This window comes from Clarias gariepinus, chromosome 21, assembly GCF_024256425.1.
Source record: "Clarias gariepinus isolate MV-2021 ecotype Netherlands chromosome 21, CGAR_prim_01v2, whole genome shotgun sequence".
Taxonomy (NCBI): domain Eukaryota; kingdom Metazoa; phylum Chordata; class Actinopteri; order Siluriformes; family Clariidae; genus Clarias; species Clarias gariepinus.
Window position 1 is genome coordinate 3,661,044 of NC_071120.1, and position 72,089 is coordinate 3,733,132.

The 72,089-nt window shown below is 38.1% G+C and overlaps 1 protein-coding gene and 1 pseudogene across 1 annotated transcript in view; both read left to right on the forward strand.

The window, feature by feature from the left end:
• Positions 1 to 36,788: 36,788 nt before the first annotated feature.
• LOC128509722 (major histocompatibility complex class I-related gene protein-like) lies at positions 36,789 to 49,901 on the forward strand (annotated as a pseudogene).
• A 15,131-nt stretch (positions 49,902 to 65,032) lies between these two features.
• Positions 65,033 to 72,089, forward strand: part of LOC128509208 (BOLA class I histocompatibility antigen, alpha chain BL3-7-like) — an 8,366-nt gene continuing 1,309 nt past the window's right edge. The window contains exons 1-3 of the mRNA XM_053480832.1: positions 65,033 to 65,324; positions 65,852 to 66,118; positions 69,524 to 69,802. Of these exons, the coding sequence (XP_053336807.1) occupies positions 65,255 to 65,324; positions 65,852 to 66,118; positions 69,524 to 69,802 (616 nt within the window). The 5' untranslated portion in view covers positions 65,033 to 65,254. The remainder of the gene's footprint in view (positions 65,325 to 65,851; positions 66,119 to 69,523; positions 69,803 to 72,089) is intronic.

Consider the following 72,089-nt stretch of genomic DNA (forward strand, 5'->3'; position numbering starts at 1 on the left):
CCCGGTGGAGGGCTCCGTCACCCCATAGAGCTTGTTGGGGGTCCGTCGCTCTGTAGCGGGCCCAGACCTTCTAGAGAGCCCCCCTGTGGGCCCAGACCTTCCATGTCACCTGCCGTGTTTCGTCTACTTCGACAATCCAGCTCTTCCTCCTTTGCTGTGCTTTGTCGCTGATGACGTTGAGCTTCCACCTCCGCCCTGCGATCCAACTCTTCCTCCGCCCTGCTATGACGACGTCGAGCTTTCTCCTCCGTCTCCACCCTGTGAGCCAGCGTAATGAGACCTTGGGGGGGATGTCCTGGACCTCGGTTGGGCGCAACGGAGCGCCGTTGGGTAGGGGTGATGTCACGGAACGCCAGCAGAGGGCGCCATGCGCAGAAATGCCATTTTGAGTTCCTTTGTTATTTGTTAAGTTGAACTCCATTTCCCAATTTGCACTTGTCCAATTTGTGATTAGAGTGCTTACCTGATTCGAGGTAGCTAATTATGTTTCTTATAAATAGTCTTGTGTTTGATTTCCCTTTCGTTGTGCATTTGTTGAAGTTACTCTTGTTGAGTTATCCTTGGTATGTTTCTGTGCATGCAATGCTCCACGTCTCCTGGTCTGTGGTATTCCTGTTACTGTATGTTAGCTCCTAGACTGTTATGTTAGCTCCTAGACTGATATGTTAGCTCCTAGCCTGTTATGTTAACTTATTCTGTTGTGTTTAATTTTTGATAAAGTTATGTTTAGGTTAACTTCTAAATCTGCTAGGTCAGGATAGTTTATGTTTAAGTTCGGTTTGGTGTCTGTTTATGTTCTGGTTTCCTTATTAAAGACTCATTCCAGCAAATCACCTCTGCCACAATGTCTCATGTCATGTCCACACCCGGTTCTGTAACAGTCATGAATGCATGAACTAGCTTTTCTGCATCAGATACGGATAATATGCTCCTAAGCTTGGCAATATTTCTAAGATGGAAAAAAGCTGTTTTTGTGATATTGGAAATATTATTTTTACAGGACAAGTTACTGTCTAATATTATGCCCAGGTCTTTTACTGTCGAGCTAGTAGTAACAGTACATCCTTCTAAACGCAGGCTGAATTTTTTTGAAAGCTGTTGTGTGCTGTTTTTTGGGCCGATAAGTAATATCTCTGTCTTATCTGAATTTAGTAAAAGAAAGTTATTGGTCATCCAATCTTTTACGTCCACTCAGTCTAGACAACTTGGGTATTTCGTCTGGTTTAGTTGAGATATATAATTGGGTATCATTAGCATAACAGTGGAAACTAATCCCATGTCTTCTAATGATGTTACCCAAGGGAAGCATGTATATTGAGAGCAGCAGAGGTCCTAAAACTGACCCTTGTGGGTCCCCATATTTCACTGGCATTACACCAGACGGTTCTCCATTTAGATCTACGAAATAATATTGATCAGACAGGTATGATCTAAACCATTTTAATGCCTGTCCCTGAATACCTATGTGATTTTATAAGCGATCTATAAGAATATTATGATCTATAGTGTCGAATGCAGCACTAAGATCAAGTAAGACTAGTATTGAGATGCAGCCTTGGTCCAAAGCTAAAGACAAGTCGTTTGCAGTCTTAACTAGTGCAGTTTCTGTACTATGATGGGCCTGAAACCTAACTGAAATTCTTCAAAGATGTTGTTTTCCTGCAAGAATGTGCATTTTTGAGGTGATACTACTTTTTCTAATATTTTTGATATAAACGGAAGGTTTGAAATCGGTCTTTAATTTGTTATTTAATTCGCGTCCAAATTAGTTTTTTTAAGAATTGGCTTAATAACTGCCAACTTGAAAGGTTTAGGGACGTGACCTAGATATAATGAAGAATTAATAATGTTTAGAAGTGGCTCTACAACCGTATGCATTACTTCTTACAAAAATCTGGTTGGGATTGGGTCTAACAGACACGTTGTTGATTTAGCTGAGGTGATAGCTTTATAAAGCTCTTCTTGTCCTATACCTGTAAAGCACTGAAAATCTAAATGTGAAGCTTTAGGCTGAACTGGATCGTGAGATACTAATAAAGGTCTAACCTCTAACCACTAACTTTAACTAGGTGAGAGAGTAAGAAAACTGAGTCCATATAAATGTCATTTAATACACCATGAATTTTATAATTTTTATTCAGGAAACTTGTTTCTGATTTAGAGGAAGTTCATTTAGGTCTGCTGGATCCTTTGTGTGTGAACAGGTAATCACTCTGTGTGTTATTTGACGGGAAACTTGCAACAACAAAACCCAAGTGCAAACGATTAAACGTACTGTATGTTAAATTGCCTATGAGGACAAGACTGGGGGCAAGTAAAGCATCACTCATAAATAAGTAGTCTTCTCTCATAAGAGAAACCCTTATTTAACCTAAAGTTCACCTAAAATAACTAAAATATTTTAAACAAAAAGTAGGACACTCTGACATTTGAGTAAATGTGATTTATTACCTTACTATAGGCAACATTTGTAGATTATGCAATATTTGGATTTCTTTTAACCTTCAGCTATAAAATTCAAGTGACTTAAGAAATGTTAATCACTATATTGTTTTCTGTGAGCAAGTAAAAAAGATCATTTTCACTTCATTTTGAAGCAAAAACACAAGTCCACCAGCCCAGTTCTCAAAAAGTCTTGTGAACAAATGTTCTGCATGAGTTTTATGGCCTTATTTAAGCTACTTTTATTTTCACAAAACCTACTAACCACGCATAATATATTTTTCCTAAAAAATGTAAACACATACATTCATTTTGGTCATGTATTATCGTATAACATTTTGTGCTGATTTAAAGAAAATTACAGGTCAATACTATATTATAAGTAGCTGAAAAAAGCACAAATATTAGAGCATGTCTAAACATCTCAAGGGCCCCAAAATCACCCCGGACCTCAGAGGGTTAAGGGACGGCGCACCTGCACCCCTTAAGTCTCATCTGTCAGGATGTGTTCCAGCAGCCTGCTCTCTTGGCTAAATTAGGCAAATCTGTTTGTATAAAAAAACAACACCATATTGTAAAGCAAAAATAGACACTGTATTACCAATGTGGGAAAAGTGATTTTTGAAAAGAATCAAATATTTGTTATAAACCCACATCAGTTTGAATAATCACAAACCTTGTGTATAAAATAAATCCAGTGCTGATAGCAATCCACTGTTTATAACATTATAAATAAAAAAATCTCATTACAAACATCCAAGAAAATCTTTTACGTTATTTGTTATTGTAATCTATTACAACAACAAATAACGAACTGCTGGTTGTGTTAACAGTAATAAAACGCTGCAGGTTTCTGAAGGTTTTTGTGAAAAGGCCTAAAAATGTCCTTTCACTTCCATTCCAGAGCTTAAACAAAACTGGTGTGGGGTGAGGGTAAGCCAAACACATCTGGAAGTGGGAACATTCTTGGACACAAGATCGACAATGTGCTGCTGAGGGGGTTTCCTCACTACGACAGCTTGTGGTTGCTGTAAGACTAATGTAATTACCGTACACCAGCCGGCCGGCCGAGATCTGCATCAGGTCTCATGGAACTGGGAGACTCTCTGTTTCTAAACATGGTAACAGGGGGGAGATATATTAGTGTTAGTTTAGAGTTGTACTGTAGGAGTGTTTATACTGAGAGATGTGTCGCTGCAGTGCAGGTAAAAAAGCTCTGGTTTTCCTCACATTTTCTCTTCATCTTTCATCAGCAGGTGAGTTCTGTAATGTTTACTCTCTTTATCATAGAGGGTTCTGGGCAGATGAAACAACAACTTTAAACTTTTGTGTTCACAGTATGTGCAGGAAGAGGACAATATACAATACATTTTATTTAAAAATAAAATTATATATTTTTAGTAAAAAATTAACTTCTTTATTCACGTTTATTTTGCTGATATTTAAAAGAATTATGTAATTTTTTGGTGTATTAGAGTTAATGTGTATTTTTACATGTTTAGTCACACACTCTTTGCAGTACATCTACACTGCAGTTACACCAGGTTTAAATGTCTCAGAATTCACCATTGTGGATCTGATGGACGGACAGGAGTTTGAGTTCTACGACAGTAACATCAAGAAGGCGATCCCAAAGACCTGCATACTAAAGGTCACTGTTAAAGAGCCACATTACTGGAACAGACACACAGGTTTATCAGGAGTTTCAGGCGAGACTCACAGCTAGTCTTAATATACATAATGATGAAGAACTTTAATCACACTACAGGTAAAAAAACACACACACACACACACAGAATGCCACTGGAAAGTTTTCAGACTCTTTGAAGTTTTTCATATTTTATCTTCCACACTCCTTTTAATATATATTCAAATTCTTTATTTCCTCATCATTCTATACACAATACTCAAAATAAAACAGGAGTTTGAAGATTTTGTTAATTCATGAAACAATAACGACTGAAAATTATGTCATGACTTTAGGAACTTCTCATCCTTTGAGTCAACTGTTGGTGTACATGTGTGTGTATAAGGTCTACCTTCAGACACAGTCCCTCTTTGTTTGATATCATGGAAAAATCAAAAGATACACACATGCACATGGGGACAATTACGTTTTGAAGAAATGTCCTCTTGTCTAATAAAACAAAAAGGAAATTGTTTGGCCATAATGATTGTTCTCATGAGGAAAAAGGTCGAGGCTTGTAAGCCAAAGACCACCATCCCAACCCTGAAACACTGGGGTACCAGCATCATGTTGTGAAGATTCTTTGCTCCAGGAAGGACTGGTGCACTTCCAAAACAGAAGGCATCATGAGGAAGAAAGATTATGTGGATATATTGAAGTAGCATCTCCAGACATCAGCCAGGAAGGTAAAGCTTTGTCACAAATTGTTCTTCAAAATGGACATTGAACCCAAGCATACACACTAAAAAACGCTGGGTTGTTTTTTCTACCTAAGCGCTTGGTTGCCTCTGTTGGGTCATTTTTCTGGGTTATTTACAGAGAGTTGGGTAGTTTTTGTGTAACCCAGCTGTTGGCTTGAAGTTTGATTGGCTCCTCCCCCAAAGTTCACCGGTGGATTCAGCGGCTGTCAGCTTTGTGTTTACTCTTTTGAGCACTGATGACGGTTCATTCTCCACACACATTTAAGGGGAAATGGCGTTAAATACAAGGTCTGTATACACATGTTCACTCACCTAAGTCACATATGACCAAAAAATTATTACTATATGTGAGATTTATTACTGTTACCGTGTTAAGGTTACACTTAAACTTTCAGGCTGGTCTGAGGTAAGATAATTTAGCTGACAATAGCTGCTATAGTTAGCCAAAGAACAACACCTGTGTGTGAAAGAAACGGATAAGATGTCTGAGCTTTTTATCTTTCTCTGTAGAATGTTTGCGGAGTGACGAAGATGGTGAAGTGATGAATGAATGCTAAACTGTTAACTGTAGTGCTAGCATGACGCAGGCATTTAGATAGGTTGCTAGCGTTAGCAACCACGTTAACTAGTGTGATTTAAAAAATATATATATTATGGAGCTGTATCCTAAAAGCCATGCTTATTTTGCTGTTTTATTGTTGGTAGTAGCTGTCTCCATGTTTGTTTCAGGTTACCTATACCCTATCTTAATGGACAGCTTTGTCATTTTTTTATTTAGTATCAATCCTATTACACGCTAAATTAATAGTCTCATTCAGTTTAATCTTTGCTCTTTAACAAAATTTTTACTTTCATTTTTTTCTGTTTAAGGTTGGCATCAACATGGTGGAATACCTCCAGCAGGCTGAAGTGTCAAGGCCGTACCCCTACTGTACATCCTGACAGTGGGAGATAATGATTACTAGGATTGAATGTCAGGAATTGTAAAAAGCTCAGTTTAAAAGAATGTTTATATGTTTACTTTCAGTAATGGGGGAAATCAGTGCTATTCAGAGATGAATTAATATCGGTGTGTGTGTGTCTCTTCAGATGGTCCCAAGGTGTTAGTGTTCCAAAGATACACTTCAGGTTTCTTCCCCAAACCACTAAACATCACCTGGCAGAAGGACGGAGAGGACGTTCAGGAGGACGTGGAGCTCAGAGAGACGTTACCCAACCAGGATGCAAGCTTCCAGAGGAGAAGCATTCTGAAAGTCCCAGCTGAGGAGCTGCAGAAACACACCTACACCTGCGTGGTTCAGCACAGCAGCTTGGAGAAGGAGTTAGTGCGAGAAGTACCAAAAGGTCGTAATAAACTAGAGCTGTAGAGAGTGAAAGCTGATTTCTTGCTGCAGCAGATAATAAAGACTCTGTGCTGATTTAACAGGTGGAGGATCGTACAGTACATTTCTATTTTCAGTTTCTATTTTTAGTTCTATTTTTCCTAGTTAAATTTTATTTTATTTATTTTATTTTTTTATTTAAATTTTCTATCGTATTTCTTTTATTCATATTTATTACTATTATAAGCTTTAATTCTCTTTTTAAGGTCACTGGTGGTCGTGTAAGCATTTCACTACATTTCGTACTGTGTATGTGACAAATAAAAATTTGAATTTGAATTTGAATTTGCTATCATTGCTGCTGTAGTCGCGGCTCTCATCGCTGTTGTTGCTGAAATTGTGGTCTGGAAGATTAAGAACTCTGGTGAGAGGATATTGTTTAAACAGGTTATTTTTGCTGAACTGAGCACACTTTGCTTGGACTAAAGCAATGACCTCCATGAGTTCAACACTTTTAAAGGGTATTTATTATGTTCTATTTTTATATACAACTACCTGTCAGTAATTTGTTAATAATGTAAATGCTTGTAAAAGCTTTATAATACACAGGACTTTAATTAGGAAGGAAGCTATAAATGGCTGTAAGTTGCTCTGAATAACCGTGTCTGCCAAAAGCCTAAACGTAAATGTTAGAAAAGCTATTACTGATTTGACCTTGCTATGGCCTTAGTGTAGACGCAAAGTCGGGAATTAACTAAGAGCGGTAAAAAAAATGGGTTCTTACTCGTCACAGAAGCCAGTCGAACATTTGTTAAACAAATGCAAGTTAATTTAAACAAAATGTCAAACTCAGTTAGTTCCTGTATCCAATGATATCACACTTGTAAAAACCATAAACTCATGTTTCCTCAAACGTTTAAACACAAGTTCCCTTTCAAAAGCTACACTCAATGCTGCGCTATGGAAAACGATTCCTCATGACCGGTTGTGAAGCACGTGTGTGTCAAACACGCCAAATATTTTGGCATGTATAACCTCAGGCAGGTGACGTCAACCGATCAGGTGCACCTGGAGGTTATAAATAGGCATGAACCGGAAACACCCTCAGATAATTTTCTCTTCAGGATCCATGTTGTGTGTGTGCGTGTGTGCAGGCATTTTTTAACAGAAAGCTACTCACCAGAAAGATGGCAGAGTTAGACACGAGTCCGTCCCTCCGTGTAGAAGAATATCTCGCTGAGGGTGATCTCCACGTTTTCTGTTTGAGTGTTGGGGGAAGAGCATGCTATCCTCGGGCTTCAGGGAGCAGGTAAGTATTGCGATTTTCTCTCTGATAAAGTCCCTCGCACTCGGGTTCGCCGCCTTAAAGCGAAACCACGACCCGCTGCGTGCAAATCTGGCGGAGGCGCACGAGACAGGATCATGAGTCTTATACCTTCCACTTGTCCAGCGCGCTTCGGCGCTTCTTGTGAAGGGGGGAAGAACTTTCTCTCTCGCTTCCACGGAAATGGAAACTATCACTCCAGAGTGCTCCTCTAGTGATGAGCCAGTGTGTTAGTTGGTGTTAGAAGTGGTAACGCGCGGTCTAACGCGTACACCTCGATTCACCGTAAAAATAAATAAATTTAATAAATCCCCCAAAAGCGCAAGGTCAGCCGACAGGTGCCTGTTGGGTGGCCGGAGAAGGGGCCTCAATGATGGCCCCTCCCCCTCCTGGCGACCTCCATGAGTTGACTCTTTCATGAAATAAGCCGTATTCATCCTGTGTTTTTGTGCTATTGACATTTGATTTGTTCCAATGTCATGTATGAAGGCACGGTCCTTTATGATGATGTCCCAGATCAGAGAGACGCTCACGGGCTATCTGAGAGGTCATCTTCTCGTGTGGCACATCAATTGCCCCGAAACTATGACTCTATTTCTGGCCCCAAAATACTCCCTCCAGCAACTGAGAGGCAGCATGGGTTACGCGCCGAGAGCTTCGTACCCTCTCCATGGAGCTAGTGCCACGGCATCGACATGTCGTCCTAGCTCACCTCGTTTTCTTTAGGATCGAGTCTCAACGCCAAAGAAAGCGTTCTCTTTCCTACACAAAGCATACATTGAGTGTCATGTAAGATCCGACCGCAATGCAGGCACAGCTGTCTCCTGCGCGCGTTAAGTCCATTTTGAACATTCTAAAGGAGTCCAAGCTAAGCCAGGAAGTAACTTTCACCGCTTCTTTGGTGGCTAAGTGCCTGGGGATTTCATCCAAGGGCCAATCCCCAGAGGTAATAAGGGTTACGCGCCGGGAGCTTCACACCCTTTTTATGTGGTTCAGACCCTCGTCCTTGACCCTGGGTCCCACTCTAGGTCTGTCCTGTCATTGCAAGTTGCTAACGGCAGACGTTTTTCCCTTAGGGGCTGGAGTGCGGCCTTAGATGGCCATCCAGCCCAAGGGATCTGGAGAGGTCATCTTCTCGTGTGGCACATTAATTGCCCCAAAACGATGACTCTATTTCTGGCCCTAAAATACTCCCTCCAGCAGTCAAGGGGTTATCATGTTCTAGCGTGGACACTACAGCAGTCTTGTAAATATTGCCTGGGCAGACTAAGCTCGCGCCGCTAAGAAGACTAGCACACTAGGTTCTGGTTTGAGGACAGGACAAATTCTGTCCCTCAGGATAATTTACATTCTAGGACATGGCTAAACATGCAGACCCAGTCCACTGCCGAACCGCTTCAGTGCTGGAGCTTCTGCAAGAAAGTTGACCTCTGGCTTTTGCCCTAGTACACTCAGGATATACGTATCCGCTTCTCGCCTACGTCCTGACTGATGGGGCTGGTGGAAAGCACCCTTAGTGTGCTTAGGCTTTGCCAACTGGCTAGGAAAAGCTGTTCTGCATTCTTACCAAACTATCTTCCACAGTTGAAGCCTTCTGTCCTCCGCCGTTAGCTCCGGAGCAGGAAGACTTCATTCGCTGTGCCCAACTCATGCTCTTCAATTTACAGTGCACCTCCGCATTAGCCAGGGCCGTAAATTAGAGCAGGGTTTCATATGTCGTAGGCCGGCCCAAGGTGCTCTGGCCTATGAGGCGTGTGGCATGCTTCGCCTCTAGTGATTAGGGCCGTTCGACCAGGAAGCTTGCCTCATCTATTGCTCTGGCAAGAGGGGCTTCCAAGCATGGCATGCGGCAGGCTGCCTTTCCGCAAGACATCGGTCAGGCTTCATAGGGGGATGCCAGGCTTGCGGGTCCTTGAGTCAGCATCCCAGGATTATGTCTAGGACTCCTTGGGGGTACTGTGCGCACACTACAGAACCCTGGGGGTCCAGACACTTGCAGTGCGGTGGAGTGGGTATTCTCGTTCCCATAGCGCTGTCGTGCAGCATTGAGTGTAGCTTTTGAAAGGAAACATCTCGGGTTACTTTGCTGTAACCCTGTTCCCTGAAAATGCGGGAACGAGATGCTGCGCTCCAATGCCGCACTGCATGCGTGACTGGACATCCTTCAGACAAAAATCTTAGGGTGTTTCCGGTTCATGCCTATTTATAACCTGCAGGTGCACCTCATCGGTTGACGTCACCTGCCTGAGGTTATACATGCCGAAATATTTGGCATGTTTGACACACACGTGCTTCACAACCGGTCGCGAGGAATCGTTTCCCATAGCGCTGTTATTTATTACTATTTATTTTTTCCATTTTTTTGCACGACCTCACTCTCACATGACAAGTGTGTAGCAGATAAACACGGAACAGATACTGTATACCAAAAACATTAGAAATAATACTGAATATATACTGTGTGTGTGTGTGTGTGTATATATATATATATATATATATATATATATATATATATATATATATATATATATGGAAAAATCTAAAGACAATTATACTTAAAGTTATTACATGCAAATTAATACACTAAGCAAACTGTTATGATACAATTTATTGACAGACTAAATTGGCTCCTACACTTGCCATTATTTTGTTCAAGGCCAAAGGATAATCAGTTTATCGTTTTTTAACAGTGGAAATTCCATATACAGTCGGGTCATAAATATTTGAACAGTGTCACAATTTTTCTTTTCATGTCCCTATACACCAGGTTAATGGAACTGGATTGAAGCAGTCAAGAGTTCAATTAGAAATTACAGCCATTAATTTACAAACTCCTTCCATTTTCACAGGCTTAAAACTAATTGGATAAACTAACATACGGGTGCATCTCAGTAAATTAGAACATCATTAAGAGTCAATTTATTTAAGCAGTTTTAGTTAAATTGAATGTGATTCAATACTGGTTGAATTTCATGATTTTATTAAAGAAAGATTATTTCTGATTTTCTGGAAGTTCTTTAAGGTAATCATTCAACCTTATTCGATTTAACTAGACTGCTTTAAAAAAGTGAATCTCATTTATAGATTCATTGCACACAGAATAATATATTTTAAGTGTTTATTTCTTTTAATTTAGTTAAATATGGCTTACAGCTAACGAAAACCCCAAATTTAGTATCTCAGGAAATTTTAATATTGTGAAAAAGTTCAATAATGGAGACTCATGGTGTCACACTCTAATCAGCTAATTAACTCAAAACACCTGGAAAGGTTTCTTGAGCCATTAAATGGTCTCTCAGTCTGGTTCAGTGGGCCACACAATCGTGGGGAAGACTGCTGACTTGCACATGGAGGGAAAGACGCAAAAGGTCATTGCTAAAAAAGCTAGCTGTTTATGAAGTGCTGTATCCAAGCACCTTAAGGGAACATTAAATGGAAGGAAAAAATGTGTTTAAAAAGTGAACAAGCCACAGGGATAACCACAGGCATGAGAGGATTGTGAAATGAAGCCCATTTAATAATTTGGGGGAGATTTATAGAGAGTGGACAGCAGCTGGACAACATCAGAGGTGTGAAATCTGGGCTAAGGACAAAAAAGGACTGGACTCTTCTCAGATGAAAGAACGTTTTGCATTTCATTTGAAAATCAAGGTCTCAGAGTCTGGAGGAAAAGAGAAGAGGCACACAATCCAAGATGTAATAAGTGTCTACTGTACTGTACTGTTACTGTGTAATATGTGTGTGTCGTAAACTGTTTTATAACCTCCAGCTTCCAACAATTGAGAGAGAACCGTGTCAAGATGAATGTGATTAAATACTGGTTAAATTTCGTGATTTTATTGAAGAAAGTTTATTTTTAATTTTCAGGAAGTTCTTTAAGGTAATCATTCAATCTTATTCAGTGTTTTATTTGATTAGAAACAAACCTGGAGAAAACACATGTATAATAAAGCTGATATTAAAATCAGGGTTAATAACTTGGAGAGAGATGTTTTTCTCAGTATCCTATGGTGACACTTTATTGGCCATGATAAAACCCATTACATAAACATAGTTTCCCAGCAGCAGTTTGAGTAATCTGGGCTATTTTGGCCAAATTATGCAGCTGCATCTGTTTCAAAAACAACAGCATATTTTAAAGCAAAAGGAACTACAGTATTACCAGTGCGATTAATGTGATTTTTAAAAAGGATTGAATGTTTAGGTTATAAAATCACATTTGGTTACAATGTACAAATGTAAATTGTAAACAAACTTTCCCCCGATAGTGATACACTGTTTACAATATTTAAAAAAAAAACATCTTTTCACAAGTTTTCCAAGTAAATCTTAGACAACTAGTTACTTGTAAAAATAACAAACAACAAACTGTTAGTTGTGTTAACAGTAATAAAAACACTGCACCACTGGTTTTGGAAAGTTTTGGTTTCAATAAAATCTCCTTTTACTTCCATTTTAGAGCTTATACACAAACAGTACTGAAGTCCAGCTTGTGTTCGAGGCTCTCTCCACTGTTTTCACTGGGGTGGGGGTGTGGGTGGTCCAATCACATCTGGAAGGGGGAACATACTTGAACACAACACCTCATGTAAGCCACTAAGAGGGTTTCCGCACCGCAACATATATATATATATATATAACAGATCAGAGAAGCTATTACAAATAAATATATTTATTAGATCTTCTCCTGTTAAAACCTGCTGGAGCTAAATCTGTCAAAAACGCTGCTTACCAGCGCTTTATAGTGATAGAGTCACTAAGGGACCCAAACATCTTACACTGTTAGGCTACAGTATGGATTATTTATTTATTTATTATATTATTTATTAGTTTAATTAATTAATTATTATTTTAATGGACATTTTAAAATAAATGATTACACAGACAATTCTTGTGGCAATAAAACAGATAGCACCAACAAACCCTGACAAACCCCTGCAAAATAAATGTTCCACAAAAAAAAAAAAAACATTACACAAGAATTTGTATTACGTGTCTTAATTTTCCTGTATTCATTTGTCACGTGCCTAGGGTTAATAATAATAATAATAATAATAATAATAATATGAATATGAATTTTTAATTATGATGTCCTAATATATTTGATAGAGATTTTGTGGGGGGTGCAATCTGTGACAGGGGGCATTTTAGCGCATAACACAACGTTACTGCTCTTTACCTCCATTGCTCAAATTTCCCCCTCTTGGTCGGCGACTGTGTGTGACGTCACTTCCCACACAATCCCCACAGTATAGACCGGCAATTGCAATTTCTTTTTAATATTGTCCGGTCTATTGCTCCATAGAAAAGGATTTAAAATGATCAAAATCAACCAGAATCTCTCTCTCTTTCTCTCTCTCTATTATATATATATATATATATATATATATAAGTCCTGTAAGAAAGCATGATAATAAATAATGAATAATTATCATGTTCCTGTGTTTATGCAGTAATTAAAACAACCCCATGGGTGAATGCGATGATTTGAGAATTAAATTACACACGAATATATATATATATATATATATATATATACATATGTGTGTGTGTGTGTGTGTGTGTGTGTGTAATATAAAATTTTATTTGATATAGGTATATATTAACTCATGCTAGGGTACTTTTACTACACTAAATTTATGAATTACACTCAAAGTATCAAATCCACTGATTTATTATCCACTTATGTTTATTTTTCTAGTCATTTTTATGTTTTGCTGGCGAAATACATTTTAGGCAGAGACGTCTGCTCGGTCTGGTTAATTTATTTTAAAACCCCCAATTCTATTTTTCTATTTAGTGATTCCAAGATGGCGCCGAGGTGATTGCAAGATGGCCCTGGTGAGGTCGGCTTCCATCACGACTGCTCTGACCACCTTTCTATGTTTTAAAACTGGCAAAATCACCACCCTTAAGTACATTAGGTATGATAGAGACACTCTTGTTTCTATTGGTATACAATGTACTCACAATTCGACGTTTTTAACTCCCGATCCGAGCTGGCCAAGTGAGATCCTGAGGGACAACAAAGGACGCGATGGAAAGCGGCGGCCCCGAGGGAAACGAGCCGGCGTCAGGAACAGGCTGAGAGCCCGTGCACACCGCACACCTCTGCCTAGCATCCTGCTCACCAACGTCCAGTCACTGGAAAACAAGCTCGATGACCTCAGGGCCAGGATAAAGTTCCAGAGAGACATTCGGGACTGCAGTCTCCTCTGCTTCACCGAGACATGGCTGAACCCAGCGGTGCCGGACTACGCGAGTTCTTCTTGGTTCACCGCATGGACAGGACATGGGACTTTGGAAAGTTTAAGTCATTATTACGGCTAACCCTTTTAAGATATCAAAAATTCCTCCGCAATTTTGCATCCTCAATGTCTTTAGATCACATCGGCCCAGTTCGGCCAGCCGTCACCCCTCTGACCCCAGTCCTCCACAGCAGAGCTCTGGTTAAAGAAATAAGAACAGTCTTGTAAAGACAAAGATGATAAATCTCACTAAATATCTAGCTATGATAAAAAGTAAAAGATGTTAATAAGGCTGTATACCACCAGAGAGTATAAAACCCTGTTCTGTAAATCAGAATGTCAATAAAGAGCCTCCTTTGTGGTGGGTCTGAATTCACCCCAGTTTGAATGGACATGGCAACTCTGTCCCCTAAGACCTTACAATTAAAAAACAATACTCTTAAAAATAATTTTAGTGTCGTATTCAGTAAAAACAAATAATATGCAGTCAATGGAGAAATTCTATATATTACTTACATATCTATATATTACTATACAACAGTTATTTCTGTTTCCCAAATCAAAATGGCTAAATGAGCCTTCTCAGCCGAGCATGGTATTATCATGGGAACCGCTTTACTTTTTGTATCATTCTGCCACATTATCACATCATTTTGGAATTAATACCAGAGGCTTGTTTAACCGTATATTCACATACTGGAATAAGCTGGGAAAAGCTGCAACCAGAGCAGACGATCACATACTTATCTGCATAAACACTCAATCAGCATGTAAATGTTCAGACACTATCCAGTGTTTCATTTAATTCATTACTTGTTTGGTGATGTGCAAAGTTTCGTTTTAGTTTTTTTTTTTTTTTTTTTTTTGCCTACATAAACATTTTATTTAATTTATCAAGAAAATATTTAAAATGTTAACGTACAAAAGGCTCATAGTTATTACAAAACATAGGTGATTGTTTGAATAAATAAATGGCTTTTTGTACTGATAAAAAGAATTACACTTATCATGTGTCACTCATTTAGACATATTGTCTTTGTTTATTGTTATGTTTTACATCTATACTGAAAGTAAGAAACTTCATATTTGTAATGGAAAGTAAGAATGCATGGTACACTGAATCAAGTAATATGTACGAAGCTGAATGCATATACAGTACAGGCCAAAAGTTTGGACACACCTTCTCATCTATCTGTCAATGTGTTTTCTTTATTTTCATGACCATTTACATTGGTAGATTCTTATGGAGTTAATTATGTGCCAAAATTTAACAAACAAACACAATCTGCTTTGCAAAGAAAAAAACGACTTTCTCACAAATGCAGCATTTTGCAAACAAACACAATCCGATTTGCAAAGAAAAAAATTCAACTTTCTCACAAATGCACGCTCCATATTTTCTCACACATGCGCCCAACCTATTTTCTCACAAATGCAATGGAGCAACTCCCTCTTCCAAAACAGCAGATGGCGCTATCGGTCAATTTACTCTATTCTCCCGAGACCTCAAACAACGTGTTTATATGGTTTACCCTTATGTCCCATAGGAATATGAGTGGGGAACAGTTTTGAGGTGTCCATTATATATCCAGACATATTAACAATCCACTATCTTTAGGATAGAGCCCTGTAGGGGAATACAGTTATATCAAACCACAGTTGCATTTTTTGTAAATGTAAATGGTAAATGTAAATGGTCATAAAAAATAAAGAGAACACATTGAATGAGTGAGGTGTGTCCAAACTTTTGGCCTGTACTGTACATCATCATAATCAAAGGCAGAAAAAAGGCTCTCAAATTTCCTCTTACTTTTTAAAGTAAAACAATATTATTTCTAAAATAAAAGGCAACTTTTATTTTAATATCTAAAATCATTTGAATGTCTTTATAATTAATATCTGCAATGCAATGAATTATGGAAGTGTGTAATTAAATGTGTAATTAACACACATTTACAGCTGTGTGAAGGCATTAATCACATAAATCCATCAATCAATCAACATTTATTTATATAGCACTTTACAGCAACCTAAGTTGAACCAAAGTGATTCACAGCACAAAATGGCCACAAAATGGCAATAAAATGGCAATAAAAATAGAAATAAAACATATATTTATAAATAAATAAATGAAAAATCAAATAATAGTAATAAAAATAATAATTAAAACAAAATGATAAAATTATGAAAAAACAGAATTATAAAATATTAAAAGCCATCCTAAAAAAGTGTTTAATTTTTCTTTAAACTAAGGGAGGTACGTAATGTTACGGTTGTTTGCACCTTGACTGAGGGACCACTAGCAGGTTTTGGTTTGCAAGGCTCTGCTTTGTTGCTTAATGCTTACTGTCTCACACAAGTAGGAAGGTGCCAGACCATTAATCGCATTAAAAACAAACATCAAAAGTTTAAACTGAATCTGGAACTGTACCGGAAGCCAGTGAAGGGAATACAGGATTGGTGTGATGTGTTCATATTTATGATTATTGGTCAGCATACGAGTTGCAGCATTCTGTACAAGTTGCAGATAATGTAGACAAGCTTGAGTGATTCCCACATAAAGTGTGTTGCAGTAGTCTAGCCGCGAACTAATAAAAGCATGAATGGCTTTCTCCAGGTCGTTCCAATTCAAAACCGGTTTGACCTTTGCGAGGAGGCGAAGATGAAAAAATCCTGCCTTGACAACAGAGTCAATGTGTGTTTGAAAGTTTAAACTGTTGTCTAAAGTTACCCCAAATTTTTGACTGCATGGCTTAAATTTGACTTGCCAGGCCACAGTTGTAAATAAGAAACCTGGTCTTAATTTGTCTTGCCTGGTTAAATAAAGATAAAAAAAATGAGGAACCAGAGAAACAAGCAGTGATAAAACTAGAAGAATTTTGGGTCCCAAACATAATACATTCTGTTTTACTCTTATTCACACAGAGACAATTTTGTGACAGCCAAAGTTTGATATCATGCAGATCGATTTAAGTGCATCAGATGAATGTGGCACTACTGGCAAATAAATTTGTAAATCATCTGTATACAGATGGGAGGAAACATTGTGCTTTGAAATAATCAACCCTAATGGCAGCATTTACAAAAAATAAAAAATAAACAGGGCCCAAAATGGAACCCTGTGGAACACCTAAGGGCACGTGTAGTAGCATTAAGCCAAGGGTCAGGTTTGGTTTTCATGGGTTTGTCCTTGTAATCACATGCAAAAGCTGCAGTTACACCTGCTGTAACATTAAACAGTGTGAGTAGTGATATAATATTATCCAAAGAGAGAAACACATGTCAGTATTTACAGTGACATATTTGCACTTGAGTTTAATCACTTTTAATATTCATAAGACACTCAAAAACTAATAAACATGATTAACAAAAAATCACACGCCAGCACAAGATTAAACACACTGTAGATATTGTAATTTTCTCAATTTCCCTAGAATATGCAGAACCTGAGCCATGCAGGGTGAGGTGTATGATGAAAGTGTGCTGGGAGCATCACATGTGCACAAAACCAATGTCCTTATTTTTCGAAATCTTACTCCTAGATTTTCTGAAAAGTTCTCAGCTATCCCACACATATTTTAAAAATAAAAATTATATGTTAAATTTGTCATCAGACTTTATTATAAAATTAACAGAAATTATCAACCCTCGGACATTTTAAATTAAAACATTTATCGTGCATCAGATTTTACCATGTAATATATCATTTAATTGTGATTAATCATGACTGTTTTCCCAAAAAAATTACAGTTTGTTAATTTTGTCCTTACTTCCATGTCCATTTAATATGAGAATTTTCTGCTGAAGTGCTAAGTGCTGCCAAACAGGTAAGGACTTGAGAAAAATCATAAGGACTCCATAAATGGGAATGAAATGACTCGATAACAGCGCTTATTGTTACGGTTGAACACCAGATGGCGCCATGCTTTCGGACTCCATTTTGTTTTCCTTCGTGTTTTAGTTTGATTTCAGACTTCATTTCCCAGAGTGCACATCGATCAGGTGATGGGAGCACACCTAATGGGTGTGAAGATTTCCATGTTCTTGGTGTCATGCCATTTCCATGAAAGTGCCTAGTTCTTGGTGTCATGCCACTTCCCTAGCTCCCGGTTGGTTCTGTTCCTAGTTTAATTCTGTGTATGTGTTATGTTTAGTTTAGCCTGTTGTAGTTAGTCCATGTCTAGCCTGTCGTGTATTAGTCCACGTCTTGCCTCAGTGTCACTCTGTGTCTTAGGATAGCTCTTGTTTGGTTTAGTTGTGGTATAGTTTAGATCCTGTTTTGTCTCCTTCTGTTGAGTTGGTTTCCTTATTAAAAGACTTTAAGTTCATCCCTCTGCATACATGCCTCACTACCCAAAGCCCACACTAGCACCCCGTTACACTTATGAGTCAATACCAAGGCATTAACGAGGCATTGATGTTGGAAGGGGGCAGCCAATTTTTTTTTACATGCTCCAATTTTCCTCCCGACAATAACGCAGCTGACAACCACATCAGAATTCATACAGACCACAAAAGAGGCTGTAAGCAGCCGTTACCATCCTGTACCGAGTTCTACAGTGGTCATAACGAGTTTGCATCGGTCCATATTTGTGAGCAAATTCGGCTAAGTGGAATGGGGGCCTTAAAATTAAAGATTTGTACCAAGTAAAAATGTTTAACTGCAGATTTAATTGGGATCCAAAGTTCTTAGCCAACACTAAAAGTTCAAGTAGGCTTTTATTGTCATTGCAACCATGTACAGTTAGTACACAGTGAAACGAAACAATGTTCCTCCAGGACCAACGTGCTACATGCAACATAAATTTACAACAACTAGTTACCTTAGAGACCTAATTAGCTGACTAGCGACAAGACTTGACATTTTAAGTTAACAGAGAACTATCTAAGTTTTATTCAAAAGAGACAACATAAAGTGCACATGCAAATGTAATGAGGTAATGAGTTGAGGTAGTGGGAGTAAACAGTAAATGTTTCTTATAATGAGCAGCAAATATAAAAATAGTTTGTGCATATTAACAAAAATATTGTGCAAAAGAGCAGGTTGATGAGTACAATTGTTTAATGGATGTTGATCAGTGTGTTTGCGTGTGTGTTGATTTATCATTCCAGTCTGAATGTTTTTAAGGTAGTTGATTTAATGTGAGTGATTGTGTGTGTGCGTGTGTGTGTGTTTATCAGTCCAGTCCATTTTGTTGGAGAGCCAGATGGTTTGTTGAAAGAAAATTTGGAAATATAAAACTCAGACCCTCAACTAAGGCAGCTTAAAGGACTAAATTTCATAACAATTTACAGTTGTAATGTATGACCTTATGACCACAAACTTCATCATCAGAACAAGTAGTGTTTCACTTATTATATCCTGGCGGTTTTAAAATATACAATTATTTTAAAATATTCCTTATCCTACGTTGTATATTCCCCCATTCATCCTGCTCACGCACACGCGCAGCCTCTTTCATCTCTGCTCCTGCCGCGCCTGCATGGTGAAGATCTTTTGTGCTTTCCCTTTAAATAATTTGCAAAAACAATACATTTCATTTAATATATTTTAACAAATTATTTTTTTCTTATTTTCCTTCTATCTGTAAGGGATCACCTGTGTATGTGTGTTTTGTGTAGTTTTTTTTTGTTTTTGGACTTTTCCCAGAATGCACCTCGGTCAGGTGATGAGAGCCCTCACCTGAACCAAGGTAGCTCATTAGTTTCTTTATAAATATTGTTTGTTCTGACTGAGTTCTAACTCAGTTAGCTGGATTTGATTTTTGTGGATTTGTCCTGATCTTGGATTGTTTTGTTCTTCGATGCGCATTTCGCATTTGTTGTCATAGCAACATGTCTGTAAGCTTGAAACTGCTCGGAAGCAGCTTTATTTCATGTAAACAGGATTTTGGCTCCTGGCGGGTTATGATTAGTTGAAATGGCGAGGTCACATCTGATTGGTTAAAGAGCACGACTGATGCATATATAAGGAGGTTGCCGTTGTTATGCGCTAAAATGTCTCCCTGTCATGGATTGCCCCCCCTACATAATCGCTATCAAAACTCTGTTCTGTCGGATTCTTTTCAAAGGTAACGTGCGGTTCATTTGTTTGTTTGTTTGACTATACAGCAGTGATCCCGTTATTAAGCACTCGCACGAGTGTCATTAGTGATGTTCCTTGTTAAATTTTCAGACAAAACAGTCTTTCCGTTAATGTGTGTTTATGTGAAATTCAAATAAGAAAGGTTTACTGTGCCTCCGAGTGGTGCAGTGGTAAAGTGCTCGCCCAATCAACCGGAGATCGCTGGTTCGAACCCTGAGTGATGCTGTTTTCCTCTCACAGCCTGAGGCCTAGAGAGAGCTGATTGGCCGTGCTCTCTCAGGGGGGAGGGATGAGAGGTACTCGCGCTCCCACATTAATCACGGCTCTACAGCCAGTCAGGGGCGTCTGTGAGCTTGCGCACGCTGAGGGAGCGGCTAGCGCTTTCCTCCAAGTGTGTTACTCCACCCCTAACGGTGCGTGAGCGAGCAGTTCGAAAAGATGCTGTCGGCTGATGTCACGCGGTTCGGAGGAAACACGTGATTGTCTTCGGCTCTCCTGACTGAGTGGTTGTAGTAGCCTTGATGTGGGAGCCCCCTAGTGACGGGAAGGAATTGGACACCACTAATATTGGGGAGAAAATCGGAACCCCCCCCAAAAAAAAAAAAGGTTTACTGTGTAATAAAGGTTTATTAGAAGGTTAAAATCCATTTTCTCCTTCAGCCTCTCTTATGTGTGCGCGCGCGTGTAATTTGACAATGTGCCGATTCACACACTTTTTTTCGGGAAGGGAGGGGCTACACACACACACACACACACACACACAGCGTGAAACACTTAAACAGAAACACTTATCTTTTTATTTCTTTTTACTTTTTTAAAAAGGTAAAGTTCAGGTTAATTTGTTTTATTTTTACTTTATATTTTGTGTAAATTATTTTTATGTATTTATTTTTTGGGGCTGCGGAATGAATAATTTGAGTTTCCATTATTTATTATCGGGAAATTAAATTTGGTTTATGAGTGTTTTGTAATACGAGCCCACTTCCAGAACGAATTATGCTCGTAATCCAAGGTTTCACTGTATTATATTAGAACATAAATTCAAAGTTTAATATCAAATATGATATTGCTATTATAATAAACTCTAGGCACGAGACAGCCATCAAGACCATTAATACAAATTCTTGCATAATGTTTATTTTGTGGCACATTTATTTTTCAGGGGGTTTGTCATGAATATGCAAATAAACATTTATATATAATAAAAATAAATATTGTTTATGATGAAAAAAGGTGAAACTTATTTTATTATAAAATAAACAATATAAAAGTATACATGTTGTATATGAATTTTTTTAACATTTATATTTTTCATATACAACATATTTATTTTCATATTGCTTATTTTATTTGATTGTCTAATGTAATTTGTAAACCATTAACCTATGAATTTATGTTCTAATACAATATTTGATAATGATTATGTTGGGGGGGCAATCCATGGCAGGGGGCATTTTAGCGCATAGGATTTGCCAGTGTCTTAAAAGAAAATTAAAATTAAACTAAAAATGTTTCCCAATGTGTCCCTGAATGAAGGGAGGCTCAAAATCAAAAGTACCAGTCAGTATCTGGTGTGGCCACCAGCTGCTTGAAGTACTGCAGTGCATCTCCTCCTCATGGACTGCCTATTGCGGACAGTCTGAGCACTGATGGAGGGATTGTGTGTTCCTGGTGTGACTCGGGCAGGTGTTGTTACACGTGGTCTTCCACTGCGAGGATGATCAGCTGTCCTTCCTGTCTCCCCGTAGCGCCGTCTTAGGCGTCTGTTAGAATTATTTTATATATAAAGGAGTTATTTCTACTCTCGTGCTCTCTTCCTCATAGATCTGATATTAACGTGTTAAATCTCTCCTGCTTCTACAGTATCTTCCTGTCTCCTCTTGCATCTGCTCCTTAAGGTGTGAATGCTCCCACGCTCACCTTCCCATTCTCTCTTCATGTCTCTCTCCCCCTCTCTCTCTCTCCCCCTCTGTCTCCTTTCCCCTCTCCCCCTAACTCGAGCCAACATCTTGTGATCTGTCTCTGGACGGACACCTCTCTATCTTTTCAAAACCGCGTCCCGTTAGAGGAGATGCGCTACTTCGGGTGTGGTATAAGTTTTACGTTCACTAACTTCTGTTGATGACATAATTTATGCATTACAATATTAGTAATTTAGTGAGGCATTTGTAGCGTGCACTTTGTGTATGAGCTGGCCCTGGCATAGAGGCGCGTGGCTAGAAAATAAATTAATTAATTGGTTATAGCAATATTCCTTAGAGTGTTCTTTGGAACAGGGAGCGGCCTGCAGTTGCAGTTATACACGTGGGAGTTTTATTGTCTCCCTGACGTAGAGGCGTGTGGACTCAGCCCAGCGCACCTAAGGTTCATTTTTCTGAGAGTGTTCTCAGAAACAGGGTAGATTGGCCGAATGCCTTATTAATTCACTATATTGGTATTTGATAAATGTGTGGATAATCTCCAAAGGTGTAGAGGCACGTGAGATTTGAAATAGAATCCATATTCCTGATAGGTGTTATCAGGAACGCGGAGATATTGCACATTTTGATAATACACTTATAAATTACAGTATTCTTCAGTTTTAAATAGATTCTGATACACTCTGTTCGAACGTCACACCACCAGTAATTAAAAAAAAAAAAAAAAAGCTTAAAGTGTCCACTTAACTTCGATAAGCTTGGTTTGTTTACTAACTGTAACTTACTAACAAAATGGGTAATGGTCGTTCCAAACAGTCTCTTACTCCTAATGATTGGATGTATAATCAAGCATTTGGAATTTTTGTTCAACCTTTTTATTAACAATTTGGCTGGATGGACGGAGGGTTCTTTTCAGTGGAGACATTATCCAAGAGAAGGTTCATTTGACAATGCTGACATTATCACTGCTGATCTTTTAATTAATCAAGGTTATGGTGATCCACAGTGGGACAGTCAATATATGAAAAAAGCACTTACTACATGGCGTGATTTAAAACCGAAGTGGGATGGTGAGTGCTCTAAAAATGTGATTTCTAAAAATGGTAAAGATAATATTCGTAAGTGTAAACTGACCACCAACTCCAACCCACTCATACATGCTTTTCCTGTTCTCACTACTAAGGTGGAATCACCTATTGTCTCTGCTCCCCCTAGCTATTCTTCAACCACAGAGACACATAGCTCTCAAGGTGGGGGCCATGGTATGGTAAAATCAAAAGGTGTTGCCTCTAATGTGGCAGATAAGTCATTACAAAGGCCAAAGAACACTGATAGTACACCTAATTATGCATATTCCTTTGTTACATGTGGTGAAAACAGATGGAATATTTCACCTCCAACTCTATCTGATATCCACAGCATTGTTTCTAGCCTTCCCAAACCATCTGATGTTCACTTATTTTGTGACCAACTTAAAAGCACAACACGTTATTCACAGCTGACTGGTCCTGATTTTAGGTGCATCTTAACACGTGTTCTAGGAGCAGAGGTGACGGATTCCTCACTACAGGAAGACGTGCCCTCTCTTCATCACAAACATGATATACCTATAGATGATGAGGTTGATGCTAATGGAGACACATGGAGTGCCTATTATGCATGGGCAGATTACAAACATGTTGATAACATGTTCAGTGAACTTAAAGCTTTTCTTGTAAAGAAATATCACTCTTCATGTGATCTCTCACAGGTGGCATCTATCAGACAGGAACCAGGTGAATCAGCAACTGCCTTTTTTAACAGGTTTAAAACTGCATGGTCTGAACACGGAGGACTTCCCTTTGGTCATAATATTCCTCCACATTTCACACAGCTATTTCAAACTACGTTTGTTAATAATATGAACACTGATTCTGCCAAAACTCTCAAAATTTCTCTAGCAGGAACCGGAAATGAACCTGACATTCAAATCCTGGGACGGATGGTGCGCGATCTGGATGCTGCAGGTGCCTTTATCGGAAACTCTAATCAAACTCTTGCCGCTGTCTATGATCATGGTTCATGACAACATGCCAGGTGCAAACGCTGTAATAAACTAGGGCACTGGGAACGGCAATGCAAACAAACAATATGCAATTATTGCAAGGCAGAAGGACATTGGGCACGTGACTGTAGACAAAAAAAGAACGATATGGAAAATGGGTATGTCTCTTCTACTTCACAGGCTCACCAAATGCATCAGACCACCCCATCAGGTACTATGGGCTGAACCAGGCCTACACATGTTAAAACACAATGGGAATTTCGCCCATAGGGCTGCCCACAGAGCAAGAACCCCACAGTGAGTATGTTGACCTTGGTACTGAATAAGGATCCACAAAACCTACCCATTTTAATGTTAAATGTTAATGGTACTCCTTATCCTTTTATGGTAGATACTGGAGCTACATGCTCTTCTTTTAGTGGTTCTCAGTACCGTGGACCTGTTTCAGCATCGACTATTAGCTCTGTAGGGATTGATGGGGTCCCAATTTCATGCCCTAAAACTTTTCAACTTCCTGTAACTAGCCCAGATGATCCAAATTTGCATTTCCGTCATCGATTTGTTGTGATACCCTCATCTCCATTCAATTTACTAGGTCGAGATGTACTGTCTAAATTAGGCTGTTCTATATCTTTTGCAGAGGGCAAAACTGTTTTAAAGACCCCTAATAATCTGACTATGTTCTCTGATGTGATCCCACAGGTTGATTGTACTGGTGAATCTATTGTCATCCCATCCTACTTGTCTTCTGTACCTCCGAGGTTGTGGTCGACTCATGCTAATGAAGTGGGCACAGTTTGCACTACACCATACACAGCAAGACTTAAAACACTGACACCTGTGTATTGTAAACAATACCCTCTTTCACTAGATAAAGAGGCTGGCATTGAGAAAGTGATTTTGTCATTAATACAACAAGGTGTCCTAGTTCCTACCCAATCTCCATACAATACACCTGTTAATCCTATACAAAAGGCAGGTGGAAAAGGATGGAGATTTACCCAAGATTTGCGCAAAATTAATGATATTGTAATTCCTGCCAGTCCTATTGTTCCAGACGTCCCATCCATCTTGACGTCAATACCTCCAAATCATTCATATTTTACAGTAGTTGATTTGTGTTCTGCCTTTTTCAGTGTCCCTGTCAGTGAGCAGACGCAGCCTATATTCGCTTTCACCTTCAAAAACCAACAACTGACCTGGACTTGTCTTCCTCAAGGGTTCATAGACTCTCCAGCTGTGTTCTCCTCTGTTGTAAGAGATGCCATGGCTTCCCTGACCCTGCCCGAGAACGTCCGCCTTCTGTTATACGCGGACGACATCCTCCTCTCAGCTGAAACTGAGGACTTATGTCGCAAACATTCACTGCGCATGCTGACACATCTGGCTGATGTTGGATTCAAGGCTTCACTCACTAAGCTTCAATTTTGCTTACTGCAGGTCTCCTATCTGGGATTCACAATCGCCCAGGGACAAAGAACATTATCTGCTGATCGCATTCAATCTGTTGTCGAGATTCGTCCACCTGCCACGAAGCAAGCAATGATGAGATTTCTTGGACTTATAAACTATTGTAGGCAGTTCATTCCTGACTGTTCCTACTATGACAAGATATTGCGACAGTCATGCTCCTCCACTAAACCAGACAAAATCACATGGACATCTGAGATGAAGGACTCTTTTTGTTACCTCAAGCAATCTCTAAGTTCAGCTCCGGCATTGGGTCTACCTGATTATGGCAAGCCATTTCACCTGTATGTCTCTGAAGGCGGGGGGGTCGCAGCGGGGGTTTTAGCCCAAGATCACGGTGGGTCTTATCGGCCAGTTGCGTACTTATCTAAATCCCTAGATCCTGTAGCATCAGGACTTCCTGCTTGTCTGCGAGCGGTGGCTGCCTCTGCTCTCATTGTCACAGGTGCTGAAAAGATTGTTCTCTCGTACCCCTTAGTATTACACTCTTCTCACCAAGTTATAACGATCCTTAATAATATTCAAACACAGCACATGACAGCTCAACGTCGTTCAGGATACGAAGCTATTCTTTGTGCCACACATAATCTAACTATTAAACCAATATCAACACCCAACACTCTGGCTGTACTCTTACACTGCCTCATGACACTCTGTGGCCCCGATCAGATCCAACCAGACTGGGCTGATCATGATTGTTTACATGAGATCACCACTACCTCGGCAGTACGCTCCGATTTATCTACCACTCCTTTAGAGCATGGCACCCATATTTATGTTGATGGCTCTTGTTCGAGGCCTAATGATAATGTGACATATTGTGATTCTATCTGTCAACTGCCCAATATTGTATTAGAAGCTTATTCGTTGCCCTTTTTTTCAGCGCAAGCTGCTGAACTTACCGCTCTTACTCGTGCATGCCTCCTATTTAAAAATCAACCTGTTACTATCTTTACAGATTCACGTTATGCTTATGGTGTCGCACACGATTTCGGAAGGATTTGGGCTTCGCGAGGTTTTAAATCAGCCGATGGAAAGCCTATTTCACATGCTACTCTTGTAACTGATCTTTTACAAGCTAGTTTGCTTCCCTCACAATTGGCTATAGTGAAGGTCAAAGGTTATGCATCTGGTGACTCTGAAGAGGTTTTGGGTAACTGTTTAGCTGAAGAAGTTGCCAAATAGGCCGCTAAAGAAGCACCTTTGTCCACACAGGTTTGTAGGAATACAGTATTCTCTCTGGCGTCCCATGTCTCCGTCCCAAGTTTGTCATCTGACATTGACATAGCCTTCTTGCAAACCCATTCATCACCCGAAGATCTACATTTTTGGTCCTCCCATAAGTGTTCACCTGGCAGCGATATGCTAATTCGGGATGAGACTGGCCGTATAGCTCTTCCAGCATCTGTCCTCCCGTTATTAGTGCGACATTTTCATGGTATTTCACATGTCGCAAAACGGGGGGTAATCCGTATGATCGAGGACAGATTCTGCATTCGCAATATCAAAGAGGCTACACTTGTTCTTTTAGATTCCTGTTTGATCTGTGCTCGCGCAAATACACAAGGACAACATGTTAAACATGATGCCTTGCCGATGCCTATTGCACCATTTCAATGTTTACTATGTTTAGTAGTAAAAATTCTGGCTAAAGAAATCATTCCTAGATATGGTATTCCAACATCTATTGACAGTGATAATGGCACGCTCTTCGTCTCCAAAGTGACACAAAAATTGTGTAAATTTTTAAGCATTGATTGGAAATTTCACATCCCGTACCATCCCCAAAGTTCTGGTGTGGTAGAAAGGATGAACAGAACAATCAAAGATAGGTTGACCAAAGCCATGATGGATACAGGTAAGAACTGGGTTGACCTGTTACCGTCTGTGCTTTGTGAAATTAGAATGACACCCAATTCTACAACCAAACTTTCACCATTTGAGATTATAATGGGACGACCATTCCCCACCCCCTGGGTAAAAGGTAACCCTGGCGTTTCCCTTACAGGTGATCTGGACGTGATTGTCGGCGATTACACGCAAGCACTCATTGAAAAACTGAACAGTGTTCATGGTAATGTCTCTGCTTCTCTCCCTCTGCCTACAGACAAGCCTACTCATTCTTTCATCCCAGGTAATACAGTGCTGGTGAAAAGTTTGAATCCCAGGAAGGTGGGGGACGCTGCCTACAGTACACCTACAACTGTAATTGCAGTGACTCGCACAGCTGTTCTCACAGATTCACAGCCACAGTGGATTCACGCCAGCCGTGTGAAGAAGGCACCGCAGACGACTCTGAGTGCTTGAGATAATCGACCACTACTTCACAAGATCTCCTAGCCCGCACCGAGGGGCTAGTGGAGCGACACACGTCCTGAAGACACCTCAAAAGGGGGCTCTCGTCGCTTCTCACCTTTTTCACATACACATATAGGTTCAACTTTGTATTAGCTCTTTTTCCACATTTTATTTTATTTTGTGCCAACGCCTGATGACCTATGTACTGTTAATTTCATTTCTAATTGTGATTCTAGAAGTGATTTAATCCTGATCTTCTCTATAACTGTTCTATCTATTCTATCTATTCTCTTTATCATCCTTCTTATCATCTTTGCTGACTTTACTAATTATGAATCTCTGCTTCTTCATGTTAATATCTCTTGCTATGTTAACTAATTGACATTCACAAATTCTTTTAGAATTTAAGGGGGCAACTGTTAGAATTATTTTATATATAAAGGAGTTATTTCTACTCTTGTGCTCTCTTCCTCATAGATCTGATATTAACGTGTTAAATCTTTCCTGCTGCTATCTTCCTGTCTCCTCTTGGATCTGCTCCTTAAGGTGTGAACGCTCCCACGCTCACCTTCCCATTCTCTCTTCATGTCTCTCTCCCCCTCTCTCTCTCTCCCCCTCTGTCTCCTTCCCCCTCTCCCCCTAACTCGAGCCAACATCTTGTGATCTGTCCCTGGACGGACACCTCTCTATCTTCCTCTCCTTTGATTCTTCAGGATCTCACCAGGACATTTACAATGGTTCATGTTCTTTGTAGTAACATATGTCTATGGCACAGGCGTTTGGTCAAACATATATAAACCCCATCTTTTGCTGTTAATAAACAGAGACCTTTCTGACAGACAACGTGTGTGTGTGTGTTTGACTGAGTCTCTCCTGGCGCCAGAGAAGCTTACCGAAGCACAGCGGACAGACCGAGCAACTCGCCTCTCCTACTACGTAACTTTAAAAAAACTTTACAGCGTCTCACGGTGCGGACATGGCGATTTATCGCCCTAGCCACATCAGCAGTCCTCATGCCTCCCTGCAGCATGCCTAATGCACGTTCACGCAGATGAGCAGGGACCCTGGGCATCTTTCTTTGGGTGTTTTTCACAGTCGGTAGACGAGTCTCTTTAGTGTCCTGCGTTTTTAGAACTGTGACCTTAAATGCCTACTTTCTGTGAGCTGTTAAGGTCTTAACGACCATTCCACAGGTGCATGTTAATTAATTGATTATGGTTAATTGAACATGCATGGAAAACATTGTTTAAACCATTTACAATGAAGATCTGTAAAGTTATTTGGATTTTTACAACATTATTGTTGAAATACACAGTCCTGAAAAAGGGACGTTTCTTTTTTTGCTGAGTGTATATATATATATATATATATATACTACCGTTCAAAAGTTTTAGAACACTTGCAAATTTCTTTGTTTTTGTTTAGTGATTTATTTTCTACATTCTACAACAATACTGGGGATTTCAAAACTATAAAATAACACATATGGAATTAGGTAATTACGTAACAACAAGAAAAACAACAGTTAGTATATAATAGCAAATAGTTCTTGCAAGAACAGTATTGTCAAGTGCATTTACAAAATCCGTCAAGCACCATAATGAAACTGGCTCTCATGAAGGCCATCACAGGAGGGTGAGACCAAGACCAAGATTAGTCTTTGTATGTTCAGCTCTTAGTCTGTTTAGCTACTAACCTGCTTAGTTCTTAGTCTGAGTCTTCTAGTCTAACTTGTCTAGCCATTTGTTTAGTTCTTAGTCTGTTTCATACCTAGTCTGCTGTGTACCTAGTCTGTTCGTTTCTTAGATATTTGGCTACTAGTCTGTTTAGCTACCATCCAGCTTAGCAGCTAGAAGTGTGCGCAACAGCTAGTAGGTCTAGCCATGTCTGTCTAGTATGTTTAGTTCCTTGTTTGTTTAATCACTAGTATGTTTTTATACCAGTCTTTTTTCTAGTATGTTTAGTCTGTTTAGTCTTGTATGTTTAGTCCCTTGTCTGGTTAAGCCTCTAGTCTGATGTCTTAGTATGTAAGTTAAAGTTATAATTTGATGAATGTTTTGTTTGTAACATGCTCCAGTAGAAAGCCAACTTCCTTTGTTCATGTATTGTTTTGTTTTTGTTAATAAAAAGACTTAGTACGTTCATACCTCTGCATCTATCCACATACATGTGACACTACCTGTCTCAGTCCCTGGCTGAATCTGATGTGTGATCACTGCACCAGAGTTTTAAACCACACAAATGGACAGACATGATTTTCTAAAATGTAAAAAAATGTAACAATAATGACTACATTAAATTATGACTAAATATTTTTAGAAAAATCAGACCGAAAAATTAGACTTTATGACTCATTTTTGTTCATGTCTGCACTACAGCTACTGTTTCCCTGCACCTTTTCTGCTTACTCTATATAAAATAATGTGATTTATTTTTTTATTTTTATTTTTTGGCTAAGATACTCAAATAAGTTTGCAATAAATAATATTAATGACTTTTAGCAGGGGAGCTACATCTAATATTTGCTAGCAATTCAACTCTTGCAAGAACTCTTTCTGTGTCACCTGGCTGCTCTCTCTCCATCCTAGCATGCCTGTTTAAACACTTTCCGTGAACAAAACATAGCAAACAATATAACGATGCCATTCAAGACTAACAGATTCAGACTAATAAATAGGTTAATATTGTTAACTTTATTTAATTACGTAATTGAATTTCAGTTTTAGAAATCATCACTTTAGTACATAGGGTGGGCAATAGTTTAAAAAAAAAAACAGTTGGCTGGCATCAGGCCAAATCAGTCACTAGGCCATCAGTAATCCTCCCATGCTCCTAAATGGCCTGTCTGGTCTTGCCTCTGACTTTTGTCACTGGACATTTTAGAGGAACACCTAACAACCTAATCGTTGTGTGCTTTTTAATAATACTTTTGATGTTTTAAATCATTATGTAACCTTACATCATTCTTTGTCTGCTGATATGTTTAACCGCTTTCTGAAGTTTTTATTGATAAGATTGTAGCGTTTAGGATTAATGCTTTGTGCACTGACCTGAATCCATCTACCATGGACGTGTCTTTCATGGGGTTTTGATCAGTTTGAACCAATATCTTATCATATTTGACATATAGTGTCTATTGTGGCGGAAATTAAATGAACAATTCTGGAGACTTCAGATAGTATCACAACAAGAATTGAGGTTTATTTTAACAAAAATAAACAAACATGAATTTTTGTTGGACACCTCTGTAACACACACCGCAAAGGCATCTGCAAGAGAGAGGTAAGTCCCCCGGGCCCCCTATTCCACAGTGCCTTATATATTCTAACGGAGTAGGTCATGGTGACATCTCATAAAACAAATAATGTTTAAGAAAACAACAGAGCTGTTCCCTTGGGTGTTGATAAGCAGGCGAGTTGCATCTTCTGATGCCAACGTAGATAGATCAAGGCTTTTACTCTCTGTACATCTTGTTCTTTCTTGCATGTACACATATTCTGCACCAAGTCTGCAACTCTAACTGACGCATGATTATGTAGACTTTTAGTAAGACACACATAGTTGATTTAAAATTTTCTACCACACTATCTTGAAACGGACTTCCTGGGTGACAAGTAGAGTTTTATACAGTTACTGTAAGCCTAGCCTTCTTTGTTATAATAATACCTGAACTAGATGTGTCTCAACATGTTGTTGTGGAACCTGTCTCTAAAAAAAAAAAAAACATAACTTATACCCTTTGGTGCTGTCAATCTACATTCCTGTTTTAAAAATGGCTTTTGCCACTAAGATATTCAACAGTTATCTATCTATCTATCTATCTATCTATCTATCTATCTATCTATCTATCTATCTATCTATCTATCTGAGTATACATACACATACATACATGGTGGGAAAAATAAATATTTGATCCCCCTAAATATTTTTCTAATTTTGCCCACATTTTACAAAGAAATGAAGGGTCTATAATTTTACCATAGTTTTATTTTAAATAATTTCAGAATATTAACTAAACACCCAGAAAAAGCACACGGTGCAAAGGTTATAAATTGATTTGCATTTCTCATTTACTCATTTGCATGAGTAAAGTAAGTATTTCCCAAAGCAAAACATAACTTAGTACTTTGTGGAGAAACCCTTGTCGGCGAGCCCAGAGGCACACATCTTAGAAGGGATTTTGGTCTACTATTCTTTACAGATCTTTTCTAAATCCTTAAGGTTTCTTGCCTGTCGCATCGCAAATTGAAGAAGTTTCAGCTCCCTCTATACATTTTCTATAGGAGTAAGGTCTGGGGACTGGACTCAATGCTCTGCATACTGAGGCAAATTTTAGTTCTTAAAGTGAAAATTCGCATGGCAGGGCAGTCGTACAGTATGCTGAGTTACAACTGTAATAAAAACCATCTGATCATAACTAGGAAAATACCCCATTAGACATACAAACAAATGTTTTTTTACTATTAAAAAAAAAGCATGTGGGCAATTCTAAGTACTCCTTTACTGCACAGGATTTAAGAGTTGCAGCCAGGTGCTGCTAAAGAAATGACAAAGTGATTAGATTTGGCATGTCAATTGAAGCTATTTGTATAATCAATAACCATGTGTTATTTTTGTTTATACATTCATATAGAATCCCTGAAATGTAAAAGAATCAAGGCTTTGGAATGGCCAAAAGTCCAGACCTCAAACCAATAGAAATTCTGCACCCGACCTTAATAGATCTGTACATAAGCAAATGCCCAAAAAACCTCAATGAATTTAAACAATCTTTTCTTTAAAGTCTAATTTTCATGAAATAAATAATGGCATGGTGAAAAATAAGTTTTATTTATATGTATATGTTTTAAGAGTAAAGATGAACAACAAACTTGTTCCAGGGGTGACTCATCAGGATCTATTCCGAGAGAAGCACCAAGGCCAAATGGGGCAAAGTCATGTGAAAACTAACAAGAAAGGTCTCCAGAGAAAAAAAAAAAAAAACGTTTGTCAACCCTTGTGCCTCTGATCTTCTAAAGAAACTGATAGAATAAGGTCTGATAGAAGCCAGTCATTCACACACACACACACACACACACACACACACACACACACACACACACACACACACACACATTTATTCTCTTAACCATACTTTTACTTTTCTTCATGTACTCAGTAGATCATTTTCCTGTAATCTGTATTTCCAACTTCGATTATATCTTCTATTATTATATCTTCTATTATTATATCTATCTATTATTCTATTACTTTTTTCTTTTTACATTTTCCCTTGTAAACATTATTCTTTGTGTAAATTTGACTTATGTAAATTCAGTTTTAGAATTAAAGTTTTTTTCTTAAACTTAAGAATGGCTTGATTCCTTTTTTTTTGAAGGAACGTTACTAAGGTGCAATAGGTATAATAATTTAAATAAGGGAAATATTTAATAGATATTTAAGAGACCTTTTATACTGCAAACAAGCTAGAGTTCATTCTAATACCTACAGGTAGCATCAACTTACAAATCGTGTTTTCAGCATTTGATTAAATCAGTTAGTGGGTGGTAAACACTGGTACTGTAGGAATTGATCTAATGGCCAATAAAGTGTACTGTATAGTTCATGTAGACTGTGTGACATGAAAGTCATAAGGACCTTGAGTGGAAGAGGAAATGTTTTCTGCAACTGACATTCGTGGCAAGTTGTGCACTACTCACATACTGTACATTCCCACAAACTCCTGGCCATTAAAATATGAGCCATGAGATTGTTTAGTGCTTTAGCTACTCTTAAATGTCTTATGGGACATATTAAATTATATAATATAATATAATATAATATAATATAATATAATATAATATAATATAATATAATATAATATATAATGTGTTGCCTGGAATAACATTTCCTGGAGGTTTTACTTCTTCTTTTGTTTAAGTATCCTACATATACAGTACAGTGTCCTGTTTTTATAGCCCAAGAGACGGAATGCTCCAAAAGAGAAGGAATCTCCCTGAAGCTGTTATAGACAGCTGGCACTATGCTTGAGCCAATGTGGTGCAATCGGCTCCTCACTTATCCTTACTGCAGGACCCGTCCACCAGCATTTTCCCTGAATTTAATTATGATGGGAATTGGTACATAATTGTGAATATCGCCATTAGCTGTAGAGCCTCAAAATGAGCGTGAAACATATTTGACTTGTACGTTACATAAGCGTCCGTCCTCATCATTTTGGAGCTTGGTCTTTTATTATTCTTAGTCCCTGCCACATATTCCTACAGTAGGGTCACTCTGTTAAGCTGGACTCTAGTTTACAGAAAGTAGTACTGCTTTACCTCCTTCACTTCTTCCCGCACAATGTATAACATAGATTCATCCAAATCATCCATGTTTCCATAAACAAGCTCCATGTTGTAGCGGATCTCAGAGAACCGGAAAGGCCACTTCAATGCACGGCCTTGGCTTGCTTGTTCTTTATTGGTGTGAAATTCCAACTTACCTCCAAGACTGGAGGTTCCTCACCCTATGACAGCATGGCACCAGGTCATTCTCCATGGCATCTGTGTAGCAGAATGTGCAGATCTGGTTCCACAGGACTAAGCCACTGGTGAGGGCCTCTATTAGCTTCTGGACAGCGTGTTCTGCTGCTTCAGTCCTGTGAACCCAATTCCTGTTCAGATTCGAGAGGGGGGCTCCCTAGGTTTAGGGCCAAACACTTTTTTCACACGGGGCTATGTAGTTTTGGATTTTGTTTTCCCTTAATAATAGAAACCTTCATTTAAAAACTGTATGATGTGTTTACTTGTGTTATCTCGGACTAATATTTAACTTTGTTTGATGATCTGAAACATTACAGTGTGACAAACATGCAAAAAAATAAGAAATCAGTGAGGGGGAAAACACTTTTTCATACGACTGTAGGTGCAATTGTTTCCATATGTTTTTAACAGGCAGTGGGGTGCAATAACTAGGCCATCAAAATGTAGGTTATTGGTATAATGACACCCAGGTGCTGCTGCGTTTGGCCTCCCTGTTTGTTTGTAATATGCTGATATCTGCAGGATGGCCAAGGTGGTTATCAGTATGATACAACACATCTTGTATCATACTGATAACCACCTTGGCCATCCTGTAGATAGTCTGAGGTCAGGACTGGTGTTTCTGCGTGCACTGCAGATGTGTATGATGGGGTTGAAGACAGTCAGGAGCAGTAGTTTGTGGACATCTTCGAGGTGGGCAGCCATCCAGGTCAGGATCTGTCTAAACACACTGGAGAGATTGTGAGATTTTACCTGTCCTTAACCGCATTGCGGTTCTTTATTCTCTTCTTTCTTCCCCTGAAATTCCACATTTCTACTTGTGTCTCTCAGGACCAATGTTTTCAAACATAAATTAAATGTTACAGTATCTTTGCTACAGGAACTACACAAAATCTTATTACTATTTGCTGTTACCCATGATCTTTACTTGCCACTTTATATGCGCTGCTACCTCACAGTGCCCTCAGTAACTCAGTCCCCTTGACTTTTACCTCTGCACCTTGTGTACCTGTGCACCTTGTGTACCTGTGCACCTTGTACCCTGACTTGATTTACCTCTGGTCGTTCTTACACCGGACGCATCCCCTGTGAGGCGGTTTTCATAAACTGGCAAAATAGTACTTACTATTTAATCTTAGTAAAGATAAAAATGATTCACGGAACATCTTAGCCCTAAAAACAGCTCCTAAGATAAAAATTGTTAAGAGTTGCAAAAGCTAAAAGTAACTGTCCAATTTGGTTTTCTTCTTGTTTTACTTCTTTCCAGAAGATTGTTGGCTACATACCATCCAAAAGTGCAACTTAAACAGACTGTCCTACAATCATGTAAATTGGTAAAAGCTGAGCCATTTTGTCCCATCAACCTGAAATGGATCACAAGTAATAAAATGAGATGGGTAAATAAATGTAAGAACTTAACTACTGTGTGGAAATTGGTTGCTTTAAAAATAGACACGTGTTCAACATTTGGCTGTTTTAATTAACTTTAAGATATTTAAACATTAAGACATTTTACATGATTATACAATGTCTTCATATACAAACATTATGGTTTCACTGTCTGTTCTATTATCACAAAAAGTCCATTTCAAGACCTTTACAGTGGTCAGAGGTCAGAGGTTTATTTATCAACTATTCACAGTCCCTGAATTGTTGCATCATCCCTAGCAACGAGGTTAACCACGCCTCCTCAATAAGATAAAGGTTTTTGTACCTTTCCTAGTTGCTCAGATCTTTTCCTTTGAGGCTAGGTGTGTTCCAAACGGCCTGAAGTAGGATGTCCAGCCATGGTAAGTGTGATTCCAAACCAAAAAGAGCGAAAATGTTTACTTCAAAGAGAACTACGAATGGTGTAGGGAACGAGTGAATAACAGGGGTTCACTTCACCGGAAAAGGGGATGAAAACTTCCCATCAGTCACTGCGTCTCGCTGGAGCGTGAACAGAATGGAGCTTAGAATTTATTTATTTATCATTATTATCGAGGACGACATCATATTAAAAGGAGACAACAATTTAACTTTGAATTTAATCAGGAAATCCTTAGTGTTATATAGGCTATTAACTGGTAAAAAAAATCTTTGTACATCTTTAATCACTTATTATTATGATTAATCAATAATTTATTTACAATTTATACACATTTCAATATTATGTTTTATAGTGGTATCGGTTTTCAGTATTTAATGTTTTTAATGTTATTAAATATTCAAAATGTACATAGTGTGAAATTTTCATGGCAGCAGCGACAGGTATCTGAAGGGCTTATGTTACCATGGTAACGCACGGAAGAAGTGACGTCATCGCTGGTGACTTTGCAGGATGTTCCGAATGGTGGAGTTTTGTAGAGGGAAGTTCACTTCACCGACATTCCCTGCAAACGGCAGACTTAACATTGCTGAGCACCCTGTGTAGTGTACTTCGTAGGGTACTTCGGGCCGATTGGAACGCACCTTCAAAAAAATTTTGAACTGAGTCACTAAAATGGTCCAAACCTCCCATTGTCCAGCTCTCTCCGCTGTTTCACTGGAGTCGGGGTGAGGGTAGGCCAAACACATCTGGAAAGGGGAACATACTTTTACACACAACCCTGACAGTGAGCCACTAAGGGGGTTTCCGTGCTCCGACAGCTTGATAATCACCTTTACACTGTTCGGCCGTCAGGGACTCAGAGCCCCGGGACACTCCCTGTTACTGAACACCGTGGGAGGACCCGTTACTTCCCCTTACTGAGGTTAACAGAGATAAATAGAGTTAAATAGAGATAAAGTAGAATATTAAGCTGGAGGTTATTCGAGGATCTAAACTTTCTATCAGTGAGGTTATCAGAGTTCACCAGAGTTTAAGTGTAAAATTAGATCAGGAAATAAGATATTATTGTTAGTGTAGAGTTGTACTGGATCAGAGTTAATACTGGGAAATGTTTACCTGCAGTGCAGTTATAAAAGCTCTGATTTACCTCATATTTTATCTTCATCTTTCATCAGCAGGTGAGTTCTGTAATGTTTACTCTCTTTATTATATTTATTTACTCTATAATGTTAATGTTTACTCTCTTTATTATATTTATTTACTCTATGATGTTAATCTTTACTCTCTTTATTATATTTATTTACTCTATGATGTTAATGTTTACTCTCTTCATTATATTTATTTACTCTATGATGTTAATGTTTACTCTCTTCATTATATTTATTTACTCTATGATGTTAATGTTTACTCTCTTCATTATATTTATTTACTCTGTAATGTTAATGTTTACTCTCTTTATTATATTTATTTACTCTAATGTTAATGTTTACTCTCTTCATTATATTTATTTACTCTATGATGTTAATATTTACTCTCTTCATTATATTTATTTACTCTATGATGTTAATGTTTACTCTCTTTATTATATTTATTTACTCTGTAATGTTAATGTTTACTCTCTTTATTATATTTATTTACTCTAATGTTAATGTTTACTCTCTTCATTATATTTATTTACTCTAATGTTAATGTTTACTCTCTTTATTATATTTATTTACTCTATAATATTAATGTTTACTCTCTTTATTATATTTATTTACTCTATAATATTAATGTTTACTCTCTTTATTATATTTATTTAGTCTATGATGTTAATGTTTACTCTCTTTATTATATTTATTTACTCTATGATGTTAATGTTTACTCTCTTCATTATATTTATTTACTCTATGATGTTAATGTTTACTCTCTTCATTATATTTATTTACTCTGTAATGTTAATGTTTACTCTCTTCATTATATTTATTTACTCTAATGTTAATGTTTACTCTCTTCATTATATTTATTTACTCTATGATGTTAATATTTACTCTCTTCATTATATTTATTTACTCTATGATGTTAATGTTTACTCTCTTTATTATATTTATTTACTCTGTAATGTTAATGTTTACTCTCTTTATTATATTTATTTACTCTAATGTTAATGTTTACTCTCTTCATTATATTTATTTACTCTAATGTTAATGTTTACTCTCTTTATTATATTTATTTACTCTATAATGTTAATGTTTACTCTCTTTATTATATTTATTTACTCTATAATATTAATGTTTACTCTCTTTATTATATTTATTTACTCTATGATGTTAATGTTTACTCTCTTTATTATATTTATTTACTCTATGATGTTAATGTTTACTCTCTTTATTATATTTATTTACTCTATGATGTTAATGTTTACTCTCTTTATTATATTTATTTACTCTATGATGTTAATGTTTACTCTCTTTATTATATTTATTTACTCTATGATGTTAATGTTTACTCTCTTTATTATATTTATTTATTCTATGATGTTAACGTTTACTCTCTTTATTATATTTATTTACTCTATGATGTTAACGTTTACTCTCTTTATTATATTTATTTACTCTATGATGTTAACGTTTACTCTCTTTATTATATTTATTTACTCTATGATGTTAACGTTTACTCTCTTTATTATATTTATTTATTCTATGATGTTAACGTTTACTCTCTTTATTATATTTATTTACTCTATGATGTTAACGTTTACTCTCTTCATTATATTTATTTACTCTATGATGTTAACGTTTACTCTCTTCATTATATTTATTTACTCTATGATGTTAATGTTTACTCTCTTCATTATATTTATTTACTCTATGATGTTAATGTTTACTCTCTTCATTATATTTATTTACTCTATGATGTTAATGTTTACTCTCTTCATTATATTTATTTACTCTATGATGTTAATGTTTACTCTCTTTATTATATTTATTTACTCTAATGTTAATGTTTACTCTCTTCATTATATTTATTTACTCTAATGTTAATGTTTACTCTCTTTATTATATTTATTTACTCTATAATGTTAATGTTTACTCTCTTTATTATATTTATTTACTCTATGATGTTAATGTTTACTCTCTTTATTATATTTATTCACTCTATGATGTTAATGTTTACTCTCTTTATTATATTTATTCACTCTATGATGTTAATGTTTACTCTCTTTATTATATTTATTTACTCTAATGTTAATGTTTACTCTCTTCATTATATTTATTTACTCTAATGTTAATGTTTACTCTCTTCATTATATTTATTTACTCTATAATGTTAATGTTTACTCTCTTTATTATATTTATTTACTCTATAATGTTAATGTTTACTCTCTTTATTATATTTATTTACTCTATGATGTTAATGTTTACTCTCTTCATTATATTTATTTACTCTATGATGTTAATGTTTACTCTCTTCATTATATTTATTTACTCTATGATGTTAATGTTTACTCTCTTCATTATATTTATTTACTCTATGATGTTAATGTTTACTCTCTTTATTATATTTATTTACTCTATGATGTTAATGTTTACTCTCTTTATTATATTTATTTACTCTATGATGTTAATGTTTACTCTCTTTATTATATTTATTTACTCTATGATGTTAATGTTTACTCTCTTTATTATATTTATTTATTCTATGATGTTAATGTTTACTCTCTTTATTATATTTATTTACTCTATGATGTTAATGTTTACTCTCTTTATTATATTGATTTACTATCTAATATTACTTTCCTCTTACTCTTGCTGTAATCTGATATTTCCAGTTGTAGGAAGCTCTGGGAGTGACAGCAGATTTTGGATTTTAATCCTCATAGTTCAGGAAAAACAACAGAGAGAAAAAAAAACATTCTTAAATTTGTCTTAATTCCTTTATTTGGATCTAATGTGCTGTTATCCCAAGAGAGTGTTTTATACTGAACTGCTTTTTCATTGTACAAAAATAACTGTGTGTGTGTGTGTGTGTGCTGTATGTGTGTGTTAGAGAGAGAGAGTTGAGTTTCTAGCATTGTGTTAATGTGTGTGTTTACACTGTTACAGTCACACACTCTCTGCAGTACCTCTACACTGCAGTTACTCCAGGAATAAACGTCCCAGAATTCACTGTTGTGGGTCTGATGGATGGACAGGAGTTTGAGTACTACGACAGTGACCTCAGGAACGCGACCCCAAAGACAGAGTGGATACTGAAGGTCACTGTTAATGAAACAGATTACTGGAACAGACACACAGAACTTTATCACTTTTGGCAGAAGAACTTCAAAACCGGTCTGAATATGGTAATGAAGAACTTTAATCACACTACAGGTAAAGCACCCCCCCCCCAACACACACACACACACACACACACACACACACATATATATATATGTGTGTGTGTGTGTGTGTGTGTGTGTCATATCAGTGGCGGCTGCTAGCTTTTGAAACAGGGGAAGCTCATATTAGGCCTTCATCATAAAATTCATTATGTTATAGCACCGTCTGCCATTATGCACAGCTTGCTAGCTGGCTAGTTTCCCCTTCCACAAGCTGCTTTAATTATATGAACTAACGAACTAACAATGTTGAAACAAGGAGCAAAGTCAAGAACGCTATAATATGTTTTTTTTATCATGTAAAGAATGATTTGTACAAACAAAAATGGTTTATATCACCAGCAAACATTACAGATATCGTCGTACCACTTCACCTGCAAATCCGCATGGGACTGAACTCGAATCTCTGTAGGGCTGATGTTTACTTAAGACATGCTATCAATCAAAAAAGGGGCTCCGCCCTTTTAACAACTTCTCCAATCATCATGCAGCATCCCAGCGTCCTGGCCCACTGCTCCATTCACCCCAGAGACGCTGAGCGTCCGTGGGCGGGACATAATCGCAGCGTTTATCCAATGACCGTCTAGTTTCAAAGCACTGAAAAAAAACGTTCAAAGCAGCCGCATTGAAGTCAATGGACGCTGAGCTTCCCATGCAGTCTTAAAGAAATCGCCACTGACACACACAGACACACTGTGCAAATAGTGATAAATTTTATAGACTTGACAACTAAAGGTACTTTTTGATTTGATTATTTTTCTCCTTCTATTTAGAACCTTTAATGGACATTTTCAATGAAACATATAACAATATAAATATATATAAAAGTTAAGTAGAAACCATTGTAGAACAGTTAGCTCCGACCGAGCAATCTGATTAGACGAGAGACATTCCAGGAGTTTTGATAATAGACAGTTACAGAACTGGGACGTTTAACTATGTATGACTCAAGGGTCCCAGGTCATTACTGACACTAACTGTGGGTCGCAGCGTGGGTGAGAGTAGGTCTGTACGGTCTGCAGTCCTGAGAAGAGAGCAGCTGCCTGTCAAAACTAATATTCTAAACTAGTCAGAGAAGCACACACATCTAATAACGTTACATCATCTTAACCACTGTCTCTGCAGTAATCACTTCTAAATCATTATGAATTCCACAATATGAAAGCTCCATGTAGGGCATCAGGGGTGCAGCACAGAACTCTGGGTTCTGATTCATAGCTTTGTCTTAATCCATATCTCCTGTATTTCATTTTAGAATTACAAGCGCCCTCCTGCCACTGGGACCCTGGGTAATTGGTCCATGCCCAACCCCCTGTCGGTACTATGATGCCCTTATGGGCAATAAAATTATTTGCAGTCAGGACAGAGAAAATTACAATATTTGCATTGAGTTTAATTATACACTAAACAGTGCATCACTATTGATAAGAACACTCAGGGGATAACACACCAGATTAAGAGAAAATACAACAGCTGTGGAACAAAAGTATATATAAGGGGATTGAGGAAACCTGGGCCATGCAGAAACAGATGAAAAAAAGAAAAAACATTATGTTATATTATAAACTGTAGGATAGAAACATCTACCAAAGTGGATCAGCCACTGTTCCTGAGGGTGAGAGAGAGTAAGTTTTAAAGTTTTCACTTCAAAAATGTATTTATAAATTGACAAAGCTCAGAATCTAGTCACAAAATAACAACAGAAACAGGTAAAAAGAAAATACACACATTTAAATGTGCAGTCAAAAATAAAGTGACACTAGGCATGAAAACTACTGAAAAATGAAGAAAGCAAAAAGCTAAGTTGATGATAATAATAATAAGAAGAAGAAAAAGAAAGAAAGAAAGGTCATAAAAGAATCATTACTGATAGAAAAAGGGGGGAAAAAAGAAAAGGAAAAAAATGAATATGAAGTGTGATTGTGCTGCATGTTTGTTTGTAAATCTCTCTCTCTCTCACACACACACACACACACACACACACACACGCACACACACATGCCTCTTAAACATGTTTTAAACACTCACTCTCCACACAATGCTCCAGCTGGTGTGTAAGTCTGAGCAGTCTGTAAATGCAGACTAGAGTGAGTTATGTCTGGAAAGTTTTCAGCTTGGTGTCTTTTGTTCTTTTATTCAAGTGTTAGAAATTCACCAAACCCACTTTTCTCATCATGTACAGTGGAACCTTGGATTACGAGCATAATTAGTTCGTATTCCAAAACACTCGTAAACCAAATGTAATTTTCCCATAAGAAATAATGGAAACTTAAATTATTCATTCTACTGCCCAAAAAAATAAATACATAAAAATAATTAACACAAAATATAAAGTAAAAAAAAAAAAACAAATTAACCTGCACTTTACCTTTTTAAGAAAGTAAAAAGAAATCCTGACATAAGTCTTCTTCTTCTTCTTTGTCTTTCGGCTGTTCCCTTTCAGGGGTCGCCACAGTGAATCATTTGCCCCCATCTAACCCTATCCTCTGCATCCTCTTCTCTCACACCAACTAACTTCATGTCCTCTCTCACTGCATCCATAAATCTCCTCTTTGGTCTTCCTCTAGACCTCCTGCCTGGCAGTTCCAACCTCAGCGTCCTTCTACCGATATATTCACAATCTCTCCTCTGAACATGTCCAAACCACCTCAATCTGGCCTCTCTGACTTTATCTCCAAAACATCTAACGTGGGTTGTCCCTCTGATAACTGATTCTTGATCCTATCCATCTTTGTCACTCCCAAAGAGAACCTCAACATCTTCAGCTCTGCTACCTCCAACTCTGCCTCCTGTCTTTTCTTCAGCGCCACTGTCTCTAAGCCGTAGAGCATTGCTGGTCTCACCACTGTCGTGTACACCTTTCCTTTCATTCTCGCTGATACTCTTTTATCGCACAACACACCTGACACTTTTCTCCACCCATTCCAACCTGCCTGTACCCGCCTCTTCACCTCCTTTGAACACTGTCCGTTGCTCTGGACCGTTGACCCTAAGTACTTAAAATCCTGCACCTTCTTTACCTCTGCTCCCTGTAGCCTCACAGATCCTCCTGGGTTCCTCTCATTTATACACATGTATTCCGTCTTATAACCTTGTATAACCTTCATTCCTCTGCTTTCCAGAGCATACCTCCACCTCTCCAAATTTTCCTCCACCTGTTCCCTGCTCTCGCTACAGAGCACAATGTCATCTGCAAACATCATAGTCCATGGAGACCCCTGTCTTACCTCATCTGTCATCCTGTCCATCACCAGAGCAAACAAAAAGGGGCTTAGAGCCGATCCTTGATGCAGACCCACCTCCACCTGTCACTTCTACAGCACATCTCACCACTGTCTTACAGCTCTCATACATGTCCTGCACCACTCTAACATACTTCTCTGCCACTCCTGACTTCCTCATACAATACCACAGCTCCTCTCTTGGCACCCTGTCATACGCTTTCTATAAATCTAAAAAGACACAATGCAACTCCCTGTTACCTTCTCTGTACTTCTCCGCCAGCATCCTCAAAACAAATACTGCATCTGATGTACTCTTTCTAGTCATAAAACCATATTGCTGCTCACAAATGCTCACCTCTGCCCTTAACCTAGCTTCCACTACTCTTTCCCACAGCTTCATTGTCTGGCTCATTAGCTTTATACCTCTATAATTGCCACAGCTTTGCACATCTCCCTTGTTCTTAAAAATTGGCACCAATACACTTCTCCTCCATTCCTCTGGAATCCTCTCACTCTTCAAGATCTTGTTAAACAAACTTGTCAGAAACTCTACTGCCACCTCTCCTAAGCACTTCCATACCTCCACAGGTATGTCATCAGGACCAACAGCCTTTCCACACTTCATCCTCTTCAACGCCCTTCTCACCTCACTTCTACCAATATTTGCTACTTCTTGTTCCACAACAGTCACCTCTTCTACTCTTTGTTCTCTTTCGTTTTCCTCATTCATCAACTCCTTAAAGTACTCCTTCCATCTTCCCATCACCCTCCTGGCATCTGTCAGTACATTTCCATCTCTATCTTTAATCACTCTAACCTGCTGCACATCCTTCCCATCTCTATCTCTCTGCCTCGCCAACCTGTACAGATCCACCTCTCCCTCCTTACTGTCTAGCCTAGCATACAAGTCCTCATATGCTCTTTGTTTGGCCTTTGCCACCTCTACCTTCACCTTACTCTGCATCTCCCTGTACTCCTGTCTACTCTCTTCAGTCCGCTCAGTGTCCCACTTCTTCTTAGCTAGCCTCTTTCCCTGTATACACTCCTGGACTTCCTCATTCCACCACCAAGTCTCCTTGTCCACTTTCCCCTTACCTGATGATACACCAAGTACCCTCCTACTTGTCTCCCTGATCACATTGGCTGTAGTTGTCCAGTCAACTAAAAGCCCTTCCTGACCACCCATAGCCTGCCTCAACTCCTCCCTGAAGACTTCACAACATTCTTTCTTCCTCAGCTTCCACCACTTTGTCCTCTGCTCTGCCTTTGTCCTCTTCGCCTTCCTCACCACCAGGGTTATTTTACACACGACCATTCTGTGTTGTCTGGCTACACTCTCCCCTACCAACACTTTGCAGTCACTGATCTCTTTCAGATTACAACGTCGACACAAGATGTAGTCGACCTGAGTGCTTCTGCCTCCACTCTTATAGGTCACCCTATGTTCCTGCCTCTTCTGGAAGAAAGTATTTACTACTGCCATTTCCATCCTCTTTGCAAACATAAGTGTTTCCGTTTAAGTGTTTCACGCTGTGTGTGTGTGTGTGTGTGTGTGTGTGTGTGAAGCCCCTCCCGTCTTTAGAAAGAGTGTGAGAACCGGCACATTGTCAAATTACGCATGCACACATAAGTGAGGCTGAGGGAGAAAATGGATTGTTAACTTTCTAATAAACCTTTATTACACAGTAAACCTTTCTTATTTGAATTTCACATAAATACACATTAACGGAAAGACTGTTTTGTCTAAAAAAACAGTACATGCATGCTGTACACACGCGCTTACAAACACAAAATAAAATATGTTTCACACACACACGCAGTCACAGTGTTATAGTAAACAGTACACACGTGCACGGATGTTGATTATACCAGTAAGAGACGAGCACTAAGACCCAGCAGGGGAGACGATTACCCACAATTCCGCAGCTTAAGAGAGAGAGAAACCATTGGCTCAGTTGTGATCACATGATGCTTGGCGTCAAAACAAGAAGCGCATGCGTGATACGTGATATATGATACTCGGTACTCATAAACCAAGACAATGTTCGTTTTCAAGTCAAAATGTATTAAAATCATTGCTCGTCCTGCGGAACACTCGTAAACCTCGTTACTCGTAATCCTAGGTTTCACTGTAATTTGAAATAGTGCCACCTACAGAAAAAAAAAGAAGTAGCGCTACACTGACCAGTCATGTGGTTTTTATTAGCTGTGTGAACACAGAAAAGACATGAGATTGTGTTGAGATTGTAAGATTAAAAAAAAGTGTTGTTTAAAATATATCTCTTAATGTCTCCTGAATCCTGATTGGAAAGCACACGGTATGTTTGTTTATATATTTGGATTATCATGCCTTTGTAACGTATGGTAAAGTTTGTATTGAGAAAAGTTTTGAAATAAGTTATGTGATTAATTGAAATGTGTCATGGCGCATTCACTTCACAATTATTAATTTTGATTGTAAATTTATTTATTTACATATTTATAGTTTTTTCATGGTGACCATTTAATGTTTGTGAAGTTGACCGTCCTCACTATTAATAAGATGACATTAAAATTTGAAAGCATCGAAGGCATCAGTTGATAAGTGATTTTTCTGGTCAGGAAAAAATATTCAGGAGCCGTTAAATGTGGCTCTCATCTGTGTGTAAATGATAAAATTAGGTGTGTTTTATAATAAGTGACAAATTATCATGTCTCTCTGCCTAAACATGCAGCTCAGCACAACCTCATCACACTTGTATGTGTGGGTGTGTGTCCGTGTGTGTGTGTGTGTGTGTGTGTGTGTGTGTGTGTGTGTGTGTGTGTGTCTACAGGAGTTCACACACTACAGTTGATGTACGGCTGTGAGCTGGATGATGACGGCACCAATAGAAGACACGCGCAGTTAGGATATGATGGAGAAGATTTCCTCAATTTTGATTTGAAAACTAAATCCTGGGTTCCAGCCAAACCTGGAGTTGTGATCAGTGATCAGATTTGGGATTATATTAATGGTTTGACTACTGAGGGCTATGTGAAGAACTATGTGAGCACCACCTGTATCCAGAGGATAAAACAGTACGTGTTTTATGGCAGAGAGACTCTGGAGAGAAAAGGTGAAGTCTGTGACCTGGTACTGTAACACACACAAATGTACATTAATACTGAACATAATACTAACACATTCCTTCACTGCAACACACACACACACACACACACACACTCCTCAATCCTGTACAGCTCTTAAACTGCAGCTTATGCACATTTCTGTCCTGTGCCAGTCATCACTAATATTTTACATTTATAAAATTTAGATTTAGATATTATATTTTATAATGTGTACACCATGTTCCAAATTATTACACAAATGATATCTTTCCCTGATCTTCATAATTAGTCAATGCAAATGACAGTCAGTATAATTTTCAAGTCATCAGCCATTAGGGTATAATTAAAATTTTATTGAACAAACCTCCTAATGATAACAATATTCATTAAAAAAAAAAAATGCACTGTTCCAAATTATTATGGACAACAGAGTTAAAACATTTTATAGGTTGTAAAGAACTGAAAATGGGCTTTTGTTGAATTTGCAGCTTTAGGTGGTCATATTTACTGAAATCAAAAGCTATTTCAATCAATTTTGGATCGTTTCTGCTTGAATTTCTTTGCAGGATGTCAGAATAGCCTCCCAGAGCTGCTGTTTTGATGCGAACCGCCTCCCACCCTCATAGATCTTTTGCTTGAGGATGCTCCAAAGGTTTTCAATGTGGTTGAGGTCAGGGGAGGATGGTGGCCACACCATAAGTTTCTTATCTTTTATGCCCATAGCAGGCAATGACCCAGAGTTATTTTTTGCAGCATGAGATGGTGCATTACCGTGCCTTCCGTAGCAAAATCATCTTCATGCACGACAATGCACCATCTCATGCTGCAAAAAATAACTGTGGGTCATAAAGGCAGAATGAGGAAGGTTTCTGCCAGACAAATTCATCGGATTAAGAGAGCAGCTACAAAAAAGACCATTACAAAGCAGCAAACAGGTATTTGAAGCTGCTGGTGCCTCTGGAGTCCTGCGAACCTCAAGGTGTAAGATCTCTCTAAGACTTGCAGTTGTGCATTAACCTACTATTCGGCCACCCCTAACCAATGCTCACAAGCAGATTCAAATACCTGTTTGCTGCTTTGTAATGGTCTTTTTTGTAGCTGCTCTCATAATCCGATGAATTTGTCTGGCAGAAACCTTCCTCATTCTGCCTTTATCTGCACAAACCTGTCTGTGCTCTGAATCAGCCACAAATGTCTTCATAGTATGATGATTATGCTTAAGTTTTCGTGAAATATCTAATGTTTTCATACCTTGTCCAAGGCATTGCATTATTTGACGCTTTTCGGCAGCAGAAATCCTTTTTCTTTCCCATATTGCTTGAAACCTGCTTAATAATGTGGAACAACCTTCTTCAGTACTTTTCCTTTGATTGGGCTCATCTAGCAAACTAATTATCCCACGTGTCTGAGATTCATTTCAGTGATCCAAAGAGCTCTGAGACACAACACCATCCATGAGTTTAATTTAAAAACCAAACATTTAATGTTTATGACACTTGCATCCAATTTGCATAATAATTTGGAACGCAGTGTATACACACACACACACACACACACACAAAGAATGCCACTGGAAAGTTTTCAGACCCTTTAAAGTTTTGAAGTCAAGTCAAGTAGGCTTTATTGTCACTTCAACCATATACAGTTGAGTACAAAGTGAAACGAAACAACATTCCTCCACGGCCAAGGTGCTACATGACAACATAAATTAACAACATAAATTAGCAAAAGACTAGCTAACTTTGTGATCTAATTAGCGGGATAGCTGGGAACTATCTAAGTTTTTATACAAAAGAGACAACATAAAGTGCACGCGCAAATGTGACGAAGTAACAAAGTGACAAACATGACATTACAGAACACTGTGTTAATGAGGTGATGAGTTGAGTTAATGGGAGGAGAAACAGTAAACCTTCTGTAAGTAGCATCAAGGATTAATAGTTAGTACAAATTAACAGGTAATAAATATTGTGCTATTCCTATTAAAATATATTTGAATCCTTTTTACCTCATCATTCTACACACAATACTCCAAAATGACAATTCCATTTAGGAATAACAGTTTTTAAAACAATAAAGACTGAAAATTATGTTGTGACTTTAGAAGCTTCTCATTATTTGAGTCAATTATGTGCGTATATGTATATCAGACTCAGTGCCAGTGTTGGGGGACGTTACATTTTAAAGTAACTAATTACATTACAAAATTACTGTCTTTAAAAAGTACTGTAATCAGTTACATTAGTGTTACTTTCTGATAAAAGTAACTAGTTTGAGTACTTTTCCATTGCAGAAAATAAAAATTTCTTTGTGATTCCTCATGCATGTTATTTTAGTCAAGCCCTATCCCACCTACGGGGTTTACACGGTGACTGTACAGTAAGTACGGTTCGTCATGATTCACCGCGACTTTTGGCGCTGTGATTAGGTTTCCATTTCCTCCACAAGTCTGGTTCATCCATGGGAGCAATTCGCTAATGACTGACAGTACCACGTTCATCTTTTCAAACAGTACTACACAAGTTGTCACTAGGATGTGAGGAAAGAAATAAATGCTGGAATAAATCTTTCTCCCTTCAATTATTTCACATCCTTAAAATAAAGTATTGATTCTAACTGACCAAAGACAGGGAATGATTACTAGGATTAAATGTTAGAAATTGTAAAAAGCTTAGTTTAAATGTGTTTAGTCTATGTAACTTCTTGTTTCAACTGTATATACAATTGTTTTTGTATGTGACCTAAACTGTCTTTTACTTCAAGAATGTCTACTTTTAGTTAGAGGGAAACCAGTGGTTTAATATTGATGTGTGTGTGTCTCTGCAGCTGGTCCTGAGGTGTTAGTGTTCCAGAAACACTCGTCTTCTCCAGATGTGGTGTGTCACGCTACAGGTTTCTTCCCCAAAGCACTAAACATCACCTGGCAGAAGGACGGAGAGGACGTGCATGAGGACGTGGAGCTCAGAGAGACGTTACCCAACCAGGATGGAAGCTTCCAGAGGAGAAGCATTCTGAAAGTCCCAGCTGAGGAGCTGCAGAAACACAACTACACCTGCGTGGTTCAGCACAGCAGCTTGGAGAAGGAGTTAGTGCTGAATGTGAGCGAGCGCAGAATCCTAAGAGGTCAGAGAAACACATTCCTAATAAACTAGAGCTGTAGAAAGTAAATGCTGATTTCTTGCTGCAGCAGATAATAAAGACTCTGTGCTGATTTAACAGGTGGAGGATTGTTTGGTATCATCGCTGCTGTAGTCGCGGCTCTCGTCGCTCTCGTCGCCGTTGTTGCTGGAATTGTGGTCTGGAAGAAGAAGATACTCTTCAACCACGTTCTTTCTGCTGAACTGAGAGGGAGATGAGGACCACAGCACACTGTGATTGGACTAAGCAATGAGTTTATGGTGTTTAATCACCAATCAACACTTTTAAAGTGTATTTATTATGTCCTATTTTTAGAGACATCTGTCAGTAATTTGTTAATAATGTGAATGCTTGTAATTGCCTTATGGTACACAGAACTTCAATCAGGAAGAAAGCTATGAAAGGCTGTAAGTTGCGCTGGATAACCGTGTCTGCCAAAAGCCTAAACGTAAATGTTAGAAAAGCTATTACTGATTTGACCTTGCTATGACCTTGGCATTATTATTTGTTTAAGGTCAAAAGCTAATCCGTTTATTTGTTTTTAACAGTGGAAATTCCATTTAAAGTTCCAATTGAACCGTGTCACAATTTTTCTATTCATGTCCCTATACTGTACACCAGAAAATAAACTTGAATTGAAGCAGTTAAGTTAAGGAGTTTATCAAAAAAATTGCATCAACTATTTAGAAATTACACCCATTTATTTACACTCCCTCCATTTTCACAGACTCAAAATTAACTGGAGAATCTAACATACAGGTGCATCTCAATAAATTAAAACATCAATGAAAGTCAATTTATTTAAGCAATTTAGTTCAAGAAGTGAAACTCATATACAGATTCAATGCACACAGAATGAAATATTGTAAGTGTTTATTTCTTTTTTGTTGATTATGGCAGCTACTGAAAACCCACAATTCAGTATGTCAGAAAATTTTAATATTATGAAAAAGTTCAATATTGGAGACTCATGGTGTCACACTCTAATCAGCTAATTAACTCAAAACACCTGCAAAGGTTTCTTGAGCCATTAAATGGTCTCTCAGTCTGGTTTAGTGGGCCACACAATCGTGGGGAAGACTGCTGACTTGCACACGGAGGGAAAGACACAAAAGGTCATTGCTAAAAAAGCTACAGTAGCTGTTAATGGATTCATGGAAAAATGTGTTTTAAAAAAAGGTGAACAAGCAACAGGGATAACCACAGCCATGAGAGGATTGCGAAATGAAGCCCATTTAATAATTTGGGGGAGATTCACAGGAAGTGGACAGCAGCTGGAGTCAGTGCTTCAAGAGCCACCACACACAGACATATCCAGGAAATGGGCTACAACTGTCGCATTCCTTATACCACTCTTGTACCAGAGACAACATCAGAGTTGTGTTACCTGGGCTAAGGACAAAAAGGACTGGACTGAAAGTCCTCTTTTCAGATGAAAGAACATTTTGCATTTCATTTGGAAATCAAGGTCCCAGAGTCTGGAGGAAAAGAGAAGAGGCACAGAATCCAAGTTGTTTGAGGTCAAAGATCCCTGTAAAGTGTGTAATAAGTGTCTACTGTACTGTACTGTACTGTTACTGTGTAATATGGAATTTGTAAACTGTTCTACCTCCTCAATTTTTACTGTATAACCTCCAGCTTCTAACAAGTGAGAGAGAACTGTGTCAAGATGAATGTGATTCAATACTGGTTGAATTTCATGATTTTATTAAAGAATGTTTATTTCTGATTTTTTGAAAGTTCTTTCAGAAACGCTTTATTGGCCATGATACAACCAGATAAAGAGTTTCCTAGCAGCAGTTTGAGTAATCTGAGCTCTTTTGGCCAAATTATGCAGCTGCATCTGTATCAAAAGCAACAACATATGGTAAAGCAAAAGAAACTACAGTATTACCAGTGAGATTAATGTAATTTTTAAAAGGGATTGAATGTTTAGGTTATAAAATTACATTTGTTTACAATGTACAAACGTAAATTGTAAACAAGCTTACCTCACATTCTGCATATAAAATAAATCAGCGCTGATAGTGATACACCGTTTACAATATTTAAAATACAAACATCTTTTCACAAGGTTTCCAAGTAAATCTTAGACAACTATTTACTTATGAAAATAACAAACAACAAACTGTTAGTTGTGTTAACAGTAATAAAAACACTGCACCACTGGTTTTGAAAAGTTTTATTTTCATCAAAATCTTCTTTTACTTCCATTTTAGAGCTTATACACAAACAGTACTGAAGTCCAGCTTGTGTTTGACGGCTCTCTCCACTGTTTTCACTGGGGTGGGGGTAAGGGTGGTCCAATCACATCTTGAAAGGGGGAACATACTTGAACACAAGACCTCATGTAACCGCTGAGGGGGTTTCCGCACTGCAACAGGAGTTGCATCGACTAAAGGCCTCAGAGCTCGGGGAAACTGCCTGCATCGGAACGCTGGGGCAGCTGGGGGATATTTGTGGATCTGATCTACTTTCTATCATTGAATTTATCAAAGTTAAAAAAAGTTAACCAAGTGTAAGATTAAATCAGTAAATAATAAATAAGTGTTATTATAGAGAGTTGTACTGTATGAGAGTTTATACTGAGAGATGTGTTGCTGCAGTGCAGTTATGAAAGCTTTGATGTTCCTCACATTTTCTTTTCATCTTTCATCAGGTGAGTTCTGTAATGTTTATTCTCTTTATTATACTTATTTACTTTCTAATATTAATGTTTACTTTCTTTATTTTATATATATATATATATATACACAGTGGTGTGAAATACTATTTGCCCCCTTCCTGATTTCTTATTCTTTTGCATGTTTGTCACACTTAAATGTTTTTGCTTATCAAAAACCGTTAACTATTAGTCAAAGATAATTAGACACAAAATACATTTTTTTTAAATGAAGGTTTACGTTATTAAGGGAGAAAAAAAACTCCAAATCTACATGGCCCTGTGTGAAAAAGTGATTGCTCCCCTTGTTAAAAAATAACTTAACTGTGGTTTATCACACCTGAGTTCAATTTCTGTAGTCACCCCCAGGCCTGATTACTGCCACACCTGTTTCAATCAAGAAATCACTTAAATAGGAGCTACCTGACACAGAGAAGTAAACCAAAAGCACCTCAAAAGCTAGACATCATGCCAAGATCCAAAGAAATTCAGGAACAAATGAGAACAAAAGTAATTGAGATCTATCAGTCTGGTAAAGATTATAAAGCCATTTCTAAAGCTTTGGGACTCCAGTGAACCACAGTGAGAGCCATTATCCACAAATGGCAAAAACATGGAACAGTGGTGAACCTTCCCAGGAGTGGCCGGCCGACCAAAATTACCCCAAGAGCGCAGAGACAACTCATCCGAGAGGCCACAAATAACCCCAGGACAACATCTAAAGAACTGCAGGCCTCACTTGCCTCAATTAAGGTCAGTGTTCACGACTCTACCATAAGAAAGAGACTGGGCAAAAATGGCCTGCATGGCAGATTTCCAAGGCGCAAACCACTTTAAAGCAAAATTAACATTAAGGCTCGTCTCAATTTTGCTAAAAAACATCTCAATGATTGCCAAGACTTTTGGGAAAATACCTTGTGGGCCGACGAGACAAAAGTTGAACTTTTTGGAAGGTGCGTGTCCCGTTACATCTGGCGTAAAAAAGTAACACAGCATTTCAGAAAAAGAACATCATACCAACAGTAAAATATGGTGGTGGTAGTGTGATGGTCTGGGGTTGTTTTGCTGCTTCAGGACCTGGAAGGCTTGCTGTGATAGATGGAACCATGAATTCTACTGTCTACCAAAAAATCCTGAAGGAGAATGTCCGGCCATCTGTTCGTCAACTCAAGCTGAAGAGATCTTGGGTGCTGCAGCAGGACAATGACCCAAAACACACCAGCAAATCCACCTCTGAATGGCTGAAGAAAAACAAAATGAAGACTTTGGAGTGGCCTAGTCAAAGTCCTGACCTGAATCCTATTGGGATGTTGTGGCATGACGTTAAAAAGGCGGTTCATGCTAGAAAACCCTCAAATAAAGCTGAATTACAACAATTCTGCAAAGATGAGTGGGCCAAAATTCCTCCAGAGCGCTGTAAAAGACTCGTTGCAAGTTATCGCAAACGCTTGATTGCAGTTATTGCTGCTAAGGGTGACAGGGGGCAATTACTTTTTCACACAGGGCCATGTAGGGTTGGATTTTTTCTCCCTAAATAATAAAAACCATCATTTAAAAACTGCATGTTGTGTTTACTTGTGTTATCTTTGACTAATAGTTAAATGTGTTTGATGATCAGAAACATTTTGTGTGACAAACATGCAAAAGAATAAGAAATCAAGAAGGGGGCAAATAGTTTTTCACACCACTGTGTATATATATATATATATATATATATATATATATATATATATATATATACAGTGGAACATTGGATTACGAGCATAAATCGTTCTGGAAGTGGGCTCGTATTCCAAAACACTCGTAAATCAAAGCACATTTTCCCATAAGAAATAATGGAAATTAAAATAATTTGTTCCACAGCCCAAAAAAATAAATACATAAAAATAATTAACACAAAATATAAAGTAAAAATAAAACAAATTAACCTGCACGTTACCTTAAAAAAAGTAAAAATAAATCCTGACAGATAAGTGTTTCCATTTATGCGCACAGGCGCTGAGTGTGTTTTTCTCTCTCCTGCGCTGCTGTGTGTGTCTGCGCGAGCATAATTTGACAAATTATGTGCGCGCACACACATAACACACACACTAACAACAAAGAAAGATTGTGTGTGTGCGCGAACACCAGTAAGAGACGAGCACTAAGACCCAGCAGGGGAGATGATTACCCGCAGCGCAAGAGAGAGAAAAAACGTTGGCTCAGTTGTGATTACGTGACACTCGGCATCAAATCAAGAAGCGCTTGCATGATACATAATACTCGGTGCTCGTAGACCAAGACAATGCTCGTTTACCAAGTCAAAATTGATTAAAAATCTTTGCTCGTCTTGCGGAACACTCGTTAACCGAGTTACTCGTAATCCGAGATTTTACTGTATATACACTCAACAAATATATAAACGCAACACCTTTGTTTCTGCTCCGATTTTTCAAGAGATGGACTTAAAGATCTAAAATTCATTCCAGATACACAATATTACCATTTTTCTCAAACATTGTTCACAAATCAGTCTAAATGTGTGATAGTGAGCACTTCTGCTTTGCTGAGATAATCCATCCCACCTCACAAGTGTGCCACATCAAGATGCTGATCTGACATCATGAGTAGTGCACAGGTGTACCTTATACTGCCCATAATAAAAGGCCAACCTGGAGAAAAGGTGGTCGGAGCAGTCGTGACGGCAGACGACCTCACCGGCACCATCTTGCAAGCAACCGAGAATATTGTTTTAGTTTTAGATTGTCCAAAGTAGCTACAATTAGCTTTGATGACAGCTTGGCACACTCAAGGCATTCTCTTATCATATTCATGAGGTTGTCACCTGGAATGGTTTTCAGTTCACATTAGACTATCGGTTGTCTTGTGCAGGGGAAGTGATGGGTACAGCCCTATTAGCACTACTAGAACCACTGTACAAATCCACATTGTCACAGGTTCATCAGTGATGTGTGCACCAAAATCGTTTTTTGTCCCAGGAGTGAGCTTTACACTCACTCCTGGGAGCTCACTTTATAGACAGCCTCCCCTTTTGCAGGTGTGTTATCAAGCAGGGCCATTAAATCTGGCATGGCTGGCAGCAAATAAACATCCATAGACCCTGGGCTTGCTCCACTCGTTCAAAAAAGGGGTAGAGAGTGGCATGTGAGCAGGGCATTGCCATTGCTCGCCAGATAAGTGCCTACAGTACATGCCAGCTGGGCAATGCTTCCGGACCTGCATGTGCACATCCTTGATCTTTTCCTCCTGTATCTTTGATTTTCTTTCAGTTTGAGTATGGAGTATGTGATTATTCTCCCTGTGTTTCTAGTTTATCCTGTTTGTTTCTTCTCTTGTGAGTGTGTGTGTGTCCGCCGCTCTTAGGAGCGTGGGTGAGTGTGTGTGTGTCTGCCGCTCTTAGGAGCGTGGGTGAGTGTGTGTGTGTCTGCCGCTCTTAGGAGCGTGGGTGAGTGTGTGTGTGTCTGCCGCTCTTAGGAGCGTGGGTGAGTGTGTGTGTGTCTGCCGCTCTTAGGAGCGTGGGTGAGTGTGTGTGTGTCTGCCGCTCTTAGGAGCGTGGGTGAGTGTGTGTGTGTCTGCCGCTCTTAGGAGCGTGGGTGAGTGTGTGTGTGTCTGCCGCTCTTAGGAGCGTGGGTGAGTGTGTGTGTGTCTGCCGCTCTTAGCGTGGATGAGCGTGGGTGAGAGTGTCTGCCGCGCATCGGAGCATGGGTGAGTATGTGTGTTTGCCGCTCTTAGGAGCGTGAGTGAGTGTGTGTATGCTTCGCTCATAGGAGCGTGGGTAAGTATGGGTGAGTGTGTGTCTGCCGCTCATAGGAGCGTGGGTAAGTATGGGTGAGTGTGTGTCTGCCGCTCATAGGAGCGTGGGTAAGTATGGGTGAGTGTGTGTCTGCCGCTCATAGGAGCGTGGGGTGAGAATATGCTTCGCGCAGAGGAACGAGTGTGTATGCTGCGCATATAGGAGCGGGTGGCGCTCGTAGTGGCAAGGGAGGTTTACCTACCTCCTAAAGAGCTTTGCTTATATGTTTGGGGTACATCTTCAGAGCCTGTGTCACAATACAGAGTAATTGTAATATGTTTCAGGTATTAGAGCCTGTATGTTCGAGCCTGTGTCACAACACAGAGTAATTGTTATATGTTTCAGGTATTAGAGCCTGTATGTTCGAGCCTGTGTCACAACACAGAGTAATGGTTATATGTTTCAGGTATTAGAGCCTGTATGTCAGAGACGGTGTTACAACACCGAGCTCGTGTTATGTCTCAAGTATTAGAGCCTGTATTGCTGAAGGGACTGTATCTCAACGAAGGGATGATTATGTTTCAAGCTTCCAGAGTCATGGATGTTATGTTTCTTGTACCCTTGAGTGTCGTCTACTTCCAGAGCCAGTGTTTTGGTTTGTTTAGTTTGTGTATAATTTGTTTATGTTTATTAAAAGACTTGTTATTTCGAAAACCCTCTGCTTTTATGCCTGCTTTCTCCGCCCACGGCGATAACATTAGCCCGATACACCCGCATCATGACAGAATGCTCGACCATAACACGGGCATAGCAGAGGGGCCCACGGCACAGCCACGGGAAAGGTCCCTTTAACCCCCGAGGGCCTTAGATGAGACTCCTTCATCCAAGAGCTGCAGTGGAGGCCCCGGCTGGGAGGGCAACCCAGTACTGCATCGGCCGCCCGGCTAGGAGGACAACCCAGCGCTGCCTATGAAGCGCAAGTTTCACGAGCGACGCAGTGCTGCGTCCGCCGCCCGGCCTACATGATCCGGTGCTGCCTCATCAGCCGGGTCCACCGAAAGGATCCAGGACCATCAACACTTGGCTGGGAGGACAACCCAGGGCTGCATCGGCCGCCCAGCTTGGAGGACAACCCAGCGCTGCCTACGAGGCTCAAGTTTCACAAGCGAAGCAGTGCTGCCTCTGCCGCCCAGCCTACATGATCCGGCGCTGCCTCACCAGCCAGGTCCACAAAGCAGATCCAGGACTGCCTCCACCACCCCGCTTCCACCTCAGGAGTCCACCACCGCGAGACCCTGACAGCTAGCGGGAGCCGTCGCCGGTGCCTGGCAGCGGGGATAGATCGCTGCTGCATCCGCCGCCCGGCGTTGAGGACGACTCAGTGCTGCATCGGCCGCCCGGCTTGGAGGACTCCCCGGTGCTGCCTTTACTGCTCAACAGGCGTGAGTGAGTCAGTACTGCCTCCGCCGCCCGGCCTACTCCAGCGATCCAGTGCTGCCTCAACTGCCGGGGTTACGCAAGGGGTCCAGCAGCTGCCTCCGCAGCCCGACTTCTGCGGCCATCCGGGCTCGCCCACCCTCCCACCCAGCTCGCGGAGCTAGATTGTCGGCATCGGGAATGGGGGAAAGGCATCTACAATAGCGCTCCGGAGGAGCGTCTTAGGAGGGGGGGTACTGTAAGGGACTGCCCCTAGAGGGCACTGTGGCTATGTTTGTTTTTTTGTTTGTAGTTTTGTTGGAAGACCCAGTTTCCCAGAAGGCACCTCGGTCAGGTGATGACGAAGTTCACCTGAGCCGAGGTGGCTCATTAGGGACATTATAAAAAGCTGTTAGTTCTGGGAAACTGGGTCGAGCATTAATAATGTCTGGTGGGCTTTTGTTTTGTGTTGTTTGGATTTAGTTTTAGTGTTAAACTGGCTCTGAGAACTTGTTTATTGGTGTTGAATGTAGCTGTGTGTATCTTTGATTTTCTTTCAGTTTGAGTATGGAGTACTGTATGTGATTATTCTCCCTGTGTTTCTAGTTTATCCTGTTTGTTTTTTCGTTAAGTCTCTGGTGTCTCTTCCCACTTTCTAGTGTGCTTCCCTAGTCTTTGGTGTTACTCCAGGTCTGTAAGCAAAGCTTTAAGCCTAGGTAAGATCTCCGAGTGTGTGTGTTTGACGCTCTTAGGAGCGTGGGTGAGTGTGTGTGTGTCTGCCGCTCTTAGGAGCGTGGGTGAGAGTGTCTGCCGCGCATCGGAGCATGGGTGAGTGTGTGTGTTTGCCGCTCTTAGGAGCGTGAGTGAGTGTGTGTATGCTTCGCTCATAGGAGCGTGGGTAAGTATGGGTGAGTGTGTGTCTGCCGCTCATAGGAGCGTGGGTAAGTATGGGTGAGTGTGTGTCTGCCGCTCATAGGAGCGTGGGTAAGTATGGGTGAGTGTGTGTCTGCCGCTCATAGGAGCGTGGGTAAGTATGGGTGAGTGTGTGTCTGCCGCTCATAGGAGCGTGGGGTGAGAATATGCTTTGCGCAGAGGAACGAGTGTGTATGCTGCGCTCATAGGAGCGGGTGGCGCTCGTAGTGGCAAGGGAGGTTTACCTACCTCCTAAAGAGCTTTGCTTATATGTTTGGGGTACATCTTCAGAACCTGTGTCACAATACAGAGTAATTGTAATATGTTTCAGGTATTAGAGCCTGTATGTTCGAGCCTGTGTCACAACACAGAGTAATTGTTGTATGTTTCAGGTATTAAAGCCTGTATGTTCGAGCCTGTGTCACAACACAGAGTAATTGTCGTATGTTCCAGTTATTAGAGCCTGTATGTTCAAGCCTGTGTCACAACACAGAGTAATGGTTATATGTTTCAGGTATTAGAGCCTGTATGTCAGAGACGGTGTTACAACACCGAGCTCGTGTTATGTCTCAAGTATTAGAGCCTGTATTGCTGAAGGGACTGTATCTCAACGAAGGGATGATTATGTTTCAAGCTTCCAGAGTCATGGATGTTATGTTTCTTGTACCCTTGAGTGTCGTCTACTTCCAGAGCCAGTGTTTTGATTTGTTTAGTTTGTGTATAATTTGTTTATGTTTATTAAAAGGTTTTCTTATTTCGAAAACCCTGTGCTTTTATGCCTGCTTTCTCCGCCCACGGCGATAACATCAGCCCGATACACCCGCATCATGACAGCTATTTATAAGACAACGTTGATGCACTAATGGTTAAAGTGCCACATGTGTGTGCTCCTGCATTTGTCAGGTTTGCCTGAGTTGGATTTAACACAAACACACGACGGCAGGTCGAAAGAACCCCCTACTGTAATGATAGTTGTTTAGTATGTATACTGTATGGTAACATACCGAATAGCCTATGCACATATAGTACAGTGGTTACAACAGTGTGTTCATGGGTATGTGTCAAAGAGCTTATTGGACGTGTGCTGAGTGAATTCATGTCATTAAACAACTAATAACAATAGCACAACAAATGTTATTATAATAAACCCCCTAAACAGGAGAACGCTGGTGTCGCCTCTTTATATAAGTTACCCTAACAGTACACCTACAAACACAGCAATTACAGTAGCACCATCTAACAGTCAGTTGTGGGGGGAGTCAGTACATTCTCCAATGAGGTTTCTCACCTTATCTTTCTTACCTTACAGTCCTCCTTAGTTTTTCTTTGTTCTTTTAATGTGGTTCTTAAAACCCAAAGCATTTTTTGAACTGAGAAAAAAAAAAATATGGGTCACTTAAGCACAAAATAGCACAGACGCAAATGATCAAGTGTTTCATTGATGTCGATATTAGCCAGGCCTTTAGGGGCACCAGCAGCAGTGGTTAGGTGTATCCCGGGAGCCAGAGCACCGGACATTGCAGGTAATCTTAGGGCTCAAGGACAGCACAGGTTCTCTAAGATAGTGGTACATGCTGGAGCTAATGATATATGCCTTTGTCAGTCAGAGGTTAGCTAGAGTAACTTTACAGAGGTGTTTAAATTAGCAAAGGTGATGTCCGATGAATTAGTATGCTCTGGTTATGGTCACTGAACTGCTGGATGTCCAGGTGATGCTTCAAAAATAATGTGGGCTTTATAGATAACTGGAAGACCTTTGAGGGCAAGGCTGGCCTGTTAGGGCGGGACGGTGTCCATCCCACTCGGGAAGGTGCTGCTTGTAGTGTATAGCTCATAGGCCTAGTTAAGCGGTGACAATCCAGAGCCCAGGCCAGGGAGCAGACAGACAGGCTAAACCAACCGTCTGCTAGCTGCATTGAGTCGTCACTCAGGGTTCATCATATTGAGACTGTGTCTGTTCCCTGAGCTACAAATGACCCAGAAAGTCTGTTTTAGAAATTAAAGTAGGCTAATATAGATACCACAAACTCGGATCACACTAAATGCACAGCCGGCACCTCTGATCTGAAGCTAGAACTGTTAAATATTAGATCTCTCACTATCTAAAGTGCTTATTGTTAATGAAACTATCACAGATCAGGAGTTTGATATAATGTGTTTAACAAAACACAGAAACCTGGATTAAACAGGACGAGTATGTAGCTCTAAATGAAGCTAGTCCTCCTGGATACAGCTACATACACCAGCCTCGGCTAACTGGTAGTGGAGGAGGCGTCACAGTTATGAATAACGATAATTTGACCTTTGTACAAAAACATGTACACAATTTTACTGCTTTTCAAGTCCTCTATGCTAATAGAACAAGTTTAGCCACAAATAATTAGTCGGCTCTTTTGATTCCGCTAATTATCATTTACAGACGTCTCAAACTTGGTTGTTTCTGCAGACAAAAAAATTGAGAATCCCCTATGTCCCCTATCCCCTAAGACCCTATGTGAACAGCATGTATATCCATTCCAGTTCAAACTGTTTAATAATATCCTTTGAATAAGTATAAGAAATATAGTGACATTTCAACAATCCAAAGTTATCTCAGATCACTATTTTGTCTCATTTAAACATGTCTCAGTAATAATGTATGCACAGTGGCACGTTCGCGTGAAGACTATATTTCTATCTACCGTGCTGCCGTTAGTATATGTCCTGAATATTACTTGACAGCCAGATGAACACATTATATGAACTAACATCAATATTCTGATTACAGTATGATAATCTCCTTGTCCACAGGTTTATTGATGTTATAGGAAAGGTGAAACTGAAACATTGAAAATACAAAAGAGTAATCCAAACTAAGCTTCTGCTTTAAAATATACAGATACACGTATACAGTACTCAAAATAGAAATTAAAAGTTTTTTTTAGCTGTAGCTATATTGAATTATCAGTTATCATGTTTCTAAATGTTACATATTTGATTACATTTAACAGACAGTTAATAAAACAAAACCTTATTTTCTGCACTGTTATATAATTAGTGTTAGCGGTCTATAAACAGCACAATGCTAATGCAGAGAGATGTTGTCATAGCAACATGGCTCGAAAATTATTTCTAAGAAAGTTCCAATTCCAGTTAATGTTGTGGACTCAGACACAGTCTCAGTGTTTAAGTCCAGGCTAAAAACCTATTTATTTAGCCAAGCATTTTTGTGAATACCAGACCCCCATCATCAATGAGAGCCCACTAGAGAGAGTGAACAGCTTCAGATACCTCAGTGTTCATATCATACAGAACCTGTCATGGTCCGGTCAACACTGTGGTCCAAAAAAAAAAGGCGTGGCAGCATCGCTTCCACCTCAGGTGCTTGAGAGACTTTAAACTTTGCCCTCCCAGGTGTTCAGGAACTTCTACACCTGCCACACACATTAAATCATTTACAATTTTGTTATAAAATCATGGATCCTTTTTATTTAACAAAGAGAGTAAAAGAGTGGGAACAGTATCAGACTGTGACCATCTGTGTTCCCCCCACAATAATGAAGCTAATATAATGTAGAAGGATACTATGATTAGGGATCTTGTAGGCCCTTTTCTCAGGATCTACAGGCGAAGCTTAATTTGCCATGATTAAACATCCACCAGAGAAACAGTAGTTTCTTATCAAGAGTTTGACTTATCATGCAACAGCACACTCTCTTGACCAGATTATGCAGCTGCAGTTGTCTCAATAGCAACACTGTATCGCAAGAAAGGGATCAAATCTTTAGGTTATAAAATCATGTTATTTGAATAAGCACAAACTTTCCCTAAAACACTGCAAATATAACAGATCAGCAGTAACAGTGACCTACAGTTATAATATATAAAATAAAAACATCTCACAGAGCATCCTAGAAAATATTCGACATTTATTTATTTATAAAAACAAACTGTTAAACAAACAACAAACTGTTAACAATAGTAAAAATTGCTGCATATACAGAGAGTGCGCAATAAACAAAGCATGGCCTGTGAGTTCTCTCGCTTTACTCTCTCTCTCTCTGTCTATATATGCAATATATAATATATAGCAATAACCTTAGTATTAAAATATTAATAATATATTAAATATATTTAGTTTTTCTTGAATTATAGTTTTTTTTTTTCCTGAAGTGTGTATGCATTTTTTGTCTGACTCTGCAACATGTGCTCAAAACACTGAGGTCAGCTGACCACCTGAATGTACTGGAGGACCAGGATTTTCCATTAATGGATTTTTTCTTAACCCCATAGAGAATCTTTGGGATGTGCTAGAAAAGGCAGCGGTCCGACTCTCCCATCATCAATGATCTTAAAGAGAAATAAGTATGACTCTGGATGGAAATAAATGCTGTGACATTGCATAAGCTTATTGAAACTATACCACACTGAATGCATGCCATATTCTAAGCAAAAGGTCGTTCAATGAAATATTAGCGAGTGTGACTTTTTTGGCCGGGCACTGTATTTTCTGTTGTTGTTGTTTTGTTTTGTTTTCCCCAAAACTACAGGGTGTAGAGCCATCTGAATACATATTCAGAATACTTTAAATACACACTGGATGTACAGATCAAGAACAGAATTTAGTTTAAAAGGTATTATATCAGAATAACTTATAAACCATTCCCAGACATACAAAAATTCAGACAGACATTACTTCCAAAAACCATTTTGATGTGTTCTATTACTCATCTTATTCTCTCCAAATATTTTTTTTTGCAAATATCTTTAATGTACAGACATGCCAACTTTACAGTTTTATTATATGTATAGAAGAAGATAGAAAAAGGTATGTGTTTAGAGGGGTTATATTTATTGGATTATTTAATTATTTAATTGGTGGCCTAAAATGATCAATTGATTAATTAGTTGAAACCCTCATTTTTATACAAATCTAACATAGATGACATAGAGGTTACTCACTTAGGTACCCTTACTCCAACTGCTATAAAACTAACCCTTTTTTTTCTTTAACTATGCATCCCTCAACCAACATGGCATTCACATTATCCCTGATTTAATATTATGTTTCTTACTACTATTTTTCGGGGACATCTCTTCAGTTCTAGCACCTGATTTGCACATAGCACACAACGCCTATGTTAATTACATGCTATCCCTATGTGCTGAGTAAAGAGACAAGTGAGATTCATCACTCAGCTCATCCGAATAAGAGTAAAATGGAAAAGTTTGGTGCATCTGCCGTTGACTTCTCTTATTTTTCTCTTAACAGGAAATTTAGAGAGAATTTAAGAGAAATTTAAGGAAATTACTCCATGAGGATCTTTATCTTATTTTAGTGTCAGAGATTTTGCAAGTAAATGTTCACACAGTAAACGTTTAGAACTCAGTGTTGCAGCGCCACCTAGTGTTAGTGTCCTTACTTTCTTGCTTGTTTGGTGTTAATGTGCAATGTTTTATTTTGAGTGTTTTAAAAGCTCACATTCTTGTTCATTTATCACCCATCTAATATTTAAAACATTAATATTCAAAAGGCAAAAAAAGTATTATATTTAGTAAAATGGGGTAATTATTTTTGGACTGACAAGAAGAAATATTTTTTCTGTTAAAAAATTGTATTTGTTGCTATGACTTTCATCTTCAAAAGACTACATTTTAGTAGAGTGGCAATTTCATTTCATTAAATTCATTTAACAGCATTTTATTTTAGTTCATTTTATTTTACCTTTATTTTCATATGCATATATTAAGTGCATTGTAAGAAAATTGAGCTTTACCCAGGGTACATGAAAACCAGAGCTGAGACTGGGTTGGGTTAGACAGTGTATATATATATATATAAATGTAAATGGTGTTAAATGAATTAAATGAAATGAAATTGCCTTTTTGCTTTTGAAGATGAAAGTCATAGCAACAAATAAAATTTTTAAACAGAAAAAATATTTCTTCTTGTCAGTCCAAAAATAATTACCCCATTTTACTAAATATAATTTAAAAATTGCCTTTTAAATATTAATGTTTTAAATACCATATGGGTGATAAATGAACAAGAATGTGAGCTTTTAAAACACTCAAAATAAAACATTGCACATTAACACCAAACAAGCAAGGAAGTAAGGACACTAACACTAGTTGGCGCTGTAACACTGTTATACTGAACTTCCAGCCTTTTAACACACAGTATGGCTGCAGATCAATCCCTGCTATCTGTTATCACCCTGATTTCCTTTTGAGTCTGGTTCCTCTCAAGGTTTCTTCCTATTACCCTAAGGGAGTTTTTTCTTTCCACTGTCGCCCTCGCCCTCGGCTTGCTCATCAGAGACATTCTGATCATTTTGATTCATACACATTCACATTTCATAAAAACTTCCATGATTTCTTTTGATTGTGTAAAGCCAGTTTGCAACAATGACAACTGTTAAAAGTGCAATACATTTTTTATTGAATTCAATTGAACATATAAACATGCGACGAACAATGCGGATAAATGCGTATAAAAACAATGGGTGGGAGTATCCATCAGGGACATAAAACTCAAGGTGATTGGTGTTTTAGCAAGTGCTGTTAGTTAGGAATGTGTATGAGCAAGCTGAGAGGCTGTGGTGTCATACACAGCTACTGTGAAACACACCTACAGCAAGTACAGTACAATCTTTTATTTTCACTTTTAAACTCAACTGCCGAAATTCCTTTCTTCTGAGACAGCTAACGGAATCTGAGCACCGCGCTCCACTCTTATTCACAATCTTCATACATTCTAGTCCTGTAGTAAGATTGAAGTCCTGAAAGATTCGCTATAAAATGATTTATTTTTGTTTATTACCCTCTACTCAATTACCCTCTTTTTTGGCACAAGTCTGGACTGTTAAATGGAGCATGGCAGACATGGAATGAAGGTTTTGCTGTTTCTCACACTTCATGTACATATTTCTTCAGCAGGTGAGTTCACAAACAGTTTAACTAGAAACTGGAAAAACTAAAAAACTAGAAACTAGTTTAAAAAATCATTTAAACCAAGCAACACACACGTACCTCGTGATACGATTTTGCTGTATAATATAGATATCATTCCACGATGGCCATCGCTGATGATTAGCTGTCATGTTGCTTGAAATAGTTGAGAGTTAACCCTGCTTCAGTTTGGAAAAAGATCCATTACCAGTGAGGAAAATCCACATGTGTGGTTTGTTTTTTAAACAGATGTGAAATATAAATTGTTCCAGTGACATTTCAAGAGGATGTGCAACAAGCAAGATTTTCTTTTTTATTCGATCATGTGTTTAGCCATAAAAGTCATAAAATGCAATAAAAAAAGAGATTTTAGTCCTCACAAAGTGTTTTATTTATTTAATTGTAAACTCATTATTTAGTTTAATGTTTATTGATTTTCCATAGAATAGACTTTTTTATTTATTGTGTGTGTGTGTGTGTGTGTGTGTGTGTGTGGTGGTAATTTGTGTTTACAGTCACACACTCTCTGCAATACCTCTACACTGCAGTTACTCCAGAAATAAATTTTCCAGAATTTACTGTTGTGGGTCTGGTGGATGGAAGGGAGTTTGAGTACTACGACAGTGACATCAAAAAGGCGATCCCAAAGACAGAGTGGATACAGAATGTCACTAATGATCATCCAGACTTCTGGAACAGACACACAGGGATTTATCAGCATTTGGAGGAGACTTTAAGAAAAGGCCTGGGTATAGTGATGAAGAACTTTAATCACACTGCAGGTAAAACACTTACAGTTTTAATCAGTGACACATAAACATTCTTATTAATATTATTTATTATTTTAATTATGACATATTTGATTAATATCAGCATTACTGGTAAATAACAGGTGTTTCACTCACAAAAAGAAAACTAATGCTCCCAGCAAAAGTATTTAATTATTTTATTGATTGAGTATATATCTATTGTTGAGTATAATAATAATAATAATAATAATAATAATAATAATAATAATTCAGAATAATAAATGACAGATTACAAAGTTATACCCCAATGTTAGTGTTGAGACTTGGGAATGGCATCTGTAAGTGAAGTCCATGTAACTTCATCTCAAGCTGGTATTCCAGTGTGCACATAGCTTTGTGTGTATTACTGTAATTAAGAGTTATGGTGATAAGTTTAGGCTGTGCCAAGTTGCTGAAAAAAAAAACATTTAATTTGCATGGTTACACGTTTAATTTGCATGGTTATTTTAACACTTAACTAGATCATATTAAATTACAGTGTCAGATGATTACCAGCATTACAGCGAATTATATTCAGAAAACATTAAAACATGTCACAAAGGGCTACTAGTATGTTAGGAAATGTATAGAACTTTACTATATTTTTTGCAGTGCCATTAATATATACACATACACAGGCATGGTCTGAAACAATAGTGCCTAGTGTTTCAAGCAGTCTAAGATTCTGTGTTAGTGTGTATGTATATATATATACTAACACAGAATCTATTATAGATAAATATTATTATAGATTCTATGTTAGTGTGTGTTTATATATATATGTATATACACACACACTAACACAGAATCTATTATAGATAAATATTATTATAGATTCTATGTTAGTGTGTGTTTATATATATATATATATATATATATATATATATATATATATATATATACACACATATGTATATACACACACACTAACACAGAATCTATTATAGATAAATATATATATATATATATATATATATATATATATATATATAAAATATATATATATATATATATATATATATATATATATATATATATACACACACACACTAACACAGAATCTATAATAATATTTATCTATAATAGATTCTGTGTTAGTGTGTATATATATACACACACACACACACACACACACACACAGAATCTTAGACTGCTTGAGACACTAGGCACTATTGTTTCATACCATGCCTGTGTAAAATTGCTCCCCAATCCCTGTCCAGCTTTCACATTAGTACTCAAGTACACTGTCGATCATCAAAAAACAAAGCAGGTCAGAGCACAAAATTTCTACAAAAAAAAGTACAAATAAAATATTGGCCCTGTCTGCATGGGCGTAAATTTCATTTAACAGTAGGGGGGGAAAATAAATATAAAATTTCTCATGAGCAATTTTTGAAGGGGACACAAATAATACAGTCAAATTGTACTTATAAAGATATGTCCCCACAGTGAAAAACTTTGTTTCTATCATTATTATTATTGTAGCATGGAGACTGCGCCATTATGGTTATTTTAAAAGTTTTTCTCAGGTTCAATGACAAAGCAGATTTTTCTTCAAAACTATTTATTGCATTGTTTATTTTGTTCACAGTCAAGCCATCAACATACAATAAAATGTAAACATGAGATCTAAACTAAAAACTGTGCTCCCTGTGCTGGTGCTGGCAATATCATCTCTTTGTTCTGCTGTCTCCGGCTCCCTCCCTGGTTCTGAATCTGCCCCTTCCTCTACTCTCACTGTCTCAGGACAGACTGACCCCTGAAGCAGAAAAAATGCAGAAAAAGATGTTTTCCATACTCATAATAACTAATTATTTTACATTACACTTGTTAAATTGAAAGATCATACTGTAAATTGGTGAGCCTATTACTTTCTACTGAACAGCCACAACTCCGAAAACATTAAAGAAATTGTTCACCCAAAAAAAAAAAAAAAAAAAATCTGTCATTATCCTTTCAATAAAAGCACCACACTTACCTGACACTGTACATCTGATTGACCCTGGTCTGACCTGTCTCTCAATAATTTCTGTCTCCTTTGCCTGTGATTGATATTGTGACATTAGTATTTTCATAAGCACCCATTTTTAAAGCCAAATTTCCTTAATATGTGAACTTGTTGTACTTACTTGGCGTTTAGGTGCACTGAAAAATGATCTTATGTCCATTTATCTATGACATTGCAAGGCAAGGCAAGTTTATTTATATTTTAGCACATTTAATACACAATGATAATTCAAATTGCTTTACATAAAGAAAGTAAAACTCTCAAAAATAATCACAACAATAAAAACAAGGAATTAAAAAAAAGGTTTAAAATTGTATTTAAAATTAATTAAGAACCTCAGAACAGAAGGGATATTGATTATACTGTACAAAAAAATACAATTCGGACGTGGCACAGTGCTCATTTAGTAAATGCACAGCTAAACAATATGTTAATTGTGGCCGTTAATGATAAGTTTACATTATGCCAAGTCGTCACAAATAAAACACTGCATGGGAAACGGCGTTTGTCGTGTTAGTTGCAGTGCACTATACAACAAGCGATTGTAAACAACCTAACGCTAACTAGATAAGTAATAATTTAATCACTAATATACTGTAGCAGATTCATGGAAAATTACATCAATAATCAGCATTTTTGCCGCAACTAATTTATGAATGAGTTTGCATCAACTACATTAAAGATAATCGCTTTAGTTAATCGCTTAAGTGAATAAAATACCCTACTTACTGGAGTTCAACATTAATTGAACCGCAGCCACAAACCTGACTTGAACTGGGGAAGCAGGCAGTGGGTCAAACCACTGGGAGGAAGGGGAGGGGAACTCAACTGGTTCTAAATGCAGTTTTTGCGGTTTTTTTTTTTCTACTTAAACAATTATCTTAGGTATACATACATATATTTTTGACAATAATGTGTGCGATTTTTTTTTTTGGGGGGGGGGGGGGTGGGCAACCCTCGGATTGGGGGGGACAACCCTCGGATTGGGGGGGACATGTCCCCTCCGTCCCCTCCGGGATTTACGCCCATGCCTGTCTGTCTCTCTACCAGCCTGATTTATTGCATGGCTTTTGTTCTAGGTGCACATGAGAGGGTTTTGAGAAAGTGTTGAGGCTTAAAATATTTTGCTTTACATGTAATGAATCAAGAATATACTGTATGAGAGATTTTTTTTTCATTCAATTACAAAAGAAAATTTACTTTTTAATGATTTTCTAATTTTTTTAATAGTAATAACCAGGCACTTTAGGAGTGAGTGTAATTAAAAGGGTAAAATAACGTAATTGTTTGATTCATTAAGCACTAAATAAAGAATAAAGTGTAGTGAGATGTTTTAGTGTAGAGTTGAAACTCATCACAGTCATTTTCTGTGTGTGTGTGTGTGTGTGCAGGAGTTCACACACTGCAGCTGATGTACGGCTGTGAGATCGATAATGACGGCACCACAAGAGGACACATGCAGTTAGGATATGATGGACAAGATTTCCTCAATTTTGATGTAAATAATAAAACCTGGATTTCAGCCAAATCTCAAAATGAGATCCGCAAACAGACTTGGGATTATATTAATGGTGTGACCACTGACGGCTGGAAGAACTATGTGAGCATTAACTGTATCAACAGGATAAACAAATACGTGTCTTATGGCAGAGAGACTCTAGAGAGAAAAGGTAAAGTATGTGATCTGTTATTATAAACACACACACACACACACACACCAGGCATGGACTGGCCAATGGGAGCACCAGGAGGATCCCCGGTGGCCTGGCGACTGATCTGGGCTGCGTTTCCCAAAAGCATCGTAAGCCTAAGTAGTTCGTAAAAATTATCGCACGACTGATCTTAATATTACGGTCTGTTTCCCAAAACCATCGTAACTTAAGTAGAACTTGAAAATCTTCGTAGATATACGAGTGCTCTGGAGTAATCGTAAAGCCTTAAGTGCATCGTAAGGAGACAGAGTTATGAACTATGCTGGACAACCGGCAAATTGCATTTACTTCTTGTCAAAGTGATTTTTCATTTTATTTGTACGTATATTTTTATTCATTTCTATTTTCTACTCACTACACAATTCAATATAGAAATAAAAATGAATAATGAAATAAAATAAAAATGACATAATAAATGTTAGAATGAAAAAAAAATGTACACTGTTGTATATGGACATTTCGAGGGTACAGTACAAATGTATTTAATAGAAAATATTTAATGTGCTTTAAAGATGACACAAATAAAGGATGACTTGCTGGCGTGCATGAAACCCAGCCATGTATTGAACATGTCTTGGTTGAGCATCATGAAGTCTCATCTCGACTTCATTCTCTTCCTCCACCCCTTCATCTTCCTCCCTGATGTCCAAGGGCATTCTTGCCCTCACTGCAATATTGTGCAACATAGCTGTTACTGTTATTACAGCACAGCACTTTTGTGGCACAAAGAGAGCTCCACTTTCTCTAAAATAATATTAATTTCTTCTTTTTGAAAAATGAAATGAAATTTTCTTTGTTTTTGTTTTTTTATTTTAGCCATTTTGCTAATTTCTCCACCCCTAGGTATGTGCTTATTTAAATTGTTCTCCTATTAGCAAATGCACTTCAGGTGAAGATAATTAGGCAATTTTTTTCAAAAAGAAATGTAAGAGCTTATTTATTTATTTACTTTTTTTTTAATGTGAGATAAGCAATTGTTGATAAAGAAATTGATAAATAATTCTACTTAAATAATTAAGGTTTCATATAAATATCGAAAATGATGCTGTTAGAACTGTTAGAATTTGTTTTATGCGAGATTGGAGCAAGACAGTGTTTTTACAGAACGACATTTCTAGTTAATTTATGTTTTTAAACGTGCTCAAGAGGAAATTACAGTACTTTTTATGTTATTCGAGTTAAATATACATTCACACAAGTAGAAGAAACGGAAATCAAAACTTAGATGGATTGCTAAAACAGCATGTGCAACAATAACGAGCCATTTTACAGCGTGACATTTCAGCACGTGACCAACAGATAGCGACTCCTAAGTAGCATTTGTGTTAAGTCCATTTTTGGGAAACGCACGTGAAACAATAACGAACGTTCGCAAAATGACTCGTAGAAAACGCTCGTAAGCGTTAAGATCAATCGTTATCGGGAAACGCAACCCAGGTCCGTTTCATCGTTTATCTTGGCAAGTATTGAACTGCTAGGAAATATTAGATGTAGTGCCTCTACTTAAAATACTATATGGTAAAACACATTAATATTATTTATTGTAATGTTATATGCGTATTTTAGCAGATAAAAATATCACATTATTTTATATAGGTAGGAAAGGAGTACGGAGACTATGGAACTATATAGCATTCGCTTTGAGGGGAACTCTACGCGTATGCAGTGTAAGTGAAAACACATTGAGCAGGCAGGGGGAAACACTGCACGCATGGACTGCTCAACGTGTTTTTGCCGACTCTGCCTATACGCTTGTTCAAGTTTGTCCAACTTTACGAAAAAGTTTCTTCCCTAATCAGCTGGCACTATCGACCGCATAACAGAATTCAGTTGAATTAAATTTTATTTGTATAGTGCTTTTAAAAAGGATCATTTCTTTGTCGCAAAGCAGCTTTACAGAATCAAAACAAAATTATAAGAAATTAAAATTATATTATTATTATTACATATAATTATATATACGTTCAAGAAAATTATATAAGGGAAGCGTTGTAAAAATACATACAGTATTTATTTATAATATTATTTTTTTATACTATTTATAATAGTATAATTTTTTTTTTAATGAATTAAGTTAAAAATTATAATTTTTACTGGATAAATGAGTCTTGATTTACGAGTACCGTGTGTGGGTGCGTCACTCGTATACTCAACATCCGTGTGCACATGTACTGTTTACTATAACTCTGTGTGTACGTAAAGCATATTTTATTTAGTCGTCCTTTCACACGCGTTCAAATGTGGG